The 62592-nt window shown below is 37.5% G+C and overlaps 2 protein-coding genes and 2 long non-coding RNA genes across 5 annotated transcripts; 2 read left to right on the top strand and 2 right to left on the bottom strand.

Annotated features, from left to right (window-relative positions):
- Window positions 1–16758: 16758 nt before the first annotated feature.
- Window positions 16759–19186, bottom strand: LOC112285019 (uncharacterized). Its single transcript, XM_024525471.3, has 3 exons — window positions 18805–19186; window positions 17791–17871; window positions 16759–17627 (listed from the first exon to the last, which is right to left on the bottom strand). Exons 1-3 carry the CDS (start codon window positions 19184–19186, stop codon window positions 17164–17166), a joined length of 927 nt encoding a protein of 308 aa, XP_024381239.1. The 3' UTR covers window positions 16759–17163.
- On the top strand, window positions 18453–21021 carry LOC141045651 (uncharacterized). Its single transcript, XR_012217945.2, has 4 exons — window positions 18453–18580; window positions 18713–19734; window positions 20289–20587; window positions 20689–21021. It is a non-coding gene; the product is annotated as an uncharacterized LOC141045651 (long non-coding RNA).
- Window positions 21022–22946: 1925 nt separating this feature from the next.
- Window positions 22947–24502, top strand: LOC141045573 (uncharacterized). Its single transcript, XR_012217791.2, has 2 exons — window positions 22947–23273; window positions 23820–24502. It is a non-coding gene; the product is annotated as an uncharacterized LOC141045573 (long non-coding RNA).
- On the bottom strand, window positions 24338–28392 carry LOC112284189 (uncharacterized). Of its 2 annotated transcripts, none has more exons than XM_024523752.3 (6): window positions 28033–28392; window positions 27183–27476; window positions 26872–27021; window positions 25434–26766; window positions 25008–25312; window positions 24338–24880 (listed from the first exon to the last, which is right to left on the bottom strand). In XM_024523752.3, exons 2-6 carry the CDS (start codon window positions 27186–27188, stop codon window positions 24581–24583), a joined length of 2094 nt encoding a protein of 697 aa, XP_024379520.1. In that variant the 5' UTR covers window positions 27189–27476; window positions 28033–28392; the 3' UTR covers window positions 24338–24580. The 2 variants fall into 2 exon arrangements, with proteins under 2 accessions (XP_024379520.1, XP_024379519.1); XM_024523751.3 differs by having other exon boundaries at window positions 26872–27029; window positions 28033–28255.
- Window positions 28393–62592: the final 34200 nt, after the last annotated feature.

The raw sequence follows: 62592 nt of genomic DNA, 5'->3' as shown, positions 1-62592 counted from the left end.
CTAGACGAATGAGTTTCTCATGCTCTTTTATGTTTTTGGAAAATATCAAAATGTCATCTAGATAGATGACAATAAAATTGTTAAGGTGCTTTGGAAAGATGTCATTCATCATGTGTTGAAAGACTGCTGGAGCATTGATAAGACCAAAAGGCATGACATTATATTCAAAATGGCCATACCTTGTATGAAAAGTTGTCTTTCATTCGTCTCCTTCCTTGATTTGCACGAGGTTGTAAGCTCTCCTTAGATCAATCTTTGTAAAGATCCTTGCATGTCCAAGTTGTTCTAGAAGACCTGATATCAAGGATAATAGATAACGATTCTTCTTTTTCACCTTGTTGAGACCTCAATAATCCATACACATCCATAGTGAGTCATCTTTCTTCTTCATAAATAAGATTGGTGCCCCAATTGGTGACTTTGAATGACAAATGAAGTTCTTAGCTAGATTCTTGTCAATATACTTTTGTAACTCCGCTAACTTCATCTGCGACAAATTGTAGATTGGGCCAAAAGATGGTTGTGCTCCTTCTTGCAAGTCTATGGCACAATTGTATGGTCAATGCTTTGGTAGCATGTCGGCATTCTTCTTTTGAAACACGTCTTCAAAATCCTTACATTGCTCCCATATACTTGTTGTCAAAATCTTCTCTTCGCTAGTTGGAGTCGCATAAATGACAAACGGTGTGCCTTCCTTGGATGATGTTACAAACGCTCTTGCTCCTATAAACAACGGTTTTTTGATTCAGATTCTTCTAACAGGCTTACTCTGAGAATATTCTATAGAAAATATCATCTTTCGTAACCTTCAATCTATGGATGGATTATGCATTTCTAATTAAGAAAGACCAAGAATAACAAGGTTTGACAAGGTTCAAATGATATTAAAAATAATATAACTACTATGGTCTTTAAATGTCACCTCTATAGGTTTTGATTCATGAGTGATACTACCAGACAATAAAGGTCGTCCATCTATTACTTCTACGTGAACGGGTTTAGATTTTTGTACTAGAAGAATCTCATGACGATTAGTAAATTCTTTGTCTAAAAAGTAAGCAGATGCTCCTGAATCTAATAACGCTAAGGTTTTTAGTTTCAGAGGGCCAAAAGATAGAGGAATGATAAAGGAATGGGCAGATTGAGCAGAAAGAGATGAACATGATTATTATTGTGGTATTGAATTGTCTAGATGCACAGTCCCTATTGTTGCTGGGCATCCTCATTTTTTTGAACAAACATGCCTCTAGTCTTGACAATGCGTCAATTTTGCTTCTTAGGATAGTTTCCAACTCTGTGGCCTTCTTCACCGCAATACAAGTATAGTCCTTCCTCCATACGCCGCTTTTTTTCTTCTAGAGTTAGGGATTTGACACGTACCGTATTAATTTGCATGTCTTCCATTTCTAACTATAAATTCAGGCTGCTTGCTGACATAGTTGGAGCGTGGTGAGCCGTATGTTGTCTTGAGCGCTGGTCTTGGCAACGTTGGAACATGCAATTATTGCACTTCACAGCTTGACTAATGGCTTCGTTGAGCATTCATGGATCGGAAAGAGATAATAACAAATCCTTCACATCGTCCCTCAAGTCCCAATAAAATTGACTCATCAATGCTTCCTCGTCCGAGTTCATATCGCACGCTAATTGTCTGAAATCTGATGCATAGATTGACGCAAAGCGTGCTCCTTATCGTAGTGACTAGATCTTTGTTGCAGCCCATCGTGCCTTGTCATGTTTGGCAAATGCTTCCACAAACGCCTCCAAAAAGGTTTTGAAGTTGTTCAAAATTGATGATCCTTTTCCAAACAAAAGAGCAAACTAGGATAGAACTTGCTCCCTGAGTAAAGTTCCAACCAGCCCAACACGTGACTCCTCCATCGCATAGCGTTCGAGCTGTAAAGCCGTTATTAATCTAATTTGATTGAAAAAACCTCAAAACTTGGAACGCGTACCATCAAACTTGTCTAAAAGGCTAATTTGGGGCTCCTTTCATTATAAGACCAACGGTCCTTGTTGAACTAGAGACAAAGTTGCTTATCTTGGTATTGAAGCTTGAGGCTGGTGAATCCTCAATTGTGCCATCTTGGATGACCCATCATCATGAAGTCTTATAATGAATCCTTCAATCTTTGTAGTTCTCTGTAATAACGTTGTCGGGGTAGAGAGAGTTTGCATCAAGAAAAAACTGGGCTTCTGGCTGTCACTAATTATTCAATCAAGCTTGAAAAAAAGGGAAGCCCTCAATTTATATATAATTTTTTTCTTTTCAAGTAATTATATCAAATACACAATCCTCAAGTAATCCAGAACTTCCAAAATATGATAAAATCTTCTAAAACCTTGTTTATTCTTATGTGGAGATTTTCTCAAACTTCAACACCTCATATCTCCTAATCCGACCGTCCAAACAAACTCAAATTTTACATGAGGTATTTATGTATTCATGTTAACTTCTACAACAAATTTCAACTGAAAATTCGTTGCAAAAGTTGAGATATCTTGAAATCCCTAATAGTCGCTTCAAACCCTTGTCTTTATACATTTGCATGCAATTTTCTTCATATCTCACAAAATATAAGCTCAAAAGCCACGAAATTTGTATGTATAGCTTTTTAACACAAAAACTTACATTTTTCAAAAGTTTGAGTTAAAAATTCATCCGAATACTCAAGTTATGGCTCCAACCATTACTACAAACAAAACTACTTACTTACTGCCTTTGATTTGGAAGTGCCGCCTTCAACTCCTTACAAATCCTTCATATAAACTCTAAAAAGAAATAGCTCTTTTATAAAAGATGTAGGCCTTGAAATTACCATTTCAATCGTACCTTCCGATCTTCAAAAGCTATTGTAAAACTCCTCATACTCTCAAAAGAGTAATAGTATGTCTTAAATAAACACCTTAACTTCAAACGGCTATAATTTTTTCACCCTAACTCCAAATTCTCTAATTTTTATACACAAATTGTACCCAAATCCTAAACTTTACAATCCTAGCTTGTAATCTCGAAATGCTCTTGAAAGAGGAACCCTAATCCCTAATAAGGCCTTGGGCAGCCTCCTTGAAGTCCATTGCGTATGGTATTCGACCAATAGGGATGAAGTTCTCCATTCCTTGCCTTCATCCGACCATGCCTTGCTTTCATCCCTCCTAATTAACCTCCTACTAATTTAGATTTTTATCCTTAGGTTTCCACCTTCTCCCATGGCTTCATACTAAACATTTAAGTCTTATATATATATATATATATATATATATATATATTTTAATGTCAAAATCAAAAGAAGTAAAGAAACAAAGTAAAGTTTCTTATATCAACTCATTTTAATTTAATCTACTAGCCACTCTAATACACATCTAGATTTATCAACATATAATATGTTTTAACTAATTTTTACATACTATAAGCATTTACAGTATGACAACGTAGCAAGAACATTCATAATGGCATCCAACTTCGACTCTGAACTTTCAGTCATACTAATATCTTGACCTCTGGCCATTCTGAGAGAAAGAAAGAAATGACTCTACAAGAAGGCAATATTGGTTTAGTGGAGGGTACTCCGCAACCTCTAAAACACCTTAAAACCTTCAAGAAGAGGGGTGATCCACTCTTTCCAAGAAAGATAAGACTCCAATATTATAATAGAAGAAATATCAATTTAGAGGAAGATAATCCGCAACCTCTAAAATGCCAGCACCTTCAAAGAGAGGGATAATCCCTATTTTAATAAGAAGGAACTAGCTCTCATATGAAAGTTGAGTGCAGTTTTGATAAATTGTCACGAAAATAGAATACTGACTCGAAACAAGAAACTCAAGAAGAATCCGCAAGAACTAAATTAATCAGATGAGTACAAGAACAACACTAGAGAGGTGAGCTAGAACTCAAAGAGATGTATTGTCGAGACTAAGGATCCCCTCTGTCTCAGCTCCTATATATACTACAAGCTAGGAAGCTTCTCAAGTAGCTTCTACAAACTAGGAAGCTTCTCAAACAGCTTCTACGAATTAGAAAGCTTCTCAAGTAGCTTCCACAAACTACAAAGCTTATCTAGAACCTTCTAAAATCTTCCACAACTTTCTAGTGTTTGTCCTTGACACCTAAGTGTCTAAATATTGGGATGTTATGTGCTTCTTGAAGTATGCGCATCAAAAGTATAGCATCGTTAGATACATAAATTTACTTCTTAATATAGATAAGATATCATTAAGATAATAATCTCAATATTACACATTGTCTACCTTTAGTCAAATGATAACTATCTTGAAATAAGCATTGTGATGTATAGCTTCCTTTAATTTTTTTCCTCTCATTAAGTTTGAAATAATACTATTAATAGTAGTAACTTTTATCTTCTCATTTGATTTGAGTTTTAAATTAGATTTGCATAATAAGATATCTAGCATGGTATGCTTTTCTTTGCATTCAAGCTAAATGTCAAAAAATTGTAACTATTCTTTCCGATAATGATGTCATGATTTCATATTTTTTAGATACAAATTATGTAATAAGGATCGGTGGTCAATCCAAACAATCGTTAGTTTCTCAAATAAATAGAGTTGCTATACCTTTGTAGCATGTTTAATTACTAGTTACTCTCGATCACATGTAGAATAATTGTGCTTTATCCTTTTGAGCTTGCATGATTCATATGCCATAGGTTGAAGGCCCCTATCAAAGTCTTGTTAAAGAACTTCACTAATATCAAAGTCGAAAGTATCAATATCAAGTGTACGTAGAAGATTAGGATCATACAATTATAATATTAGAGTAATAATCAATACTTCCTTCAATTCCTTGAAGGGCCTTTTCTGTTCTAGTTTCCATTCAAATAGAACACCCTTCTCTAATAAGCTTATCAATGAGGCAGAAATGCATGCAAATCTCCAAATAAAATAGTAGTAATATCAAGGCCAAAGAATAAGTAGACTTTAAAAGCATCTTTGGAGATTGGCCAATCTTCTATTGTTTTTTCTTTGTCATGCTCTATGTCCATACCTTTAAAAGACATTACATGCTCCAAAAAGGTGACTTCCAACTTCCAAAGTTCACACTTTGATTGCTTGCAATGGAAGTAACTATCATATAGCTCGCATAACACTTTTCATAGATGTTGCTCATGCTCCTCAATTATTTTACTATAAAGTATAATATCATCAATAAATATGATGTCATACTTATCCAAAAGGTCCCAAAATAATTTGTTCATGTGACCTATAAAAGAGGCTAGAGCATTAGAGATGTCAAAAGATAATACAAGCCACTCAAAATATCTATAGTGCATATGAAATGCCATCTTTTTTTATATCTTCTTTGGCAATAGAGATTTGTTAATAACCACTCTGAAGCTCTAATTTATTAAAGATGGTTGCACTTCAAATTTAATTAAAAAGATCATCCATACATTGTCGTATTATGTGGCGTTTGGCTTGAGAATGCATCGGGCACCTAATTGTAGAAGATAAAAGGAAAATTACAACAAGAAGTCCTAACAACTCTAATACATTCTTAAACAAATTATAATTAAAGATTAGTAAATATAATCAAACATTGATCAAATTCAATCAAAATTTCAAAGGAATTATGTAAAAAGTCCAAAGTATTCTTAGAGACCCTTTAAAGAATGATAAAGAAATAACATAGAAATTCAAAAATATACTAAAATATAAATTTTAATAAAATATTAAAATATAAAATTTAATAAAATATTAAAATAGAAATTTTAATTAAATCCTAACAAAATCTAATGAAATTCTAGTCAAATTCTAATCAAATCCTAATCAAATCCTAAATAAATCCTAATCAAATCCTAACAAATCCTAACCAAATCCTAATCAAATCTTAAACAAATCTTTATCAAATCCTAGTCAAATCCTAAACAAATCCTTACCGAATTCTAATAAATCCTAAACAAATTTTAAATAAATTCTAACCAAATCTTAAACAAATCCTAATCAAATCCTAAATAAATCCTACAAAAATCCTAACCAAATTTTAAACAAATCTTAAATAAATCCTAATCAAATCTTAATCAAATCCTACACAAACCTTAACCAAATCCTAAACAAATCCTAAATAAATCCTAAATAAATCCTAATCAAATCCTAATCAAATCCTAAACAAATCTTAATCAAATTTTAAACAAATCCTAATCAAATTCTAAACAAATCCTAATCAAATACTAATCAAATTCTAAACAAATCTTAATCAAATTCTAGTCAAATCCTAACCGAATCCTAACTAAATCCTAAACAAAACCTAAACAAATCTTAACTAAATCCTTATCGATCCCTAAACATACCTTAATCAAATCTTAAATAATCTCAAGTAATTCATACATCAGATTTAAACCTCAATAATTAATGGATGAATTCAATTGATTTTAACTAAAAATTTGTACACCTCTTAACAATTAAGTTGACAAAAAGTATAAAACTTTTGAAGAAGATCAAACTCACCAAAAAGAAGATCAACCCTAATATTTTCTCAGATGTTGGCTAGCCTCCTTCTTTAATCTGAATGTTGAATTTTTAGCACCAATATCTCCTTATCAAACTATTTAATTGGCCTCAAATTTCTCATATATGTAGGAAAATAAGTCTACTACCTATAAACATAATTTTTATTCCAATCCAACTAATAGATTACAAAAAATTTTAGAAACCCTCATTCAACCTAAAACTCTACTTTTTGAGATTCCGACCCACTTAAACCTCAATAACTCTTGATCCAACCCTTCGATCAAGCTCAAACTCATAGCATATATTGAATACATATAAAACTATAAACAAAAAAAATTTCACTTATGGATCTATTGCCAAACTTACAAAATTCTTCAAAAGGTATCTCTCTTTTTATTTCACAAATCTAGAGTCATCCAAAACAAACCTTGACTTTGAAAAGCTCTTATTAAGTCAACACAAATCTAAATCATCTCAAAAAAATGTTCAAAAAAACCTTGTCAAGACAACTCCTAGATTCTATTCTCCAATGTCCAAAAAGAATCCCAAAATCAATGTCGAAGCTCGATTTTGTGCCTGGGAATCTGATTTCGACTCCAGTTCATAACCGGCCCTCTCCAGATATCAATATCTAGTTTTTTTTAGATAATTTTTATTGGAAACTATTCTTAACTTCTTTCCAAAGGTGATTATATTGTTTATTTTTCTAATCTACCTTATTTTGCTCTATTTGTGGTCCTACAAAATGAATAGAAGCCTATTTTGCAAAAAGGCAGCATTATCACCTTTAATTTTTTTACTACTTGACTATTATCTATTTTCTAAGATAACTTTTTATAATATATTTAAAATAAGATCTTCAAAAATATGATATTTTCTTCACCTTTTCACGTTTTAGCCATTTTGTATGACAACAACTTAGAAGCGGATATGTATTCTTCATAGTCTACTTATAGAGGCCTCAATAATCAATGCAAAGTCAAAGTCTATCATCTTTTTTGAGTGCAATGAATATAGGTACTCCCTTTGGTGACGTGTTTTTTTCAAATAAGGCCCTTCTCCAAGAATTTATTTAATGACTTTTGCAATTCTTCAAGTTCATTTGGTGTTAGGCATAAAATAGGATGACTAGTTGGTTTGGCTCCAAGCATATATCTATTTAGAAGGAGGCACTTGGATGAAGTGGTACACCACTAGATAAGTTAGTTAGAAAGACATCTTAATATTTACGTATGAGTTGATCTACCCCTTCTAGTCCTTTAGAAGGTTTGGTTGTCTTTTCGATCATTGATGCAAGTTTCAAAACCACCACATATATGAATTACTTATATCATATTTCTTTCTTCATAAAGATTATTCTTATGATTAAGCTTTTAGCCACAGATTGTTTTGTTATTACACTTGGTACAAGGGCTAAAAGAGTTATCGTGCGTCGTCCATCTTTAAAAGAGATTGTCCTTGCTAGCCAATCAACAAGTTTATTTTTTACCTCTAGCCATAGCATACTAGGAATAACATCATATTTAAGCTTTATTATTCTAAACTTCTTCCTTAAGCCATAAGTGTCACTCAACCTCAAGGTTTCTTCTTTACTTTTCTTGCTCAATATGTTTATTTGGTCATCTACTAGGTATATACTTCCTCTTTTGATCACCTTTATCTTAATGCCAAATTAATTGATAATTGCCATCAAGATGTAATTTTTTGTAGAGCCACAATCCACAAGCACTCAACATAGTTGTCTTTTTAGTCAACTTATTCGACACATCACTCAACTCTTTTGATAGTTTTTCAAGGCTTTGTCATTTGTCTCTGAGAAATAGTAACTATTTTTAATATTTATCTCAGTGCCTTTACTAAGAAGCTCCATTTTCCTTCTCTACTTCTTCATCAAACTAGTGATCCTCAAGATTGTGAACCCACCATGATTTTTTGATGCTTGAACTTTGACATTTTGGACAATTTCTAATCTAATGGTGTAGCTTCTGACAATAAAAATACAATCCCTTCTATGCCAATATTTGTCATGTCTATGGTATTAGTAGTCCTTGTAAGGCATCAATCTCTATTAGCATTGATTGTTGTGCCATAGTAATAGCTAGTGGTATAGGACTCCGTTGTCGTATTACGTGAAGTGTGGCTTGAGAATGCTCCGGACACCTGGCTGTGGAAGGAAGAATGGAAATTGCAATAACAAAATTCTAATTCTAATAGAATACTAACAATGCTCTAATTAGACTATAATAATGCTAAGCAAGCTTAATCAAATTCAAAAGAACTCCAAAGAAATTTCAAACAAATAATAGGAATTTTTAAAGAAACATTAGAAAGAATACAAATGTCATTCAAATACATCTCAATTCAATCTTAATTTAATTCTAGTTAAAATCCTATTGAACTTCAATCAAACTTTAAGCCAAACTAATTGAAACTTAAATCTTAATAAAATCCTAAACCCTAAATCAAACCCTAACCAAATCCTAAACCAAATCCTAAATCCTAAATCAAACCCTAACCAAATCCTAAACCAAATCCTAAATCCTAAATCAAACCCTAACCAAATCCTAAACCAAATCCTAATCCAAACCCTAAATCCTAATCCAAATCCTAATTAAACCCTAAATCCTAAATCAAACCCTAATCTAAAACCTAAATCCTAAATAAAACCCTAATCAAATCCTAAACCCTAAATCAAACCCTAATCCAAATCCTAAATCCCAAACCAAATCCTAACCAAATCCTAAACCAAATCCAAGTAATTCCTACAACAGATTTAAATCCCAATAACTAATGAATAAACCGTTGATCTTAACACAAATTTTACACACTTCTAAAAAAATAAGTTAGAAACAAGCACAAAAAAAATTGATAAGGATCGGAGTTATCAAATTGACGATATCCTCAAAAGTGTGCTCGGATATTGGCTGGCCTCCTTCTCCAACCTTGATGCCAATCTTCCAGAGCGAATATCTTTTCTTTGCACCGTTTGATTGATCTCAAAATTCTCAAACACATATAAAAACAAGTCTTATATCCTCTCACATAAGTTTCACTCAAATCCAAATAGTAGATTGCAAGATATCTTGAAAATCTCACTAAACCTAAAATTCTACTTTCTAAGACCTTGACTAACTTAAACCTCAATATCCTTCAATTCAACCGTTAGATCGAGCTCAAACTCATAACACATATTGAACACAATAATAAACATAAACATAAAAAATTTCACTTGTAGATCTATAACAAAACTCTTGAAATCATCCAAAACGTAAATCCTATTTTATTTCATAAAATCCAAGTCATCTGAAACAAACCTTGATTTTGCAAAGCTATTACAAAGTCAATACAGATCCAAATCATCCAAAACCAACACCTATAGAAACCCTATCTAATCTTCTATCAAATCCCACTCTCCGATCTGCCAAAGAATCCTTGAGTCGCCGTCAGAGCACGGTTTTGTGCTTCGAGGTCTGATTTCGACCCAGGTTCATAACCGGTCCTCTTCGGGTATCAACTTTCGTCTTCTTGAGGTAATTTTTACTAATTTGCACTTCTTACTCCTCCCTACATATTCCTATATCCTTTATTTTTCTAATCTACTTTATTTTGCCTTATTTGTGGCCTTACAAAGTAAATAGAAGTATAGTTTGCAAATAGGCAGCATTAACACCTTTAATTTTTCTACCCTTTGACTAATATCTATTTTTCCAAGATAATTTGCTACAATGTTTTTGAAGTGAGATCCTCAAAACATGATATTTTCTTCACCCTTTCACTTTTTATCTTAATATAGGTTGAACCCCCAATTTCTAAAATTTATAGTATTGACCTTCTCTACAATCCTAATTGCCTCCTCAAATGTTTGTAGATCTCTTAATTCCACCTCTTGTGGACCATAAGTCTCAATCCTTATAGAAATTAATCCATTATCTTTGCCTCTAAAATATTGCTAATTTGGAGACATAAATACTTAAACTGAGAGACATAATCTTACATTGACCTGGATTGTATAAGATTAGTCAACTGATCGCATACTAACTTCTCCACATTAATGGGCCGAAATTAAATCCTAAGCTTAGTTTCAAACTCCTACAAATCAATAAATCCACCTTGAGCTCTATAGCCTTGAGCTTGATGTTGCCACCAAATGATTGGTATATATCTCAAATAACTAGAGGCATATATAATTCCTTCATTGGTATTTATCTCAAATAATTGGAGGTATTTTCATATACTAAAGAACCATTGGTATACATCTTCTTGCCTTGAGATCCCTAAATATGTGTCAAGCTTATTCAATTTCAGCCTAGCAGATGTCAGCTTACTTATCTTAGAAGCTTCTATTTGTCTTTGTATAGTAGCTATCTTGCTTAAGAGGTATTTTATCTGAGTCTCTATTTGGAGTTGCTCTACTATATCTCCTATGCTATAATTTCCTTGCTGAATTTTGCTACTATAACACCTTTTTTCTTACTAGCTAACTTCTTAAAGTAGCTCATTGTGGCTCCAAAATAGTACCCAATGTAATTACAACAACTGACTTCCAACTAAATAGTGGCCATGAATACACTATCAAAGAATATACTAATATTTTCTCTCATACTAATGAAATAGGATTGGATTCTTTAAGGTCTAAAACCTTAACAACTCTATAATAAGAAAGATTTCAATAAAATGTAAGACCAAGCATATTAAAAAAAAACTAAAAGTAATTAAATAGAATGAAATATGAAAGTCAAAATTGAATAAAAGAAAATAGAACCAAACAAAATCAAATGGAACGAAACAAGAAAAAACAACCAAACTTTACTGAGAGAAAGAGTCTGAAGTTATACCTGATTAAATGTCCAAATGGCCTTAGCCAATGCTATTTATACTTTATTCAACTATCTTAGAACTTTTTAGAATGTTCTTAATGGTAGATCCAACCAAGATAACCAACCATCTTCTAGAAGATTCTAGATATGGACTCTACCATTATAACTGCCCTAAGCATTTCTAGAAGGTTCTATGGTGGATCCCATATGAACCACCATCTTAACCTCAATTCTAAAAACTTCCCAAAAACAATTCCAACTACATATCTCTATATGCAAATAATACAAATATCATATCTTGTCATATTACAACTACCCTTAAAAAGAATAAAGAACAAAATATGAAAATAATATGATTTATTGTATCTTAAAGTTTTTAAATATGTGATCATTTCTTTTTGTAGAGCTCATTCATGGAAAGAAATAAAGAGAGAGATATAATATCATGGATATTAATATTAGAAGTAGTAATTATTAAAATAAAAAAAATCACGTGGAAATAAAAATAAGCAAATTTTATAAAATCTTATGGAAAATCTTTTTAGAAGCTTTGTAGATGTAGATTTGACTTTACAAGTATTTATAAATGATTGATAGGTTGACAACTTTGCCAACAAGTTGGTCTTATATCACATATGTTTATCGCTTATTTTATAAGTTTTTTTATATGATTTTTATATTTGCTAATTATTTTATAAGATGGTTATATAAAAAATATGTGAGACTTACTTTGCAAATTATAAACATATTTCAAAAGTTACATATGTATTAAATGATCTATAGAATATTACCACATAGCTCTTTAATTAGATAGTATATATAAAGGTAATAATGAGATCTCTCTTAATCTTATCAATACTTTTCTTGTATTCTTATTTTAATTTAAGAATCTCTAATTTCTTTATATTTGACAATAGTTATTTTAATTTCCATCTTACATCTATCTTGAATTTGTCAATTTTTTTATTTTGAGTATTGCAAGAGTATTTGTTTTTACTTTTTTAGAATTTTATTATAACTCGTATCCTTGATACAAAGATATATCAAGACAAGACTTTTAGAAGGATTTATACACTTTTTTTACTAAAAGAAAAAAAATTAAAAAATGACAGCTAAATACAAGATAGAAAAAAGCTATAATAACAATTATCAATTGTAAAGAATCTATAAAATTTGAAACTAAGATTGAAACATAAAAAAATTATTAATAAGAATAAAAATGGCCTCAACCTTATTTCTATATATACTAGCTATTAAGAAGGTCTTGTAGAAGCTTCTTAAGAATTACAAGTCTTATAGCTAAAGTATCAAGTTGTAAGTTTCTTCTAATGTATTTGCTATAAATATGACTCTTACAGAAGAAGTTTCAATAGCCACAAGACATATTTATAAAAATCTATAATATCTAATTTGCATCCAATAAATTTCTTTAAACCTTTTAAAAAAATAATTATCTACCAAACATGTTTCTACCTACTCGTATTAATTTATATTGACTTCTATTACTTAAGTAATAAAGGTATTTAGTATAACTTATTAATTAGGTTTATTTGCATAACTTTGAAGTATTATAGATATTATATAACCTATGCTAAATAATAGATTATTAGTACATAGTAAAGACTAATATTTTAAAATAAATTTATACCTTCATAGAAAAAATTATATTAAATTATGAATAAAAAATACTAAATAAAGGAGTAGATTAAAAAAGAACTAATTGAAGAAGTCACATGATTTAAAGCTTCAAATTGTAAAAATCCTATCTAATTGTAATATTCTTGGTCATTTTTAACTAAATCACTATTTATTTAAAATTATTTTTGTCTCTATTCTAAATATCTTTATGAAATTATTTTTTTATCTCATTATTTAGATTAAATTTTAATTTCCCAATTAAAAATCTTTTCCATGCAAGAATTATAAACTAATATTGATAAAAAATTATAAAAAAATATTAAAAACATTGCACAACAATTATAATTCTATGCAGTATTTATTAAACAAGGCCTTGTAAGTATATTACTTAATGTTGAATAGAAAACATGTTTAATATATATATTTTAAAAATCAATCATAATATAAATAGAATATCAATTATTATTGAAATTTTTATTTATGTAATTTACACAATAATTTGCACAATAATGTACACAACAATTCATACATGGGATAGAATGCTATTGATAGAATTGAGGACATAAGCCATCTTTTTCAATCTGTGTGTTGTTTCTAAATTGCCCCTTTATTCACATGGTTAGAGTTTCCATAAAGTAACATTTGGTGCTCTCCTTGCCAAAATTCTTGGATTCATTGATTTCATTATTATTATTATTATTATTATTATGTTAATATTAATATTAATAATAATAGAAGAAGAAGGTGGGTGGGGGAGCAGTCTCCATTCATCCTGGTTATAGGGAAAGCAAGGCACTACTTGTGTGTACCACAGAATTTTCGAAGATTTCCCCGTAGTTGAACCTTTACTCATTCATTCATTCATTCATTTATTCATGTTTTGTATAGTTATTTGTGCATGTATTGGGCCCAGACAATGAGAGAGAGAGAGAGAGTGAGGCAAATAACTAGAATAATATTAATGAGAAAAGATAACAATGTTCTTAGAAGTTTTAATTTTCTTGCTTTGGATTAACATTAAAATTGCCTCATCAGGGGAATTCACAAAATGTGGGGTCAGATCAGAGCCCACTTTTTGTTCTTCAGGTGCCATTAATCAAAGGCTCCTTTTGGTCCTTTTTTTGCCTCTGCACAATGAATCCATATTGACTCTTAACTACTTGCAATGAGTTTCAGGGATATTATAGGACAATCATACATAAAGAGACAGTGAATCCATTAAAACAATGCTTTTTACCATGCATAAAAAAATTAAAAATCCTGTAATTGAATAAATAATCCTTCCAAGTATTTAATTATTTTGACATACAATTTTCTTATGATATTTTTATCCTAAAATATATAATGATAATAATTAAAGCTTTACAAAAAAAAGAAGGTATAATTAATATTGTAAAAGAATTTGTAACGTAAAGCTCTTTTGTATTACAAAAAGTGAATAATAAAACCTTATCATAAAAAAGAAATTAAAATCGTTTTTATTTTCATAGAAGGAACAGTCATTGTTCCATATTGTAAATATAAAAGTAATATTTTGTAGTCATTTAAAACTAAACTGAAAGTAAAAACTCATTTCTGAACCAATTTGATATTGTCATACAGAAAAAAACTCCAAATTTCAGTATTTAATATCTCTCTAAATTTAGGTTAAGATGTTATTTTATATTTTGAAATTGTATATTTTTACAGTAAAAAACTATTTAAATATTTATTTAGTAAAAACCCACAAAATTCCAAAGGAATGTTTTGTAAACCTAAAAAATCTTATCAATTCTCCAAAGAACTATGATATTTTTTAGAACAACCCTTTTGATTTCGATCAATTTCTAACAAAGCAATTACATATAAGTAATTGATAAATAATTTTTAATTCAAAGCTTAATATATTTTTCAAACTATTGTACAGTAATTTGATTCATTTGACAAGTATTGTACACTTTTAGAAATATTATTTTGTATAAATCCTTGTCCTTCTTACATGTTATTTATTTTCTAATTAGGATAAAATGCACCACATTTGTTAAGGGTTCAATCACCAATAGAATAATACTCTAAATTAGAAGTATAAAAATTTTAAATAAATATTAAAGACAATAATAATCTTAGACTTTTGAAAGTCCAATACAAACAAAAAATCTACATTGTAAATAATACAAAATTTCTAAAAATAAAATAGATATTTTATTTGGTAATTTGAATAAAAAAAATAGAGTATTGCTTATGCTACCATAGTTTTTTGCTTACACCACTGCAATTTACCACCCATTCAATATTTTTCAGTAGTTTTTTTAATTCCAATAAAAAGATTTATTTAATCAAATGGTTTGAAAGGTATTGAACAAAGGTGGCATGAGGGTATTAAACAAAGCTCACATAATTATTTAAAATTTTCCAAAAATATAATTGTTCCCATTCTATTCTTCTCCTATTTATATATGGTCTTCACAAGTTATAAAAATGTTGAGTTTTGAAAATGTTGAAGTTTTTATAAGTTTTGAAGTGTAGTGTTTTAAAATGTTGAAAACACAACTTGACATAAAAAGTAATAAGATTTTTAAATACATATTTTTATAATTTAAAAACAATAAATTTTATTATTTTCTTAAAAAAGGTGATATAATTATTTTTTAAAAAAAAACTATCCAATAAAAGCCATTATTAGTTTGTAACCTTTGACACACTATATTTCTTTAAATAGAAAACAAACCAATTTTCTTTAGAAAAACTTCTGAAACATTCCACAAGCCAATTTTGTTTTTATGTCCATTATACTTATTTTGCTAATGTGTTAATTTTTGTTGGTTTTTTATTTATTCTATAGAAAAATCTTATTACTTTATATGTCAAGTTTTGTTTTCAACATTTTATTACCTCTCTGTATATAGCATTAGGTTGTTAGAAGTGTATGTCTTTATATGCTTTAAAATTGGAGGTGATAATGAAAATTTTATAGAATTATTATTTTTTTCTTTTTTCTCTCTTCTTTTTAAATCTTTATACTTTTAAATGTTATTAAAATATTGAAATATTGAATGGATGGTAAATTGAATGAGATTATTTAATTGTATATTATAATCACAACTAATATACAAGAAATAATATAAGACTTTTATGAGAAATCAAGGTTATAAACTCTAATTGCACAATTAAATTTATCATGGTGAAACATCATTTTTTAGATTTTTTTTCTTATTATTTAATCTACAAGTCATTTAATTCTTTTTTTCCTCTAGATTAGTTTTTACAGATACGATTTCTCAAATACATACATACATATATATATATATATATATATATACATGTCAAGTATTTAATCTTTCATCACTGATGATTTGTTAAAGTCATTCTTGAAAATAACATATATATATATATATATATATATATATTATCATTTCTCATTTATTAATAAGTCCCAAATTTTGCACTTTGGTGATTTCTGAGGATTATTGCAAATTGATTTATGTTCATCATGAAATAAAATAAAAAACCATCAAAATTTCAACAGATGATTTCAGAGAACTTATATAATGTGATCAAGAATTTCATTGTGGGACCTTATTTCGAACCTTTCCCCGAGGCAACATTGTTGGCAAAGTACATGAGAAAAAATATCGAGAGGGACTTTGAAAATGTGCTTTGCAATGCAAGGATCATGGTAACTGGAACTATGGTAGAGAAGGTAATTGAATGACTTCTCTACGCATCTTATAGTGTGATTGGAAACATGTGTAGAATACAATGATAAACATCGTTCAAATCACGTTATGATGGAGCAACCCAGACACAAGGATGTTTGTTAACCAGGCTCACAAGGCTAAGTGATAGAAAGGCATGGAAGTAATAACTGCAAGTTAGAATAATACCAACGATATAAAACACAGCGACGCTGCTGAGACTATCCTGTGCTTCACACTATATGGATGCCTTCAACGTCTAATTTTTCAGTCAGGATTCCCAAAAACCCATCTCCTACCTTGAAGCCAGCCACTTTCATCTCTATGTTTGCTAAGATTCCCAAAAGCCTGTTTGAGGTGGATGGGTCCTGTCATTGCTGCTATACACTCCAAAACTGTCGATATAGTCCAAACCCCCTATCAATTGCATGAGTTACGCCACTTCATGGTGACTCTTGCGTCACAGAAGCTTAGAAAAAAGCCCAACTTGATGAGAACGTTGTAAGCTCCAACCACAGTGTTTTGTATGATTGATGATGATAATGATGATGATTCTTGTGTTGTCAGCCTATTGTTGACCGCGGCAGATAATCAGGAGCTTCGACATACTCGGTGGCATCACCCTCCCAAACACCATCCACGTCTAGACCATCATGAACACGGTGAGTTCCACTCTCTTCATCGTCCGAGAGAATAGCGTCGGCTGGCCCCATCCAAGACTTGAATCCAGCTGCAATAAGACCCTCCATCTCAGGAGTGATGGCAATAGCTTCCAGCAGCTCAACGCCCCTCTCGTGGTGACCATAGTATTCGCCAGCGTCCATTATTACTGCAGCCTTTCTCTGTAGAAAGAAAGCAGTGGCGCCTAAAAGGATGACGAGGCACCAGCATGTCACTTCATAACACCAGAACAGCGCAATGGAGCATGAAGTGCCCAATCCCAAAGTGAAGATGCCCAAGAATACGGAAAGGAACACGTAAGTTATCATGAATGCTACATTGAGCATTGATAGACAACGCACACCACCTGCGAACCAGCCAACACAAGAAAAACTAGTATGTTAACAAAAGTCTTCAGTTCTTCTCTATTGAGGTTGTCATGGTTCTTGACTATAAAACAGTCAATAATGCAGCAAGCAGCGGAAACATGGATTGTGCAAGAAGATGCAAGACTGGTGGGCTTTACACACCTCGCCTTGATGCACAACAGTCATTCTCCACAACTTTCAAGCAACCATGCCTTTGCGGAGCTGTATAGGCCACTGAAATTCCTGCAAGAAAACGATTCTAGGAAATTTTAACATGGTGCTCCTGGGTGTCAATTTCTCAACAATCAACATGCCAACTTTCCAAGCGAAGAAACGATTCTCTACTTAACATTGTCGGGTTCTTGTCACGCTTAAGAATTACAACAAAACCGAGGTGTTTTTACTAGAGATCTGAATTTGACTTAAAAAATTCAACATGGGTTCATGATCTTACTCATCCATGACCATTCTAGCTAGGAGGAAACGTCTAAAAATGAACAGAATTGCAAATAAACTATCTGGAAAGGCAAATGGTAGCGTCAGAGATCAACAGGCACTACCAAACGCTCCTCACTCTTGTTGCACAGACTTCTTCTAAAGCAAAAGATGGCAATGGTTACAGAGTCTATCATTCCAATTGATTAGCCAATGAGACAGTAATCTGAAGCCAGGACAAGCTAAAAATACTTAAAACTAACAATGAAGAACCAGAAAACTGTGCATATTCCTTTACAAATCAATTTCTTGGTTGAGGGAGCAGAAATTACGCATAAATTTCTCAGCAGTTATTATTTCTACATCGAAAATCTCACGTATAAACACTATGTCTCCTGAACCTTAAAATCACTCACGGCTCTTGAGGATGGATTGTGCAAATGGAAAAGACATCCAGTGCTCGATTGACACACCACTTGTGAACTCTCGGAAGGAGACTGAACAATTCACTTCATGGGTATGACCGAAGTCTTTCACTGAGGAGAAATTAACAATAACTAATTAAAAGTCCCGAAAGAACAGCTGAATATGTATCGAATTTACCAAAAACTAATGAATATTCATTTGACATGTCGAGATGTCAATTCAGAATTCAAAATTCAACAACACAGATGGCTGGCAACAAGCTTAATCCACTCTTCTGGTTCAAATGTTCCAAGTTCAGCGGCCAAGAATGCTCACCTGCAAATAAGTAGATGATGGAGAAGACATAAACGACCGAGGTTGGAAGAAACGCGACCATCCAGAAAGCATCGACAGCTTCTTCCTCGGTGTACACATAAGAAGGAAGATCACCACGATCAGAGGCATCACCAGCCAAATTGTAGGAAGGCAGGCGTCTTTTCTGGCAAAACGGGTACTTCTGGTCACTGACTTCAAACACTACATACACCATGATCATCATCGCAATCACCACTGCTGTCCACACGACTGTAAATGCTACCATACACAATGGCTTTTGCAGCTTCCTCCACACTTTCTCCTCTTCCCGCAGTTCATCGTAGTCCTCTCTAGACATGAATGCTTGCCGCAGGATATCCACTGCGGTATCCTTTATCTTCATGATTGAATTGCCTCAACCTAAAACTACGAAACAAAAGAAGAAGAAGATTCGCTCTGGCGCTGTGCAGACTACGAACACCATCGACTCGTCCACTTCCTCAGGGTTATCGGCTGTACCAATCTCCCACAAAACCCACCTCTCTCGTAATTCTTCTTGGCGGAAAAACACAGTTTCAATTCAGCACTCTCCGTGCCCAATCTTGTCGCCCATCGCTATTCCTACCCTCCAGAACTCCAAATCCGCGCAGAATCGAATCTGGGTGGCAGTGGGATTTCGTGAGTGTATCAAAATACCAAAAATCTGACGAGAATTTAGCGCGGGTGTAGACACAGATAATATAGAAGGATAGCAAGGTGGCGACGATGATAACCAGGGGAACAGGGCATCCAGCAGTGGACAATTCACCCAGGCCTCGTGGTAGCTATGCTGGCGCCCATAACCGAGAGAAAAACAACTTGAAAACTCGAGAGAAGGAAGGAAAGAATCATGAGCGACGCATTTGACTTGCCAGAGCAGAGCGATGGCGATGAGGAGCTATGGCGAACTAGGTGGGTTTCACTGCTGCTTCCAAATATATTGCCAATTTGCACTGCAGGTTCGTTCTCGTCAGAACTCCCTCAAATAAGGCGATGGTGGAGGGTAAATCCTTCCACGGTGACGACGACGACGGCGACAACGCACTTCAGTCTCTAAGTCGATGCCTCACAGTTTCGCAATCCATGCTGGAATGAATGCTTGATAGGGATTGTGCTTGAGCTGATTCCATATTCCGGAGAATATGGCTGATGTCGTGATAAGGGTATGAGATCAGAAAATCTGTGGGGGGGTATGTTGCGGTGCTGTCACGCTGCTGCGATCTGCGAGATGCAATGCACCTGTGCAAATGGGTTTTTCTTTCCTTTTGCCTAACATTAAAATTTTGCAAAAACGTCCGTTTTTTTGTTGTGGTGTTATCAGTTAGGGCACCCATCCTGCTCTGTTAAGTAGGTCTTCCCTTGCAGAGTGTATTCTTCCTCACCCTAAAACTTGGGCTCTTTACTTTGCTGAGTAACCTCAAATTGTGGTCCACTTGAGGCCTTCTATTTATTCCTTTGAAATACAGCTGAAGGATAGGTATGCCTGTGCAACAATCGAACACAAATTATTCACCAAATAAACATGAAGAAAAAAAAGTTGTGAAGAATTTGATGTGTCAACTTGGGCCACTTGGCACAAAGCACTTACCATGGCTCTGTATCATCCAATGAGAGACAGCAAATGCTCATTGCAACTGGTATTGTGACCCTGCTTAGACAATGTTGATATTGTGCACTTTTTGTGAGGTGGGGAGCACTAAGAATTTTCTGTTCGAAGAATTCACTTTACTTCACTTGGTCAAACTTATCAGCCGTCAAGCTTGAGGTGGGTCATTGCAATGCAAACGTATCTATAATATATTATATAATATACAGTCTTGGCCATCAAACTTGAACGTCAGATTTTATTGTGAATATGTAAACCAGAATGGAGCTCAAGGTGAATGAACAGTATCAGAATTCGTGTACCAAATGCCTTCCGTTGCCTCTCCACGCATCACACTGTGGACCTCAACTATTTAATTCAATCAAATTGTTTTACTCAACCTAAAGTAGGATTCCAACTTCCAGCACAATAGTTGAATTTCTCAATAACAGTGGAGATGTGTTCAAAACAAAAATATGATTATGTATGTCAAAATAGCTTACAATGTTATTATGGCAATGTTATTACTATTATTAGTATCATAAATCAGTGCAAGAAGACAAAGTATAATTTAGAATAGATAAAAGAAAAAAAGCATTTAAAACTCAAAGGAATGATAACATTTATTAATTTCATATAATTTATCTATAATATATTATATAATAGAACATTGTTTGCCTGCAACGGCAAAGCTAATCTGTACAAGTATTAGATTATAATATAACTAGTCATCCTGATACATAAATAGTTTATACAGAAAGAAAGAAAAAAGAAGAAGAAGAAGAAGTAATCAAACAACCATCTCTATTGTAAAATTATAACAAAAGACATGTTTGTTTCCCTTACATCGTGTATTGAACAAAAGATCAGTTTAATAGATTCAAAATTACCACCTCAATGTAATGATTTTTTGTTGATTTTAAATAAAACAAAGAAAGCAGAATTTTCTTTGAGAACAGAAATTATTCGGGGTACACAGGCCACATTAGGAATCAATAATATAATATATGTCCATTTTATGTTTTTAATTTTTATATTATCAGAAAAGTAACATTTAAGGGTTAAAAGTGTATAAATATTATTATTCTTTTCATAATATATATATATATATATATATATATATATATATTTTAATCAAGTAGGAATTACTGCTAATGTGAAATTTATATTTTCGATTTTTTCTGACTTCTAAGTTCTAAAATGATCTTTTATTTTTTATTTTTAAATTTATTTATTTGTTTATTTATTTATTTTTTCTTCTTCTCTTAGCACTTACCTCAAATTCTATGTTACAAAAATATTAAACATTTTTACTTCAATTTTTCTCTACAAGGAAAAACACATTCCCTACTAAAGACCAATAGAAATATAATAAAATATATTAAGATTACAAAAAAAAAAGCATATACAGCATAATTTCATTGTTACTTTTTTGGTTTGTTTTAATCTTTAATTAATCTTTTATATTGATTTAAATCAAATCCAGTGATGAATTCCAAACATTTGATGAAAACTGTCACTAAGTTAACAGGTACTTAGTTATTACTACAACATTTTAGCAGTTTTATTATTATATATTTTTTCAAGTATTACAAATAATTAATCTTCAACTACTATTTTACATATTAAAAAAATTGATGTGACTTTCATTCTCAATTCAAGTTGTAGTAAAAAAATTGAGCTTTCTAAACTTTGGCTCAATAAAAGATTTGATTTTTCTTCATTAGTTTAATTCTTCACCTTTAGAGATTTACAGTTTTCTACTAACATCTTCAAACCAAGAATTTTTTAAAATTTTTTAATTGTTGCAAAATTTCTTGTTTGTAAATTGGTTACATCAATTTTTTTTATGAAGTGAGTTAAATATTTAGATATGTAATTTTTGAATTGTACTTTGAGCTCAAGTAGAATTTGCAAACTCTTTCTATTTGTAAAAGGACTCTTAAACATTTAAACGAATTTCATGAATTTTACACAATCTTGGTTATTTTGTTTTTAGATACCAAAAAGCTGCTTTTATTTAAGAAGTCTTTTGGAGCTATTTTGTACTCTAATTCATATTCACAAGCATTGATCATTTTCTAATATAATTTGGTGTTATTTTTATTAGAAAATAATAACTTTTAGCATTTATTTTAATTTTTTGGTTTCATATATTTCTTTTTGGTAATTAATTATGCTTTTTGTAAGTCTTTTACCAAAAAGACATTTTATGGTACTTTTAGTAAGTCTTTACCAAAGTATTATAAAAATATTCCTATTAAATGCTTGTAAATTTTTAGGTTTTAATTTTAATAAACCATATTTTCATAGATACTTGATAAATATATGGCACATGCTACAATCACACCCCAAGTTGCTATATGCATACTCAAGAAAATAGAGACCTTTGATTGGTTAGTTTGACAAATTGACGAACACGTCAAAGGGTGGGATGGGAATTGCGTTAGATGGGAATTGGGAACTGAGATGGGGATTGGAAACGTAGCCAATAAGAAGCCCTAATTGTGCATATCGCAACTTGTGGTGTGCTTGTAATCTGAGCAGAGTGCCTACTAGAAAAACTGTTTTCATGGTCTAATACTACTGAAATAACATGGTCATTGTCAGATTTGAAAGAACCTGTGATGTGATGAAATTTTCAAAGCTCCGAAGTCATGAACTAAAAAGATCAACCCCAGTTGTAAGAACCCAACTGAGCAAGTCTCACTGTTCTAGTACACGATCTCAGGCCAGTCTTCAAGTTTGTACGAATGCAAAACTGGGTTTCCTGGAGAGTTTTGCGTGCATTTGCAAAATGTTGTCCAGGTCGGTGGAGACACTATAACGAATATTTACCTCGACGGATCCATCAAGCAGGCTTCAGGTGACGCTTCATCCCAATCTTCTTTCCATGTCCAACATCTTCGAAAGTAATGTACAGCAGAGAAAGGATAGATGTGATAGCGGTATTTCACAAAGTCCTTGGTATGCAGAAGTTGTAGGTTGTTTCCGTCCTTACCAGCGAATACAGTTTTGTTTACTGGCCTTCCCCAACTACCTCACTCGAAGTTCGTTACAACCATTTGAGTGCCATTGTGGCCGTGTCTGCATCAGACTTTGTGGGAAGTATTTTTGTAGGGGAGAGAATTTCATAAATCAACCAATCGTCGTTGCTAGCTAGAGATTCCCATTTTGTATCATCCGGGTTAGCAGTTCCACAAATTTGAAGATTACTTGCTAGGCTTGGGCGATAATGCCGTTGCTCTTCTGTTTTCACAACGTTCTCATTCTCCGCAATATCAAGAGCTCTAGCCCGCCTGGTAGATTTCAGTTCAGAGTGGCGTTCAAGTCTATTATCCATTTCATTTGCAAGTTTCTCTGGCCACTGGTGCAAAGTCCCTTCATTTGTGCTTCGCATTGTGGCTTTCAGAGATCGAGGCTTTCGTTGTAGAGCCGTGTAAAACAAAGGAGGCACTCGACGATGGCTTGTGGAGCTATCAACCAAATGAGGTCATGGATATGGTGCTGGCATAGCTCCCTTTACCTTCACTTTTCCGAATGCGTTGTGTGGGCCAGAAATGGAGCACTATCATTAGATCATCAGGCTTCCTTGACGATTGCTCTCGGGTCCCTCCTCAATCAGCTTCTTTCTTCCACTTGATTTGGGTGAACGGAGTGCTGTCGGCGACTTTTCACGATTTTATCGTCAGTCATTGACAGCGGATATCGCTAAATCCCATTCCTGTAAACGCTTACACACGTTGGGGAGGCGGAGGTCAGATCTGTTGCCCCAGAGTAGAAAATGGGGCCCTCATTCTCTTCGTCTGCAATCCTCTAACGAAGGCTTGACAAGATGTTTCATTATATTAGAGCACTCAGTGTGAAGGTCTAGAATGTGAATGTCGCACAAGCAGACATAAATCAGAATATATGTGTTAGAGCCGTCGCTAGGATGTTTTCGAGTAATTGATTTCGGATGAGATCAAACTTCTCAGTTTGATGTCTCTGCCAGCAATTTCGACATCGAATTTGCGCAACAGGAATGAAATGCTATTCTCTCTTCTGATGGTACATTTTTGGGAATATCTACAAGCATCAACTTCTCGCACTCTTCGCATATCTGTATACAACTACAAATGGGACCAACTGCCTCGATTAATTCAATTGCTTCCGTTTATTTATTTATTATTTTTATCTTGGTCGACCTGTTAACAACCGGAACTCGGCGATGGAAGCCGACACAGCTGCTGCCGGAAGCAGCTCATCTCTGTTACCATGGATGCCGGACTTACTGATGGCCACCTCTCCTGGCCCATCCGTGGAAGACGTGCTTGTTGTCGAGTAAATCTCCCGCATGGTTGGTGGTTCCACGGGGATACCGGAAGAATTCATCGCGGCCATGCATCGTCGACACCACTCATCCGTCCTCCTTCCAAACAAGATTTCCTTCAATCGGAGTCGCATACTTCTGTAATATTGATCCAACCGTATCTGCAGGTACAAAAACTACCAATTGCTTAATCTGCTTTGGTTGGTGGCAGATGGGATCGATTGTGAAGCGGATAAACATGGAAGAAAAATAAGTACAGCCCAGCGAGAATTGTGATTATGGTAATACCAGATCTGCGTCAGATGCTGCTTCCAAGCGGCGCTCCCAATCCTGAAGAGCACTCTTCTGAATCGTGGTGCTACTGCTGGCTTGCCCATTACCGGAGCTTCCGTAATCGCTGCGGTCCTCGTTGGAGGAGAGAAGAACTCCGGGTTGATGAGTAGAGAAAGCTTCTACCTCCCCGTAGACGGCTGCATGGAGGCTCTCCGCGTACCGCCGCACTTCAACCAGCTCCTTCTGAAGAGTCTTCAGTGTCTCTTCTTCTGATGCTACTGGATTCTCTACCGACTGTTCAAACCTCTTGGTATTCGTGACTGCCAAGGTGTTAACCATGAAACTAAAATCATGAGAGTGTTCAGCAAATGTAAGGGATAGATGCACTATTGAGTATCACCGATAAAATCTTCAAAAAGGGAGGGACAAGAATATTCCAACCTGTTCCTGTTTGTTTAACACTAGACTTGACGGGGTCCGCTTGGTCCATAGGGCCCGACTTCTTCGAATCTCGGCTTGGCCGCAGGTAGTCAAAACCTATTGAATGCGAAGCATCCATTTGTGGGGGACCTTTGGATTCCCCAGACCACGGTGCTAACGAGACCGGCGGCCACAATACTGGACACGGGAACCAGCAGTCGGAAGTGTGTCCAACACCAAGAACTCCATTCTGACCTCGCCCCCACGCCCAGATATCTTTACCCCCGTTAGACAGGGTCACAGTATGCGCTGCCCCGCACGTGATGCCTTTGGATCCAGAGACGGGATTGCAAGTTCCAGAGCTCTCCCCAAATACTCGAACAGGGAAGACGGCATCGCCACTTCGCGAACCAGGGGGTCCAATATTCGGGCACAAACCTAGCCCTCCCTCCATTCCCCATACCCAAACGTCGCCGGTTTCAGTTACTACAGCAGTGTGGAAGAGTCCACACGCGACCGTTGTGAGGCGCTCGTTTGGAAGTCCTTCAACAGGAGCAGGCAGGGCTTGACTCTCCTTAGTGCCTTGTCCTAATTGTCCATTCTCTCCTTGTCCGAATGTCCAGCAGACAGAGATCCGCCCTTCCAAGGTGAAGCTTTCCTTGGACCTACTGCTGACTGCGTACTGCGCTAGACTGCGACTGGAGGACATACGCGAGGACCCCAAGGCCGTCGACTTCAGAGAGGAGCTCGTTTCACTATCCTGTCTCACGCGAGGTTTCGGAGAGCCTATATTTCGTAGAGATTCTAGTTGCTCGGCCATCGGTTGGTGAGTTCTGAAGAAATAATGTTTGGGAGTCGAATCTTGAATGACATCCCGGCCTAGCTTATTGTGTCTACTTCGAGTAGGTGAATTCGGCTCCTGCAGTAGGTCAGTGGGCTGATCATCCTTCCCAGCGAGAATCGCAGTGTGAAACGCCCCGCAAGCAAGGTCCAGGATGGGGCCAACGACGGATGCAGCAAGAGCTTTCACCACCTGAGGATATGACCTGTCTCTGAAGTCCCCGAGTCCTAGCTGACCAAATTGGTTGTTACCCCAGGCGTAGCAGTCTGGATCGACATTGTCTCTTCCTTCCACGACTGCTATGATGTGTTCGTTCCCGCATGCTACTCGATAAACCCTAAGCCCCAAAAGTCCCCTTACCCTCTCAGGCTTCTCAATGTTAGTGATCGAGAAGCTATTCCTGCAGTGACTGTCAGCGAACTCCGAAGGATTCGGCACAGCGCCCCACAGCCAGAGAGCACCGTCTACATCTATAGCGCTGGACATCATGCCTCCGGCTGCCACCAGCACAATCTGCGCCAAAATGGTGACTCAAATTTCAGTCCATGAGTCAATCAACAAACATATAACCATGCGTGCAACTAGGTCTCTGATAAAAATTGGGTCCAGCGAATTGACCTTGGGCGGTTTGCGCTCGTCATGAAGAGTTCTGAGTTTTGCCCCGCTCTTGAAGAAAACAGTCCCGCCTCGGCGAACCTCTTCGGCCGAGTCTCGGGAATTACCAAAGATAATCGGAGAGGGCTGCGATGCGGTCTTTTCGCGACCAAGCTGACCGTCCATGTATTAGTTAAGGAACAAGCACTGAGAGAGGTGTCCAGTGCTAAACTCACAAAAATGCTCCACATACTCACAAAAATACTAAGTTTGTTAAAAAAACTCATAGCGAAGGAATGCGCAAAGGGGAGAGGAACACTGAGTGAGCTGGATACAGGCATTGTAACCCCATGACCACATCGACCCGTCCGCTGTCAACACGAGGTTATGGTACGCCCCTGCTGCGACTTGGGTGACTTTCTTCACAACCCCTTCTTCTTTGTCTTTGTCACGCAGGTGACTGACTCGCGGATAGTTATCCTCTCTACTAAAATGGAACCTCCCGGCACTGTCTTCCTCGTCAGGGTCCGACCCGATAGAGATGTAGGTGGGGATGAGCTCGTCTTGGGAGGCGCCCACCCTCAGTTTCCCGAACAAGCCTCGTCCCCATGAGTACACACTCCCCACAGCTGCAACAACAAAATCACTAGGAAATGTCAATCATCAATACCTGTGTGCTATCATAAGAATCCCAGGCAATCTGAAGAGAGAAGTAAGGCTGCACGGCGCAGATTCTACTGGCTGTGCAAATCGACGTCAGAATTTCAAGGGCGAATGTGAGCACAAGGCCAGAGTGTACACACTTCGGTTTTGAAGGTGTTATGAGCAATGCATTACCCGACGAATGCTTGCACCGACATGTCGAGATGTAGAAAAAAAGTCTCACTACCGCGGTTCGTTGGCAGAGGTTTTACGCAGCCCACTTACATTCTGTTCTTGTCTAGATGCTCAGAATAACTACCTTAATGCGATGTTAGATTCAGCGAGCCTCTCAAGGAATTGCACATTCTATCTATGTTGGAAGATTCTCGTTGCTAGTGGCACTGTGGACTGCCAAGAACAAGTATAAACATCCAGTAAACAAGGTCGGGGGAAAAACTCCAAGGTATATCGAGGGGAGCACTATTCAAGATTCACAATGCTGGGTGTATGCAGAATACGGAGAAATATGGAGCGGTAGTACACCTGTGAGAGCGAGAGTGTGGGATTCTCCGGCGACGACTTGAACAACAGTGATTCTTGAATCCTCAACCAAATCTCTGGAAGCCATAACTCTACCCTGCCCTCACGGATCCCCCCGCCGCCCCGGTTGACTCTTTGCCCGCTATTCTTCGCAACAAAATCTCGCAACCTTGCACACACACACACGCACATACATACATCTGTCTCTCTCCAAGTCTCAGGCATTGAGGTGTCACGTCCATGAGCAGCAAACCACCAAAGCAATCACTCCTTTCTCCTTGTCACTACGCCATAGGCCTCTCTTCCTTTGCTGAACCCTTTCATTCACAACCTCTGTTGAAGAATTGATCACCTACCCTTCACTAACTGATTTGATTGATAGTCTCCGTCGGCATAGCATTCCCAGTTAAAGAGTCGAGGAGTCTTCCCCGCACTGGGCTGCCAATCGAATATTGAACCAACTATTTCAGATAACTTCCATTCATGCCCTGCAGTGTGGGCATAACTTCGAGTAGCTGCAACCAGCTGTGAATTGAATTGATCGGAGGGCTTTGACCTACTGGAAGTGGAATTAGGCCGCAGCCGCCTGTGCATCCATGTGTGCACTGCCAATTCCTTTATTAATGCACTATTATTGACGCTAAGCCAATAAGCAGGTCCCACAAGCTTTCCCCCTCTGACACTCCGACTGATAGACGAAGATCTATGGTGCCCACCTGTACACCAAGTTGATGGCGATAAAATACCCGAATGCACTTGAGCTTTATCCTGCTCTTTTCTCTTCTCTTTTTTCTCTTTCTTTCTTTTCTATGAAGCAAGCAGACGACACACGAGCCTTTGAAACTCGCGAAGAGCACCAAAAAGCAACTGTTCATTTCAGAACATTGAATGATGACTCTTGCAACGAAGGACAATTAAGCCATATTTGGTATAAGTGTGCGTGGTTGTGGGATCAAATTTGCCTTGGTTTGTCCACTCAGATCCGCTTGAAGAGAAGATTATCATCGCTTCGAACGATAGACAAAGTATGGTCCGCGGTTCCTCTATCCTTGAACAACTGTTAGGTCACTTGTTTTGTGGTACTTTGAGTAGAAGTGGGGCTTCCTTGTGTCCAGGGTTTAATACACAGCAAGAAACTGCATAAACTGACAGGTAACAGGCCAAAGAGCAATTAGAAACGTCAACAAATTGTCCTGCAGATGGGCTGGACATGGTAGGAACACAGTACAGCTTTAAGCAAAATCATTAGTAACGACTAAGTTTCACAATAAAAGTTGCGTAATTTGTGGCCATTCTCTGCATTGTTCTGTGCACTGGCAACACCATTGTTCTGTGCACTGGCAACACCATTGTTGGTTGACGCAAAATAATGCAGCGAAAGAATGTGTTTTTTGATGACTGGTTGGACATAGCTGGAGACACGTACGGTACAAGGAGATGTAACTTCAACTGATTCGTGAAACTGCCCGGGTTAACAGTGCAAGCGAAGCATGCTTGCTTTGCTTGTACAGAGCCCGGCTGCATTGCCCCCAGCTTCGCACAGGCATCTGTCCCAGGAACAGGGTACGTTTGCAATGCATGTCTGTCAAATATAGTCACATATAGTTCCAACACCTTTGTTGTTGCTTTTGAAGGCATGAATCCATCCTTGACAAAATATAAACTAATAGATTAGCTGCAGGTGAAGAAAGATGTTTGACATGACAAAATGAGGTCGCTCCATATTATATGGGCACGTCTAGGCACGGTGGCCCACAGTTGGGGTCCCCTCTAGGACCACAACAGGGTGTTTGTTGACTAATTGCTATGCAAAAGAGGTTGAGAGTGCAAGAATGGGCAAAGGATAACATTTACACATTCAAAGAACCAAAGAACGCAAAATCCAAGTATTTTTCAAGAAGTTCCAATAATCTTAATTTTGTTTGAAGCATTGTTTATTGTTTCTTGTTGATTTTTTAGTATAGAGTGATGTATAGATTAAAACAATAGAATAGTACAAGATTAGGTATTAGAGGTATTCCTTGCATAGGAGATATCAATGCACCTACCTATCCACCACCTTAGACAAAATCATCCAAGGCAATTTGAGGCATACAATTCCCTTTTAGGCCTAAACTTTGACCTATCCTCTCACAAAAAACTCTCACCTTCATAGATGAAGTTGCACAAATGATGTCTTGATTAGCTCTTATTAATTTTGTACCAACAAAACACCATTTGAAATAGGAACTCCAAAAAAGGATCAATATCAATCTTATCAAATCTCCAATAATTATGTCAAGAATCAAATTATTACAATGAAAGTACTTTGTGTTAAATATTGAACTAAAAGCTAATATACAAGTAATCTTCACCTAAAGCCCTCTCAATTTTGGTAACTATCTTATCTATTTATATCCATAGAGATCCTAATTTTATCCCCTCATGCCTATTAGTATCAAAATACTACTTTAGATTTGTTTCTCTAAACTTGATGATATATTCTACAAAGTACTAAGTTTGGTATGCTCCCAAATTGGAGAGGTTGTTTCATTAGGTATCCAAGAAGAATGTTTGAAAAAGTCATCTATACTTAGATTGTGTATATTGGTTTTAGAGATCAAATCAATTCATTTGTTGATCATTCATTCAATATCTTTCTTTTTTGAAGAAATGGAAATACCAGTGGAATATGAAGGTCTTCTCCAACAATGCTCAAAGTGCATAAAACTTGAATACGAAGTTACTCATTGTCTAAAGAAGTTTAGAGTACATGCACACTACAACAAAGCAATTGAATAACATAAAAATACTTATTGCTCTACCACCAACAAGGTAGTATTTGATATCTCACCACAACTCATCTCGAAGAGTGAAGCTACACAATGCATGGAAAAAGAAGCTTCAAATATCCTCAATATACTTGTCCTTTAAATAAGACATAATCAACAAAATTTAGAACTTCCAATTCGACCCTCTCTATCCAAGGATATTGACTAGAAAATTATAAGAAAACATGTAGAAGTGATTAAATCATTACATACAAGTCTAGCTCAACCATCTTTATTTCGAAGCAAAAAGAGACCTATTTCATCTAGCATATTCGAGCACAAGTATAGAACTTGCTGAACTTTATATCTACTCCAAAGGACATAGATAAACAGCTTCAAATTTGATTGATAATATATATGTTCTACTTGAATCATCAAAAAAAATACCTTAGCGTCATGTGTGAAGAAGTAAAGGAAATTCAGATCTGCCTTCCTACTAGCACCATTCAAACACTTGAAAGAATCTACATGAACTACTAAGAGCAGATACAAAAAAATTTACTTCAAACTTATGGCCTCAAATGCAAGATCCTGTTTACACAAGGATATGATTCAACAATATGGATCCATCAATGGCAATACCTAGAAGATATTGCAATAAGAGGTCCTAACTAATGATTATTCCTTCTTTTCTAATGAAATAAAATTTGGTAGACTAATATTGAAGACTTATGAATTTGGATTCATTTCAAATGAAAAATAGCATCAAAAGACTCATACGCACTTTCATATTGGTAGTATATTAGAACGTAGATATTGAGTCCATCAACAATAAAGAATTTCATGAGATAATGCTCATATAATCTACAATGGTTCTAATTCCACTCTCAAGCATGGACAGAGCTTGTCTGAGCTAGCCACCAATTAAGTGATGTAATATCAAAGAAGGTAAGATATAATAGTATAAATCATGGAAATCCAATTCTTCAAAGTTTATGGTAATCATAATAGAACACTTAAGATATTACATCCCCGTCTTCTTTCTCCTTCTTTTTAAGTTCTAATCATATTCTATACTAAGATACTAATTTTGAACTATAAAGATTCTCTTCTTTTAGAATTCTTCTCATATTCTATACCAAGATATTGATTTTGAATCACAAAGATTTTCCTTCATCCACAATATTATTTCCTCCTCTAAAAACTTTACTGCTGATCATAGTAGTCCTATGTATAGGTCTCCACTTGGTCATGGACTGCCTCTTAATAAAAGAGGAAGGAGATATTTTAACATGGCCCAATAAGTTTATCCTAGTTGAGTACTAGATGAATCTTATTTAGTTAAAAGAAGCATTATTGGTAAAATTTACCAACTAGCTATCTAATTACAACACAATTCTTTCTCCTCATTTCAAAGCTTCTCACTTAACTATTAGATAACAAGTAGTAATAAGTACATACAATATAATAGTACTTCTTATTGTGCAAGCATTTTTTAATCATACAATGAATTAGAGTGATAGTCTATGCTTCATTGTTCCACAATTGATAGCCAATAGTATGATTCTTTTTCCTACTTGGGAGTAAATTGGCTACAAGGATCACTAAACCTTCTATCCAATATGAATAGTGATAAACTCAACTTAGTTTCTAAAAATGTTAGAGACATATTGATCCTTAAAGTAGAACAAATCAAGTGACGTATACTTTACTTCCATTTAAAAACCATCTATCCTCAATTTAGTATAATTCTCTTACAAGAGTACAAAATGGCTACAAAGTTATATGATAAGATGGATACATTTAAGCACCAATAAGGATTGATAATGTGAAATAGTGATGTAGTCAATCACATGACCAATAGATATAGAAGAAGCATTGTAATCTTATTCATTGTGACTATAAAACACATAATATTAGATTAAGATATATTGATTGTAGGATGAGTACAATGGATCATTTATTAACTGAATTTCTATAAGATTGTCTTGTTAAACATCTATGCGTCAAATAGAGGTAGAAATAGAGCCAAATTTTGGACAACCATTTATACTAGGCTCCTTTCAATTGATTCATGGATAAGTAGATGTGATAAGAATATGATCAAATGTGAGAAAGATTGTAATGGCCAAACTTCAAAAAATTAAGTATAGAAAAATAGGGAATTATACAATAACCTCCTCATGAAGCTTAGGCTTGTGGACACTTAGTTCTTGAATGACTTTATCCATGCTAATTTATTCTCCTTTTCATGGTTGAATAAACAATAAGATTCTATATATAGACCACTTAGACTAAATAGATAATACATTGGTAATTAGGTCCAAAATTATGGTAGTTGGATGTACAAACAAGAATGGTGCAAAACAAATTTAAAAAATTGGTGACCAATTACATTATTATGAACTCTTTATAAAATTACTACGAAAGCAATGGCACTATGCATTCATCTCTTGCTCCACACAATTATCCATCTAAATAAAATGGGATTTATCAAAACATAAAGCATAATTGATAATATTTTTTTGGCCTTTGAAAGGATGGAATGGGCTCTTGAATCCAACCAACCTATAGTTATGCTTTTGTTGGATTTTAAACAGCCCTATGACAAAGTAGAATAGTTGTTTTTGGAAGGCACCATAGCAACAATGGGATTCAATGTGACCTAAATTGGCTAGACTTGCATGCTTTTTAGTGACTTATGGTATTCGACGAGCATTAACAACACAATTAGTGACTCTTTCAAGCTCACCTGATCAATAAGACAAGGCTGCCGACTTACCTCCTTCATGTATCTTTTCAAAAGTGAGGAAGGCATAGAAGGGATTCAACTTCCTAACCTGCACTTTAGTGTCATTGATCAAGAGTATGAGGACAATACCAATTTGTATTTGGCAGGTAATAAAAAAAAATCTTGATCAAATCAAAAAAAAAAACAATGATGTTTGCATTTGCTGCTAGATCCCAAATAAACTAGGAAAGATCCCTCGCCACATAGGTATCGCAAGACCCCAGGCCATTCACTTGAGATATTGAGGAAAACCTACGATGGCTGGGTCTTGGCAAAACGACCTGATACCTCGGCTTTGAGATTGGGCAGCAGATCTCCCCGGCGATACGTTTCGAAAAGGCCATGAGCAGACTCAAACAAAAACTCACGTATTGGGCCACCACCAAACTGGCTCTGGCCAGCAGAGTCCTCATCGCAAACCAGATCCTTCTCGCATCCACCTGGTTTATTGGATCCTATTAGAGCTCGGACCGCAACGCCATCCTCAAGGTGCAGGTATTAATTCGAAACTATATTTGGAGTGGCGAGAACGGTGAAAGATAATGTAGAGCGAAAGTCGCTTGGGATTCCTTGATATTACCACACACCCTTGGAGGATTAAAAGTTCTGAATCGGGAGGCACAGATGAAGGCTCTAATGGCCAAATTATTGATCTGAGGTCTCTTCTCCGAGCACTCACTCTGGAAGGATCTGGTACAACATCGCTTACACTATCTAAAACACTATCTATCGGGGTAGAAATTGGCCACTCCATATCCATTTCATGCTCTTTGCAAACAAGGTGCACGGTCAGGGCTCCGACGCATGGTGGGCAGTGTGGAATGCATGGAAAAGTATATGGCACGGGTTGATCTTCCAACAACCATCCAATGCGGAAACCACCACGCTTTAGTGCATATTCTAGAACTCAAAAACCTTTCCAGATCCAAAATGCATGCTAGGCGTACTCATTCAGCACCTCCTAGATGCGGAAGCAGATTGTCCAAGTAAAAGACCTCTGGAATAAGTAATAACGATCACGGAAACGAGTGGACAAATTTGTACAGGCACTACGACGCCTGCTTACACCGCAATGCCGTGAGTCTGTGATACCCAGCTAGGAATCTTACACAAGCACCGGCCTTCAGGGAGTTTGAGTGGGTTACTACCCAAGACAAGCGAGACCAGCCTGCCCAATTAGTTCAATTACGTGGCCCGCATGAGGGCGTGTTGTTTTTTCGAACCTCCCACGAAATGTATACCTCACATTCGGACTCCATTGTCTTCGTTACGGGATGGGACTTGCACCACATGCGAGTAGTGGTCCCGGGAAGCAAACCCCAGTACATACTTCTCAATCTGGACCGGGCTTACACAGGCTCCATCTTACTTATGGGCAGGGTACGAAACTTTCCTTTCGACCTGGGGGAATGGAAATGGAAAGAACCACCCTTACCAGAACTATTCTTTCAATCTTCTACAAGGAGAAGATATCGAACCTCGGAACGACCTCAACTCTCCCGCCTCCAGTTACTTCAATCGCGGATGGGATTGACACATTTGGAATCCAAAGATGCTCTTAAGTTGATCTAGGTCCCTAACAAGCCAGCTAAACTCCAAACCTTTCTATGGTTAATTAATTGTGGAAATTTACCTACGGGTAGCTGGAGCATCGTCATGGAACTTCTAGGGAGTTGCAAAGGATGCCCACGAGATACACCCGAAACCATTGAACATTGCCAGACGGTTGATCGAATATGGACTCGTTTCGGTACTGTATTGCTCGGCCTCGGACATAACGCCCAGTTCACATGGCAAGAAACCCTTACTGGAATCCCCCAGGCACAGGCCCCTCGATAACTACAAACCACCCCCGTCGCCTTGAGTTTGCAGGAGACGTTCTTAGAGCTTCGATCCTGTGGCAGATCTGGTGTCCCAGTGTAAGAAGCTCTTCGCCGATGAAAAGATGAGTAAAACCGTAGTCATCCATCGGGCCTGGCGTGAAACAATCCTCGCTGGCATGGCTCGCCGCAGTCATATTTTGAGTTACATAAAATCCTGTAGTGAAGAAAACAATCGGAAATAGCAGCTGAGTTCAGCAGCACATTGTGTAACGAATCCATCTTCTGTACAGGGGACCTGTTTACCTCCCGGTAGTATTTGTCACCTAGAATCATGGACCTGACAACCCATGGTGGGACCAGGACACAAGTGAATTTCTTTCTCCTCATTAAACACGGCTACCTCAACAAAAGAAAAACAAAAAATAAAACAAACAAAAACAAAAACAAAAGAACAAAAAATAACATTACCAACTAGTATGAGATCAATTATTCATCTGTCGGTACACAAACGTGCAGTTTTCATGACCATTGTATGAATTTGTTGAGGAATTGGACAAACTGTTGCTTACCTGGTTGTCCAAATTCACAAATTCTGGTGGTGCACGTCTTGCCGCCAGGGAGTGCCAAGGTCCGCCAAACTTGAGTGAGGACGCACTGAATGCTAAATTATGCCACACTAGAGTTCCCGAAAACAATTTTGGAAACTCGTAACAACCTACCAGTAGCGACTTTGTATTTGATCCCCTCATAAAATTCGGTGTCATTAGCTGTACTGTCAAATAATACTAAAAGATTCCGTTTTCTAAATTTATCATTGGTTCCTTGATGAAGATAACAATGCAAGAAGGGCCGAGGATGCCGAAGCCATCTGCCACATTATGAAGGGCGCACTATTATGAACTATACGACGCAACACCTCGACACAGGTTTCTGTCGGTTTGTATCAGGCTCCTCAGGGAGCGACTGTTTAGGGTGGTCTCGGCGATGCTTTCGTGTGCACAAGCAGCGGACCCCAGCAAAGAGGCATGATTGATCATCGGAGTAGGGGCACCATCGTTCTCGAATGGCTGAATGCTTAAATTGGTATCGTAAAGATAAGTGCGCCGCTTCAATTCGGTTGCCTTCACGTGCCGCCATTAACTCGGCCCCACTTGTTAGACCCTGCAACTCTCAGATGCTACAGATTCGTTTGCAGCTGTGCTTTTTCACGGAAACCATGGGGGGGCATCTGGTAGCGGCGAGCAATCTCATTCTATCACTTCATTTGCGTGTCAGATTTCCGACAAGTGCGAAGACGGAGGGTGCGCAGAATCAAGGTGCAAAGCCTCGTTCACAGTAGACAGTTTTCATGTTCTCATTAACCTGCTGGTTTTCGCGAATTAATTATCCTTCGAGAGCTGCAGTGGGATTGCTCTCATTGGATGGCTGGGAATAGTCATCCAGGATGCAGGTAGCGTGGAAAAGCACCGCAAAGAAGGGAGGTGGTAGCGAAGAACCAGCATAGTGTAGCGGAACCCAGGGAATTACCACCATCCCCTCAGTTTCACCCGGTGCTTTCATTCTGTGGAATGCGTCCTCGGGCCATCCTCTTGCTGTTCTTCTCCTGTCCAGATTCCCATCCCACCACCGGCGTTCTTCCGTTCTTTTTCCCGCTCTTGTACACTTTCAAGTATGAGTGTTCTTTTGCTGTCGAAGGCGAAGTGTTTTGGATCTTTCCAAACTAGATCTTGCTGACGATGACGAGATGTTACTTGGATTCACTGCTAACAGCGACCCGCACTGCCTGCCATTTCACAAGAGGGAGATATTTACTTCGTCGCCAAGTTCACGATCACCATAGGCGGGGCAGCCAAAATCAGATACTCCAACTGACTGCAATTACGATGATTCTGTGGGCTGTACCAACCTGCTTTGGTGCGAAGTGCGACCCTGAAATGGCCACAAAAATGCGACATACTGATGTGCAGACAGACGGACAGAAACTGGAAATGAATCTGTCACAAGAATATATCTATCTATTCCAGATCTGCACCCCCCCTCTGGACCCAAGATCAAGTATTGCTCTCTCTCTCTCTCTCTCTCACAGAGTGTGTGTGTGTGTGAGAGAGAAAGAGATAGCAGTGAGGTGCAGATGAAACTGGGCTGGAAAGCCCCAGAAGAGTTGGATCCATTTCCCACTCCCACCCAACTGTGGAAGCACCGCAACAGCAACTTGCTGAGCCTTCTCATCTAAGTTGGCACTACCCTTGTGGACGGACATCCTTGTGCACAATCTGCACTGCATGACAACGATGAAGACTACAACAATTGGGCAAAAGGTCAATGTAGAAGTGCATTCAAATATAAAAAAATGTGATCTTTGTTGTGTAAACAAAGGCTGTCACATACAACGTATTAAGTGCTACAAACCACTTTCAAAGTATGTAATTTAAATCAAATACAAATGTACATCCAACACACTTTCAAGTGCCCCTCTTCCTCCTCTAATTGATTAGGAGCTGCTCCTATCAACTAAGACCACAAAACACACATTATTGAAGATAAATACTACAATGATGTTATTGCTGAATTCTACTCCTCCAAACTAGTATCGTAGCAACTAGACCATTGAAGTATGTGACAACTACAATAGAAGAAATCTTTAATCCTTATCAATAGATGAGACATGGCTAGAAGAATTCTTACAACAAAGACAAATTCAATCTTTTGAAGGGAGATTCAAAAGAAGTGGTGTTAAACATGCCATATGCTATCCATGTTGGCATTGATCACACAAAAGCATGGTAACAACATCTTTCTTCTTACTACATACAAAACAAAGAAGACTAATTAGTACAACTGCCAATTCAAGATGTATAGAATCATCAATAGGAAGATGACAAGGAGTACAATTCTTTAAATGCTCCCAACACTCTTATCCATCTTTGCCTTTCAATAACAAAATACTAGTAGGCAATATGTCTTTTACATATAGAATTGTGTGTCCTACCTTAATATCAAGTGTTGTAGGCATCTCATGTTGCAAATACACATAATCTCTTTTGAAGAATCTCTACAACTTAGATTGATAAGCTCTACTACAAATGCAAGCATATCATAAAGTATCACAATGTTGAGCAATGGATAAGTTCTCTATAGCCATAAGAATGGCGTGTTTAAAGAACTTTGCTTGGTCATATAGATATTGAGATCAAACATTAGGATCATTTAGGTCTACGATTAGAAGTAGCTTTTCATGTATTGAACTAGGTAGAATTGGCTCTCATCCATACAACAATTGTTTAGGACTATAAGATGCCAAAGATGCTTGTCTACTAAAGCGATAATTCATTGCAATCTATAGCAATATGGAGTTCTGATCATAATTGTTACCATGAAGTAAGGTAATAAGGTATTAAAGCTTAATCTAATTGAATTACACAATTCACACTAAGGAACATATATGGCCACTTGTTGATAAATTCTACTCTATCAATATTGATTACATAATATAGAATATGTCTTGCGCATCTTAAAATGTCTAAGTTCTTTATATATTTAGTATATTAAGGAGATTCTTTGATCTAGCCTTCGAACTATGTGCCTAACTTTGTCAAGCCATATACAAAATAACAAATTGTTCTTTCAACAAAATCTTATTATTTGGTGACTAATCCTATCTCTTTCTATATTAGAGATAGCCAAAAGAAATATTCTTTGTTGAAACTTGTGCAAGACTGCAAGATCTTCTTATACAATAATAATCACTTGATTCTTGTTTAATTTTTTATCTAAATTTTAGTCAAGAACCATTATTGTAGAATTTGATATTAAAATCAAGTATATAGTTGCATTCCATCTAAAGATTGTCTCTCAATGAGAATTTCCATGCCATCAAGCTCCAATTAAGTCTTCTTTTGAAGAACATGGATTATAAAAAAAATCCTCTGGCATTCAAATTGATAATGTTTGTTCAATGCACAACTTCAAAGTCGTATTTTTTAAGCAACAAAGCTCATCTTGTAAGCTTGCTATTAAGCTTATATAATTCCGTAAGCTACTTCAAAGATTGATGATTAGTTACTAATCTAAAGCATCGATCATATAAGTAAGGTCGAAAGTGAGCAATAGCCCAAATTGCAAGCAAAGCTTCTCCTTCATAAGATGAATAATTTATTTCTACATTACTATTACTTCTGAAAGCAAATGCAATAACATATTTCCATCTTATATTATCCTTCTATGTCAAGATTGCTTCTAATCGTACTGCACTCTAATTTGTGTATAGTTAGAAAGGTCTATTAGTATCCAAACATCAAAGTTCTAGAATTGAATACAACTTTTGCTTCATTGTGTCAAATACATATTGCTCATGACTCCAAGTCTATGATTGATCTTTATCTATTGTTGTGATATAAAATGGCTAAAAGATGAAAGGGTGAAAAAAATATCATATTTTTGAAGTTCTTATTTCAAATCTATTATAACAAATCATCTTAGAAAAATAGATAATAATCAAGGAATAGAAAAATTAAAGGTATTAATGCTGCCTTTTTATAAAATAAGCTTCTTCTCACTTTGTAAGACCATAAATAGGGCAAAATAAGGTAGATTAGAAAAATAAATAATATTGGAAAGAAGCTAAGAGTAGTTTGTAGTAAAAATTTCCTTAGAAACCTAGGAGTTGATACCTGGAGAGGATTGGTTATCAACTAGGATCAAAATCAAACTCTAAGGCACAAAATCCAGCTTTGACGACAATTTTGGAATCCTTTTGGAGATCAAAGAGTAGGATCTAGGAGCTCACTTTATGGATTTTGTTTAAGCATTGATTTGGAATGATTTAAGTATATATTGACTTTGTAAGAGCTTTGCAAAGTTATGGATTGTTTTGGATGACTTTGGATTTGTGAAATAAAATAGGTGATACTATTTGGAGAATTTTGTAAGTTTGGATATAGATCTATAAGTAAAAATTTATAAGTTTCTAGATGTAGTTGTGCTTGATGTGTGCTATGAATTTGGATTTGATCAAATAGTTAGATTGAAAGGCATGAAGGTTTTTATGGATTATGGTCTCAAAAATTAGGATTTTGAAGACAATTGAGATTTTTTTAGATATCTATCAATCTACTAGTTAGATTGAAGCAAATTTTTTTACACTACTAGTCAACTTGATTTCTAACAAGCATATAAATTTTAGAAGGAAAGTAATAGTTCAATCAGGAGAAATTGGCACTGGGTGTTAGGGACATAGTCCTTAGAACCTTCTAGAGATAAGTTTCTAGAACCTTCTAGAAGCAAGTCTCTGGAACCTTCTAGAAGCTTCTTAGTTAGTAAAAGATGTTAAGGACATAATCCTTAGAACCTTCTAGAGATAAGTTTCTAGAACCTTCTAGAAGCAAGTCCCTGAAATCTTCTAGAAGCTTCCTAGTTGGTAGAAGTTGCTTGAGAAGCTTCCTAAATAGGAGTATATATTGGAATCGAGGTTGAAGAGTTCTTCAGTCTCGACAACACATCTCTTAGAGCTCTAGCTCACCTCTCTGGTGTTGTTCTTGTATTCATCTGATTAATCTAGTTCTTGCCAGTTCTTCTTGAACTTCTTGTTAGATCTCGAGTGTGTATTTCTGTGTCCGTGACAGTTTGTCGAGACTTCACTCACCTCAGATATCAGAGTTAGTTTCTTCCTTGTTAGAGTGCGGATTACTCCTCTGCTTGGAAGTATACTAGCATTTTAGAGGTTGCGGATTACCCTCCTCTAAATTGATATTTCTTTTGTTACAATATTGGAGTCTTATTCTTCTTGGAGAGAGGCGATTACCCCTTTTTTTAAAGCTCTTAAGACACTTTAGAGGTTGCGGAGTACCCTCCTCTAAACGAATATTGTCTTCTTGTAGAGTCATTTTTGTCCTTCTCTTAGAATGGCCGGAGGTCAAGATATTAGTATGACGACAAGTTCGGAGTCCAAGTTGGATGCTATCATGAATGCCCTCGCTACGTTATCGCAAAGAACTGCAGAGATTGAAGGAGTAGTGGCAAGGCTTCATAATGATGGAGCATCTGGGATGGCACAATCTAGGTTGCACCAACCTCAAACTTCTCCACTTAGAGAAGCAACTTTGCCTTAGGTTCGACAAGCACCGCTGGTTCTACAACCTAAGGAGCCCCGAGTTAGCCTTCCGGACAAGTTTGATGGTACGCATTCCAAGTTTTGAGGATTTGACAACCAAATCAGATTGATAACACTTTTACAGCCCGAACGCTATCCAACGGAGGAGTCACGTGTTGGGCTTGTTGGAACCTTACTTACAGGGCAAGCTCTATCATGGTTTGCTCCTTTGTTTAAAAAACGATCGTCTATACTAAACAACTTTGAAACCTTTTTGGAGGCATTTGCGGAAGCATTTGGTGAAAACGATAAGGTTCGATGGGCTACAATAAAGATCCGGTCACTACGACAAGGGATGCGCTCTACATCAGTCTATGTATCGGACTTCAGGCAATTAGCATGCGACATCAATTAAGATAAAGAAGCGTTGATGAGTCAATTCTATTAGGGTTTAAGGGATGATGTGAAGGATTTGCTGTTAATTCTTCCTGATCCACAAACGCTCAATGAAGCTATTAGCCAAGCTGTGAAGTGCAATAATCACCTATTCCAATGCTACTAAGACCAATGTTCAAGAAAATATACACTTCGCCATGCCCCAACTATGTCGGCAAGCAGCATGAATTCACATTCAGAAGTAGAAGACATGTAAATTGATGCAGTACATGTCAAATCCCTTACCCAAGAAGAAAAAAAGCGGCGTTTGGAAGAAGGTCTATGCTTGTATTGCAATGAAGAAGGCTACAAAGTTGAAAACTGTCCCAAGAAGCAAAATCGATGTATTATCAAGACTAGGAACGCGTTTGTTCAGGAAAACGAAGATGCCCAGCCATAATAGGAACCGTGCGATTGGACAATGAAATATCGCAACAACAACTAGGTTCCTTTCTTTCCACTCAATCTGCCCTTTGCTTTACAATTCTTTTGCTTATTGGCCCTCAAAAACTAAGAACCTTAGCGTTATTAGATTTAGGAGCATCTATTTGTTTCTTAGACGAAGAATTTACGAAGCGTCATAAGATCACTTTGGTACAAAAATCCAAACCTGTTCACGTTGAGGTCATAGATGGGCGACCTTTATTGTCTGGTAGTGTCACCCATGAATCAAAACCTATAGAAGTGACGTTTAAGGGCCATAGTAGTCATATTATTTTTAATATTATTAGAATCCCATCAAATCCTGTTATTCTTGGACTTTCCTGGTTGGAAAAACATAACCCATCCATAGATTGGAGGTTGCGGAAGATGACCTTTCCCACAAAACCACCCAAGAGTCAGCCTAGTAGAAAATCCCGAATAGAAAAATCCTTATTCATTGGAGCAAGAGCATTTATAAGATCGTCCAAGGAAGGCACACCATTTGTCATTTATGCGACTCCAACTACCACAGAGAAGATCTTAGTAGCAAGTATACCGGAGCAATATAAGGATTTTAAAGACGCGTTTCAAAAGAAGAATACCGACATGCTATCGGAACACCAACCATATGATTGCGCCATAGACTTACAGGAAGGAGTACAACCGCCTTTTGGCCCAATCTACAATCTATCGCAGATGGAGTTGACGGAGTTGCGAAAGTACATCGACGAGAATCTAGCCAAGAACTTCATTCGTCATTCAAAATCGTCAGCTAGAGCACCCATCTTATTTGTGAAGAAGAAAGATGGCTCGTTGTGGATGTGCGTGGACTATCGAGGCGTCAATAAGGTAACAAAGAAGAATCGTTATCCATTATCCTTGATTTTTGGTCTCTTAGAACAACTTGGACGTGCAAGGATCTCTACAAAAATTGATCTAAGGGGAGCTTAGAACCTCGTACGAATCAAGGAAGGAGATGAGTGGAAGACATCGTTTCGTACAAGGTATGGCCATTTTGAGTATAATGTCATGCCTTTTGGTCTTACCAATGTTCCAACGGTCTTTCAACATATGATGAATGATATTTTCCGAAAGTACCTTGACGATTTTGTTGTCATCTATTTGGATGATATTTTGATATTCTCCAAAAACAAGGAAGAGTATGAAAAGCACGTTCATTTGGTCTTGGAGAAACTAAATGAGCGAAGACTATATGCGAAGTTGGAGAAGTGTTTATTTCACCAAATAGAGATAGAGTTTTTGGGATTTGTTGCGACTACGGAAGGCTTGAAGATGGACCCCAAGAAGGTGGAAGCAATCGTGTCCTGGGAGGTTCCAAAGACGGTCAGAGACGTACCATGCTTTCTTGGTTTTGCCAACTTCTATCGGATCTTCATCAAGAATTACTCTCAAGTTGTTGCTCCTCTCACTCGGTTGACATGGAAGGATAAGCTGGAATGTGGACCTCTAGCAGAGAAGGCGTTTCAAGATCTGAAGACCGCATTTACTACGGCTCCAATCTTGGTACATCCAGACTTTACAAAGGCATTTTATTTAGAAATTGATGCTTTGGATTTTGCTTTAGAAGCTCTACTTTCAAAAATGGGAGAAGACAAGAAGCTATCATGGACATACATGGAAGATTCTTCGAATATTCTTCTAGAATATTCTCTAAAGATTCTCTAAAGATTCTTTTAGAAGGTTCTAGAAGATTCTTAGAATATTCCATAAAGATTCTCTTAGAAGGTTCTAGAATATTCTTAGAAGGTTCTAAAATATTTCGATAGATTCTAGGAAGTTGCTCGAGAAGTTTCCTAATTAGTAGAAGTTGTTGGAGAAGCATCCTAGTTAGTGGAAGTAGCTCGAGAAGCTTTTTATTCAGTAGTATATATAGGAGTCGAGGCTGAAGGGTTCTTCAGTCTCGACAACACATCTCTTGGAGTTCTAGCTCACCTTTCTGGTGTTGTTCTTGTACTCATCTGTTTAATCTAGTTCTGCCACTTCTTCTTGAACTTCTTGTTAGATTTCAAGTCTGTATTTTGTGTCCGTGACAGTTTGTCGAGACTGCATTTTCACTGGTATCAGAGCTAGTTCCTTCTTGTTAGAGAGTGGATTACCCCTCTTCTTGAAGGTGTGCTAGTGTTTTAGAGGTTGCGGATTACCCTCCTCTAAACTGATATCTCTTCTTTCTCAATATTGGAGCCTTATTCTTCTTGGAGAGAGTGGATTACCCCTCATCTTGGAGTCTTAAGGCGTTTTAGAGGTTGCGGAGTACTCTCCTCTGAACCAATATTGTCCTCTTGTCAAAACTCTTTTTTCTTCTTTCTGAAGGTTAGCCGAAGGTTAAGACGTTAAAATGGCTGAAAGTTTGGAATCTAAACTAGACGCCATCATAAATGCTCTTGCCTCGTTGTCACACAGGACAACAGAGATCGAAGGAGTCATGGTAGGACTCCATAACAATGGAGCATCTGGGATAGCGCCATCTAAAGCATATCAGCCTCAAACTTCTGCACCAGAAGAAGCAGTTCTACCTCCATTTCAACAAGATCGAGTAGTCCTACAACGAAAGGAGCCTCGAGTTAGTCTTCCGGATAAGTTTGATGGAACTCGTTCCAAGTTTCGAGGTTTTTTCAACCAAATCAGGTTGATAACAATTTTACAGCCCGAACGTTATCCGACGAAGGAAGCGCGTGTTGGGCTTGTTGGAACCTTGCTTACAGCACAAGCTCTGTCTTGGTTTACTCCCTTGTTTGAGAAGCGATCACCAATCCTGACCAACTTTGAAACGTTCTTGGAGGCGTTTGCAGAAGCATTTGGCGAGCATGATAAAGTTCGATGGGCTACAACAAAGATCCGATCGCTACGACAAGGAACACGCTCTGCATCAGTCTATGCCTCGGATTTCAGACAATTGGCAAGTGATATTAATTGGGGTGAAGAGGCGTTGGTGAGTCAGTTTTATTGGGGCTTGAAGGATGATGTGAAGGACTTGCTGTTATCTCTTCTTGATCCTCAAATGCTCAACGAAGCTATTAGCCAAGCTGTAAAGTGTGACAATCGCCTATTCCAGAGTCGCCAAGACCAACGTCCAAGACACCAAATAACTCGTTACGACGTGACTATGTCTGCAAATAGCTTAAACTCACATTCGGAGGCAACAGACATGCAAATCGACACGGCGCGTGTCCGATCTCTTACTCCAACAGAGAAGAAATGGTGTATGGAGGAAGGGTTATGTTTGTACTGTGGAGAAGAAGGTCACAAGGTTGAAAATTGCCCAAAGAAGCAAAATTGGCACCCTGTCAAGACTAGAAGTGCGATGATTCCAGAAAACGACGACGCCCAGCCACAGTAGGAACCGTGCGGCTGGACAATCTAATATCACGACAACAATCAGGTTCCTCCTTTTCTGTCCAACTTGCCCGTTGTTTTACAATTCCTTTGTTTTTAGGCCCTCAAAAACAAAAAACTTTAGCTTTATTGGATTCGGGGGCATCTACTTGTTTTTTAGATGAAGAATTTGCTAAACGCCACAAGATCCGTTTAGTACAGAAGTCCAAACCTGTTCACGTAGAGGTGATAGATGGACGACCCTTATTGTCAGGCAACGTTACCCACGAATCAGAACCTATAGAAGTGGTGTTTAAGGACCATAGTAGTCACGTTATTTTTAATATTATTAGAACCCCATCAAGCCCTATTATCCTTGGTCTTTCTTGGTTAGAAGATCATAATCCGTCCATTGATTGGAGGCTACGAAGGATAACATTTCTTAAAAAAAATAATAATAAACCTATTGGTAGAACCTACATGAAGAAATCCATGTTTATTGGAGCGAGAGCGTTCCTAAGATCGTCCAAGGAAGGCGCACCATTTGTCATTTATGCAGCTCCAACTAGCGGCGAGAATATCTCAACATCGAATATACCAGAGCAATATAGGGATTTTGAAGACGTGTTTTAGAAGAAGAACGCCGATATACTGCCGGAACATCGACCATATGATTGCGCCATAGACTTAGAGGAAGGAGCGCAACCACCTTTTGGTCCAATATACAACCTATCGCAGATGGAGTTGGCAGAATTGCGGAAGTACATCGATGAGAATCTAGCCAAGAATTTTATTCGACATTCAAAGTCGCCAGCTAGAGCACCAATCCTATTCGTGAAGAAAAAGGATGGCTCACTGCGGATGTGCGTGGACTACCGAGGACTCAACAAGGTGACCAAGAAAAATCGCTATCCCTTACCTTTGATCTCCGGCCTCTTAGATCAACTTGGACGTGCAAGGATTTTTACAAAGATTGATTTAAGAGGAGCCTACAACCTTGTGCGAATCAAAGAAGGAGATGAATGGAAGATAGCCTTTCGTACAAGGTATGGCCATTTTGAGTACAATGTCATGCCTTTTGGTCTTACCAATGCTCCAGCGGTCTTTCAGTATATGATGAACGACATCTTTCGGGAGTACCTCGATGACTTTGTTGTCATCTATCTGGATGATATTTTGATATTTTCCAAGAATGAAGAAGAACATGAGAAGCACGTTTGTTTGATTCTTGAAAAACTACGCGAACGAGGACTCTACGCCAAGTTGGAGAAGTGTCAATTTCACCAGAATGAGATGGAATTTTTGGGCTTCATTGCGACTACAGAGGGCTTGAAGATGGATCCAAAAAAGGTAGAAGCAATTATATCTTGGGAAGTTCCGAAGACGGTTAGAGATGTTCAGTGTTTTCTTGGATTTGCTAACTTCTATCGGATCTTCATCAAGAATTATTCTCAAGTTGCTGCACCACTCACACGTCTAACAAGCAAAGACAAGCTCGAATGGGGATCACAAGCAGCAAAAGCATTTCAAGATCTCAAGACGGCATTCACTACGGCTCCAATCTTGGTACACCCTGACTTTGCAAAGGCTTTCTATTTAGAGACCGATGCTTCAGATTTTGCTTTGGGAGCTGTGCTTTCACAGATGGGCATAGACAAGAAGCTTCACCCAGTTGCGTTCTATTCACGAAAGTTCTCTGCTGCTGAGATCAACTACGAGATCCACGACAAAGAGCTGTTTGCTATAGTGGATGCCTTCCAAGAGTGGCGTCACTTCCTCGAAGGAGCTGCACATCCAGTGACTGTTTATACAGACCACAAGAATTTGGAGTACTTCATGACAGCTCGAATTTTGAATCGTCGTCAAGCTCGATGGAATATGTCTCTATCACGATTTGACTTTATTATCACCTACCGCCCTGGAAAACAGCAAGGATTATCTGACGTATTATCGAGGAGATCGTATCTTGCGCCAAAGGCTGGAGAAGCAGCGTTTGATCAACAATGTACAACATTGTTGAAACCAGAAAAATTCAGGATTTTTGCTACTGTTGCAACTATCGATGACGGCTTCCTCAGCGAGGTACGTACTGCGACCATTGAGGATTCTATAGCTCTTGACATCAAACAATGTGTCGATAATGACAAGTTTAAGGTGGAGGGAGATCTTCTGTATTTTGAGGAGCGATTGTATATCCCAAAAGGACCAACTCGACTCCGAGTACTTCAATCTCGCCACGACTTTCCAGCTGCGGGACATTTTGGATTCAACAAGACTTTGGAGCTCATTTCACGAGATTTTTGGTGGCCCCAAATGTGGAAGGATGTGAAGGAATTTGTCCTTTCTTGTGATGTTTGTTCAAGATCCAAGATCCCTCGACATCGTCCATATGGACTTCTCCAGCCATTGCCTATTCCGCACCGACCATGGTCTTCAGTTTCTATGGACTTCATTACGGACCTACCGCCATCGAATTCATTTGACAGCATCTTTGTTGTGGTGGATCGATTTACAAAGATGGCAGATTTCGTGCCTTGCAAGAAAACATCGTCAAGTGAAGACACCGCAAGACTCTTTCTTGATAACATATATCGTTATCATGGCCTACCAGATGATATCGTGTCGGATCGAGGTACTCAGTTTGTATCCAAGTTTTGGAGGTCCCTCTTTGAGATATTGAAGGTGGATATTAAGCTCTCTTCGGCTTTTCATCCTCAAACTGACGGTCAAACGGAGCAGGTGAATCAAGTTTTGGAGCAATATTTACGATGCACCATCAACTATCAACAAGATGATTGGACTGCATATCTACCGCTTGCTGAGTTCGCATACAACAACACTCTTCATGCGTCAACTCAACAAACACCATTCTTCTCCAACTACGGATACCACCCGAAGCTGGATTTATTGAGTTCTTCAGCAAATAACAACCCAGCAGCTGAAGGATTTGTGAAGCAACTATCGGAGCTTCAAGCGACGTTGAAGCTTCAATTGCAATCTGCCCAAGAGAGTTACAAGGCATCTGCAGATAAATATCGAAATGAGGCGCCTACTTTTAAAGTTGGAAGTAAAGTATGGCTTCTTCGACGGAATATCAAGACCAAGCGGCCATGTGACAAATTGGACTATCAGAGATTAGGGCCATTTGTTATCGGGAAGCAGATCAATCCGGTGGCATATCGTCTGGAGTTACCAGCTACTATGAAGGTACATCCAATCTTTCACTTGTCTTTGTTGGAACCTTATCGAGAGTCAGCTTTTCTCCAAAGAGTACAAAGTCCGCCACCATGTATCGAAATTAAAAACCATGAGGAATACGAGGTGGAAAAGGTACTAGATTCACGGCGTAATAGAAGAAAATTGGAGTATTTAGTGCATTGGAGTGGATACGACATCAATGAACGAACGTGGGAGCGTGCCAAAAATCTTGCCAATGCGCCAAAAAAGGTACAAGAATTTCATCAACGATATCCTCATAAACCTAAGCCGATTCAACGATAGCTTCTTGCTGAAGCTTGCTCATCAAGTAGCATAAAAAGGGAAGAGGGCACCTCCAAAACCCATAGTTCGATAGTGTAGAACTTTGTTAGCAACTATAGTTTGCTCTCATCATTTTAGCCTTTAGACATGGATAGTCAAGATACTACACTTGTTATGTCATCTCAAGCAACTAGCTCACGAAGACGACAGCGAGATGAAGAACCGCCTGCACCACAACGACGTCGGAGGATACCGAGCAACAGATCGCTAGTAATTGTATTTGAGGTCGAGCCTGCCTACGACGGTCAGCCAGAAGGTGTGTTTGGAGGACAGTTTCACAATGAAGACACAAAAGTCCACGCTTGGTCAGAGGTTGAAGGTGTTGGTCACTACCGTTGGCTCCAAGGGCCGATGAATCATTTGCCTCGCGAACAACAATTGGAATTCATAGCGGATGTGATGCGACAGATTTTCATTTTCTTGCGTTGGTATTGACTGATAACAACATTGCTTCTCGGAGACCTCGAAGCTAGAAGAGGAGGTGATGTCATGGACATACATGGAAGATTCTTCGAATATTCTTCTAGAATATTCTCTAAAGATTCTCTAAAGATTCTTTTAGAAGGTTCTAGAAGATTCTTAGAATATTCCCTAAAGATTCTCTTAGAAGGTTCTAGAATATTCTGATAGATTCTAGGAAGTTGCTCGAGAAGTTTCCTAATTAGTAGAAGTTGTTGGAGAAGCGTCCTAGTTAGCGGAAGTAGCTCGAGAAGCTTCCTATTCAGTAGTATATATAGGAGTCGAGGCTGAAGGGTTCTTCAGTCTCGACAACACATCTTTTGGAGTTCTAGCTCACCTTTCTGGTGTTGTTCTTGTACTCATCTGTTTAATCTAGTTCTACCACTTCTTCTTGAACTTCTTGTTAGATTTCAAGTCTGTATTTTGTGTCCGTGACAGAAGCTCCATCTGGTTGCATTCTATTCTCGAAAGTTCTTTGCTGCTAAATTCAATTATGAGATCTACGATAAGGAACTTCTTGCTATAGTAGATTCTTTCCAAGAATGGCATCACTTTCTTGAAGGAGCTGCACATCCAGTGACCGTATACACAGATCACAAGAATTTGGAGTATTTCATGTCGACTCGAGTTCTAAATCGATGTCAAGTTTGATGGAGTATGTTGCTATTTAGGTTCAATTTTGCTATCACTTATCGACCTGAAAAGCAGCAAGGACTAACTGATGCCTTATCGAGGAGATCGTATCTTGTACCAAAGGATGGAGAAGTAGCGTTTGATCAACAATGTACGACATTATTGAAGCCAGAGCAATTTCAGCTTTGCGCTACTATTGTGCCAATTGATGCTGACTTCTTGAATCAGGTATGTGATGTGACCATTGAAGATTCAGTAGCCATTGATATTAAGCAGCGTGCCAATGACGACAAGTTTAAGGTGGAGGGAGATCTTTTATACTTTGAGGAGCGGTTATATATCCCAAAAGGACCAGCATGACTCCGAGTTCTTCAATCTCACCACGATTTTCCAGCTGCGGGATATTTTGGATTCAACAAGACCTTGGAGCTTATTTCTCGAGATTTTTGGTGGCTTCAAATGTGGAAGGATGTGAAAGATTTTGTCCTCTCTTGCAATATCTGTTCAAGATCCAAGAATCCTCGGCATCGCTCTTATGGACTCCTACAGCCATTACCGATTCTACGTCGATCATGGTCTTCAATTTCCCTGGACTTCATCATGGACCTGCCATCATCGAACTTATTTGACAACATCTTTGTGGTGGTAGATTGACTTACAAAGATGGCACACTTTGTCCCTTGCAAGAAAACATCATCTAGTGAAGTCACAGCAAGGCTCTTTCTCGATAATGTGTATGGATATCATGGACTACCATATGATATCGTATCAGATTGAGGAACCCAGTTTGTATCAAAGTTTTGGAGATCTTTCTTTGAGATACTGAAGGTGGATATCAAGCTTTCTTCGGCTTTTCATCCTCAAACTAACAGCCAAACGGAACGGGTGAACGAAGTTTTGGAACAATACTTACGATGCAGCATCAACTATCAGTAAGACGATTAGACCATATATCTGCCGCTAGACGAGTTTGCATATAACAACACCCTCCATGCGTCAACTCAATACACACCATTCTTTTTCAACTATGGGTATCATCCGAAGCTTGATTTATTGAGTCCATCAACAAATAACAATCCAACAGCTGAAGGATTTACGAAACAACTATTAGAGCTTCAAAATACGTTTAAGCTTCAATTACAATCCGCTCAAGAATCCTACAAGGCATCTGCAGATAGATTTCAGAATCAAGCACCTACTTTCAAAATTGGAGATAAAGCATGGCTTCTTTGACGGAATATCAAGACCAAGCGACCATGTGATAAGTTGGACTATCGAAGATTGGGACCATTTATCATCCAGAAGCAAATTAATCGAGTGGCGTACCATCTGGAATTATCGGCTTCTATGAAGGTACATCCAGTCTTTTATGTTTCTCTATTGAAGCCTTATCGAGAGTCGTCTTTTCCTGGAAGAGTGTAATATCTGCTACCTAGTATTGAGATCGAGAACCACGAGGAATATGAAGATGAAAAGGTGCTGGATTCACGGCAAAGGTGGGGCAAGTTGGAGTATCTTGTTCATTGGAGCGGCTATGACATTAATGAGCAAACCTGGGAGCCATCTAAAAATCTCGCCTATGCACCGCAAAAGGTACAGGAGTTTCATCAACAATATCCTCATAAACCTAAGCAGGTTCAATGATAGCTTCCTTTTGAAGCTTGCTCACCTAAGAATATAAGAAAGGGAGAGAGCACCACCAAAATTTATTGTTGATGTAGTTATTTTCTCCAAGATAAAATAGAATTTTTTCAGTAGCCATAATTTGGTCTTCTGATATGGATAGCCAAGAGATAGATACTATGCCAGTCAGATTATCTCAATCGACTAGCTCACGAAGGCAACCTCGAGATGAAGAACCGCCTATACCACAATAACGATGGAGGATACCGAATAACCGATCACTAGTGATTCTATTTGAGTCCGAGCCTGCTTACGATGGTCAACCAGAAGGCGTGTTTACAGGATAATTTTACAATGAGGACATGAAAGTTCATGCTTGGTCAGAAGTTGAAAGAGTGGGTGTAGTTGGTTGTTTTACTTATTTCGAAAGAAACCTCCCTAAATAAACCTGTATAGCGGAATTCGAACATGAGGAGTGACTATTTGCTTGAGCGTTCACATTGGAGGTAATTAATTGGAGGCAATTAATTACCTCCAATGTATCGACTCTATTTCCATTGTCTAAGCACACAAGGAAACTATAATCTCTCCTTTCACCTTATCAATCTCTTCCTTACAACAATTTAGTCATACCAATAACTGTTATTTCCACCAATATATCTTCACTCTTATAATCTCCAACTGTAATACCGCAACATCACAGCTTCAGCACACAATTACCTTCATTCCAATTACTGGAATTCTTCACACAGAACTACCATTCACATTACAGTGTTTCACACAACCACAAATTCACTCTTTCTGCTGAACTACATTCAGATTTCAGCATTCAATCTCTCTTCTTCTCATTCAATAACATATAATTCCATTCACACTTTTATTCCATGATTCACTTCACAATATTCAAAAACTCTCAATATTCTTATTTCAAAGAACATAACAATAAAAGAAAAGAGGTAGCACCAAGCTTACCTCGGCTCACACTATCACAGTAATGGCAGTTTCTTCCTCTCTCTCATCCTCCTTATCCTACCACGAGATACCAACTGCTACATCTCTAATGAAAATTGCTTTTCCTAACTATTCATCCATTTTAACTACTGAACTACCTTTCTAACAGTCATCTATGCCTGTTTATACTATAAACTAAGTATCTACAAATCAGCAAATAACTACTTATTCTACATAGCTCCACTCCTAACTGTACAGCGTCCTCGCAAACACCCAGTTCGAAATTGAACTGGTGACTCCTTAGCATTGTCCATACTCATAGCTACTGATTACAATGCTAAAGTCACTTCTTCGTCTTCCCCGTCTGATACATTTATTGGTACTATGTTCAATTTGGCCGTTAAATCTTCATTAAGTGCTCCCAATTCATGGACTTGACTTTCCAATTGCAGAATTCGGGTGTCTTTCATCTCTAATTGGTATTGTTGTTGCTTCACCTTCTGTTCCAATTTGCCAATTGAACCTTCAATTGACCCTTGTGGCCGTCGAACATTGACCAATTCTTCCTCCAATTTCTTTGCAACCTCCTTCAGAGTGTTGATCTCCCCTTGCATTTCCTCTGTTTTCACTCGAAATTGGTCACTCATCGTCTTCTTTTCTTGTTCCAAAGTTGCCATCTTCGTCTGGTTCAATTCCAATTGTTGCTTCATTTTCTCAACTTCCAGTTTTGCTTGATTGAGAGAATTGGAGAGTTCTTGTTTCTGATGCGCCATTCTTTGGTGAAGGCGCTCTCTTTCCTTTTTCTACGCTTGCTGTTTTACTCCAAGGGCATGCTCCAGTCTCGAATTGGCTTCTTTGGTGGCCCTATTCACCCGATCTTGTTCCAACAGTTTTTGACGTCGTTTTGCCATTTCTCTCTTACACGCCACCAATTGCTGCTTAAAATTTGTGTGATCAATCAATTCGTTTGCCGTCTGCTACAATTGGGATAATTGTACCAAAAATCGCTCTTTCACACTGTTCTCCTCTGGTGTTCGATGTTGAATGTCCACTGGCCTATTGTCTCGTTGAGCCATTGAACCCCTCTCACGAATACTGATTGGTTCTCCCGCCTGCTGGTTTGTTTCTCCTAGTCCCTATGGAAGTGCCAATAAATTACTCCTCGATTTTGGTAGTACTAGAGTTGCTATCGTCTTTCCTTTCTTCGGCAATGGTTGACTCAACTCATAAACAATTGCAGACTGTATATAGTTGGAACACAAAAGCGTTGCAATTCTACCCGACCTGCGCTTGTAATTCAACTCTGCATGAATTCTGGTGGCCACGTACGCTGCCCAATTGAACACCATATCCTCGAAGGAGCCTATTGTCGCATATAATAATCGTTTAGCCATATACGTCGTATGTCTATTTAATCCCAACCTCTTCTGAACGAAGCGCATCGACTCCATCAATTCTGGTGTAAGTGCATTCGCCGTCCGCCATCCTTGATTTCTTTCTAGCGACGTCATACCTCCTTTAAAATAACTCCCCGGATTGAAGTCTGAAGACTCTTCTGCGCCAACCGCTAACTCTCCTATTGGTAACTGTAATGCCTTATGCAAGGTATTCTCATCAATTCCCAAAGTCTTCCCTTTTACAATACTCAAACCATCCTCAAGATCATAGTTCGTCAAGTATTCTTCCAATAGTTCTGCATCGATTGATGGTAAATTGTCTGCCGCTCGCAGAAAAGGATAAAGCTGCGCACTTCTAAAGTCCTTCTGCCGCGTTGCATTCTAGTAAATTTCTAATCGCATGGGTTCCATATTTGTGAGTATACAAAGAGAAAGCTCATCCATATTACTCCTTGACCTCAGCCTTCTACCCTCTTCCTCCTTCTCCGAGGCTCTCTTCACCTTTTCCCTCGACATTATAAAGCTCTGCGTATTTGCACTAATACTATGATTTGCCATGAACTCTCCACTAACGAACTATGCTTCAACAATTCTAGACAAAATACTGAAGGCAGCTACACAGAGTGCCTCTTTCCTAACTGTTTAACCAGTAATGAAATAAGAATCCCTAATCTTGATTGCTGATGTTCTAATACACTAATCAACCGCCGTCATTTGCCTCCGATTAGACACTTATGATGGCAGGTAAGTCATCATGAACGGCACGTCTGCCCCCTCCAATTTTGATAAACCCGCCTCCGGGTTTATGTATAATACAGGCATAGTCGGTTTCCATTGATACGGGTTGTGAATTTGGTTCCCGTGAAATCTTCCAATTGGACGGAACCATTGGGAAAGGCTGCCAATACGCGATAGGATCCATGCCATCGAATTTGAAATTTTCTCGGGAAATTGTGAAAATGGCTGTCGTACAGCAGGACAAGATCATTGGGCATAAATGATTTTGTGCAGAGTTTACTATCGTAATAACTCTTTCGGCGGCGCTGAAAAGCTTCCATGGTCATCAAAGCCGAAGCCCTAATCTCATCCAATTTTTCCAATTCTGTTAACCAATATTGGAGAGATTCTTTGTTACCCAACCATTCTTTCAATGCAATTCTTAAACTGGGAACCTCCAATTCTATTGATAAGATGGCCTCCTACCCGTATAACAATTGAAAAGGTGTGGAATTGGTCGTTACTTTATACGCAGTTTGATATGCCCACAATGCTGCAAATAATTTATTATCCCAGTCGGTTCCCGCTCCTGAAATAGTCTTTGTTAAGATTTTACAAAGGATACTGTTGATCTTTTTGGTCTGCCTATTGGCACGTGGATGATAAGGGGTAGTTTTTTGATGCTTGATCTCATACTTTGTTGTCAATGCTTCAATGGTTGCATTAATAAAATGGGTTCTTCGATCACTAACCAATTCTTTCGGACAACCAAAACGAGTGATAATGTTCTCATATAAAAATGTTGCTACAATAGTGGCATTATCAGTTTTTGTTGCCGTAGCCTCCGCCCATTTGGTGACATAATCGGTGGCTACTAAAATATAACGTTTCTATCCATTCTGAGAAGCAGGTGCAATTAGTCCGACGAAATCAATACCCCATTTTTCGAATGGTGCCTGCGCCAAAACTGGTACCAATGGCATTGCAGAAGTTTCGGTAGATCGACCAATTCGTTGACAAGGGTCACAACAACGAACATATTTGTGAGCATCCGAAAACATTGTTGGCCACCAATAATCAGCCATTAAAGCTTTACGCGCGGTGCTATCACCCGCAAAATGTCATCCACAGCTATCCAAATGACATCCTTCCAATATGGTACACTTTTCACTTGGAAATATGCAACATCGTAAAATACCATCTCGTCCTTGTTTGTATAATGCGGCTCCAATCATGGTATACGGCGCACTTCTTATAATCAGACACTTCTTTAATTTTTCATTATAAGAAATTGGAAAAGTTTGAAATGTGAGATATTGGATCAGGTCACCATATTCGGGTGTAATAACCTCCACAGCGAATAATTGTGCATCCGGAAGGGCGTCGTTTATCGGCTCATTACCCAGTATATTAAATAAACGGGACAAGTGATCTGCATTGGCATGTGTCTTGCAAGGGCGAACATTAATTGTAAAATTGAATTCCTAGAGAAGTAACACTCAACGAGCAATTCATCCGCTCAATTGGGGTTTATTTATCATATACTTAAGCGCATCATGATCAATGTGGAACACAAATGGGTAGCCCAGTAGATAATGGCAGAATTTCTATACAGAATAAATCATGCCGAGGGCTTCTTGCTCGGTAGTATTATAATTGCGTTCGGCCATAACCAATTGTCGACTCGCAAAATATATTGGATGATCACGGTTATTGTCATCCTTCTGACTCAATATCGATCCAGTCACGACGTTGGATGCATCGACATAAACCTGAAATGGTTTCGTCCAGCATGGGGCAACCAGTATTGGTGCAGACACCAATTTTTACTTTAAGGCCTCAAAGGCAACACTGCATTCTGCCGTCCAAACGGGACTAGATCCATCCAATAGTGGTTTTTTTAGCAAATTTATCAATGGCTGACATAATACCGCAAAAGAGTGAATAAAATGCCAATAATAGCTGACATGGCCCACAAAGCCACGTACTTCTGACACCGTTTCTGGCTTTGGTAAAGCCAATATTCGAGTTACTTTATCTAGGTCCGTAGCAATACCGCGGCTGGACACTATGTGGCCCAAGAGTCTTCCAGAGGGGACCCCAAATTGACACTTCTTTGAATTCAACGATATACCGTACTTATCGCATTGGTCCAGACATCGTCTCAAGCAGTTCAAATGATCGACAGTCGTACTGAACGTGCAAAAATCATCTAAGAATATTTCCATTGACACTCGTAAATAATCTTGAAAGGCATGTGTCATCACTCTTTGAAATGTGGCTGGTATATTGCATAATTTAAATGGCATCACTTTATATGCAAATGTACTCCAATCTGTCGTAAAAGTAGTCTTAGACTGATCTTCCTTGGCAATTTTGACATGAATATAACTCGAAAAACCATCCAAAAATGAGTAACATTCATGTCCTACTACGGCATCCAATATACTGTCCGTAAAAGGTAGAGAAAAAAAATCCTTGTTAGTAGCAACATTGAGTTTCCGAAAATCTTGACAGATTCTAATCTTGCCATTTTTCTTAGATGCCATTACCATTGGTGAGATCCATTCGCTATACGAAACCGGATAAATGAATTCCACGCGTAATAATTTGTCCTATTTCTCTTTTACCATCAAGGAATATTTTGGGTTGAGACAGTGTTGACTTTGACGAATTGGTGTAGCATCCGGAACCAATGTAATATGATGTTCAGACACCGTTTCTGGAATACCCTTCAGATCTGCATATGTCCAAGCAAAGGACGATTTATGCCGGAGGAAGAATGCTTTCCACTGACTCAATTCGTTACCTTGAATATCCTTGTATATCTTTGTATTCTGGGGCGCGTCAGGGGTGCCTAAGTTAAGAGTCTGGAAACCAGGTTCTTCCACAGCCGCCGATTTGAAATTGCCTGTTGATCCGTCGTCGTGCGAAAGAGGCTGCAACTGCTAGTGACTGATGTTTGACCGCATTGCACTTACATGATTGACATCATATTGGATCATCCATTTTCAAGGACAAAGATTCGATGAGGGAAAATATACACCAAAAGGCTATCCACGATAGAATAAGTCAAAATATAAACAAGTAGGTATATTAAAAGAAAACTGGAATGGCTATTGCCACAAGACAAGAAACTAAAGACTCTTGAACCTGGACTAGAAGCAAGAAAGGAGTTGACAAGACTGAAGAAGCCTTCATTCTTGTCTCTATATATACTATCTAACTAGGAACTACGTGGCGACGTTCTATAGGACCTCCAATATGTGTTGACTTTGTAGGACACATGCCTTGACTTACAAGGCAAGTTTTTCTACGTGTGGGCCACATAGTTAGTTTGATCTTCAAGCTAACAACATGTGTGGCACATGGCCAACTTGTTGACCACGTTTCTAATCCAAAAAGTCAATTAAAGACACCTATGAAGTCAAAGCAGCGTCCAGGAAGTTTCTAGGAAGCTTCTATATTAAATATTATAGAATTAACTTATTTTAATCTACTTTTACTTACTTCTACCTATTTCTATATGTAATTATTAGCTTACATGATTATGGCCGTGACATTACCCCCCCTTCTAGAGACGAGTTCCACGAGGAGCGGTCATCATATGTTGAGGAAATCTATGATGCGACGAATTGTATTCGCCACATACTCTGATCTCTGTTCTCTTCGAAGATGATTGATAGGGCCTCTCAACCATCGGTAGTGTCCCATACCAGAACGGAAAGACCACCCAGTTATTTGATCATTGTTGAGGCCTTCGTAACTTCCTTCGAATAGAATATTTGGAACACCATCAGGAGTTGTTCTTACCTCTAGCAAAATCACCAAACATCGGAAGTCCCTTCCCAAATCGTGATACCAAATGCGTTATATCTCACCATCTGTTCGAGGAAGAACATGTCATTCTTGAAGATGTTCATCTCGATTGTGTCGTCTTGAAGGTTGTGACAATCGTAATGTCTCATCCGGCAGGTCAGCACGAAGGTTCTTGAGTTGAATCCGCTGGTTGTTGGCTTTCCATCTAATTAGCGTCACAAATGCAAAGAAGTTACAAACAAGGATAGGAAATTGAATGTTATCTTGCCTCAATCTTGTCTCTTTTATAAGAGAGATTTTCATCTTGGTTTCGATGGATGTCGTTGATGAAAAACTTTGACTTTAGCTGATTCATTTGCTAGATTCCTGGATGGCTCCCATGTGCGTTCACTAATATCATATCCGTGCCAATGAACAAGATATTTCAGCTTATTTTGGCGCCGCCTTGAGTCTAATATCTCTTCCACCTCAAATTCTTCATTATTATCTACTTCTATAGGAGGTGGTGGCATTTGTCTTCTTCCTTGTATATCCACTGTCTTATATGGTTCAAGAAGAGATACGTGGAATACAGGATGGATCTTCATTGACTCCGGTAGATGTAACCGATATGCAACTGGGTTGATCTGTTTAGAAACAGAAAAGGGGCCAAGCCTACGATAGTCCAACTTGTCACAAGGTCGAGTAGTCTTGATATTGCGATGAAGTAGCCATACCTTATCACCCACGTTGATTTGTGGTTGCTCCTTACGATATAGATCTGCGTTTATCTTTTGTCATTCTTGAGCTTCCTTCAATTGCGTCTTCATTATTGCATGTAACTCTGACAACCGATTTGCCATATCTTCTACTGCAGGATTATCAACTTTTGAAAAGTCAAAAGTATCAAGTCGTGGATGATAGCCATAATTGGCAAAGAAAGGTGTTTGTTGCGTGGAAGAATGTACCGTATTATTATAAGCAAACTCTACCAATGGCAGAAGGGTTGTCCAATCATCTTGTTGGTAGTTGATAGTACACCTTAAATATTGCTCCAAGACTTGGTTTACGCGCTCTGTTTGTCCATCAGTTTGAGGATGGAAAGCCGAAGATAGCTTTATGTCCACTTTTAAAATCTTGAAAAGGGTCCTCCAAAATCTTGACACAAATTGAGTTCTCCTATCTGATATGATATCTTTAGATAATCCATGATAGCGATAGATATTATCAATGAAAAGCTTAGCTGTTTCTTCACCTGTGATAGATTTTGTACATGGCACAAAATGTGCCATCTTGGTGAAACGATCTACTATCACAAATATAGAATCATAAGATCTTGAGCTTGGAAGATCTGTGATGAAATCCATAGAAACAGAAGACCATGGTTGTTCTAGTATAGGTAATGGCTGAAGAAGTCCGTAAGGTCGATGACGAGGAATTTTTGATCTTGAACAAATATCACATGATTGTACAAAGTCTTTGACTGACTTCCACATTTGTGGCCACCAAAAATCCCTTGATATGAGTTCCAAAGTCTTATTATATCCAAAGTGCCCTGCTGCTGGAAAGTCATGACGTGCTTGAAGAACACGTAAACGTGCTTCTCTTTCTGGAACATATAGGTGTCCTTCAAAATATAATAGATTATTCTTGAACTCGAACTTAGAAGGATCATGAGACTTGGAAGAATTATTCTCGATATCATAAACAAGAGGGTCTGAGGACATACTGGACTGGATTTGCTTGAGAAAAGTTGAATCAACAGTCAATGTTGATTTCATTGCTCGGAGATGAAATTGCTCCGGTTTCAAGAGGACCATTCTTTGTTGCTCAAAAGCAGCATCTCCTTCTTTTGGTGCAAAATAAGAACGTCTAGATAGGGCATCGGATAAACCTTGTTGTTTTCTTGGCCGATAAGTGATAATGAACTCAAATCTTGACAAAGACATACTCCAACGAGCTTGACGACGATTCAACACGCGTGCTGACATGAAATACTCGAGGTTCTTGTGATCTGTATACACAGTGACTGGACTAGAAGCGCCTTCTAGATAATGACGCCATTCTTGAAAGGAATCCACGATCGCAAGAAGTTCTTTATCGTGGATCTCATAATTGATCTCGGCTGCTGAGAGTTTTCTTGAATGAAAAGCTATCGGATGAAGTTTGTCATCTATTCCCATTTGTGATAAAACTGCACCTAAGGCAAAATCTGATGCATCTGTTTCCATAAAAAATGCCTTGGAAAAGTCAACATGATATAAGACTGGTGCAGAGACAAACGATGTCTTCAAGGCTTCAAATGCTGCTTCCGCTTCTTGATTCCATTGGAATTTATCTTTACTAGTCAAGCGTGTAAGTGGAGCTGCAACTCGTGAAAAATCTTTGATGAAGATCCGATAGTAATTGGCAAATCCCAAGAAACATTGGACATCTCTTACTGTCCTTGGAATCTTCCAATCCATGATTGTTTAGACTTTCTTAGAATCCATCATGAGACCATCATTTGAAATGATGTATCCTAAAAAGTCAACTTGAGTAGTGTGAAATACACACTTTTCCATCTTGGCGTACAATCCTGCATCTCTAAGTTTTTGTAATACTTGACGAACATGTATTTCATGTTCTTTGACGTTCTTAGAATAGATCAGGATATCGTCTAGATAGCAGACGACAAAATTGTCTAAGAATTCACGAAATATATCATTCATGAGATGTTGAAAAGCAGCTGGTGCATTCGTGAGTCCAAAGGGCATGACATTATATTCGAAATGTCCATACTTGGTTCGAAACGCATTCTTCCATTCATCTCCTTCTTTGATCCGTACTAGATTATATGCTCTTCTTAGATCTATTTTTGTATAGATCTTAGCTTGATTCAACTGGTCAAGGAGTCCTGATATCAAAGGTAATGGATACCTGTTCTTGATTGTGATCTTGTTGAGTCCTCGATAATCAACACACATTTGTAAAGATCCATCTTTTTTCTTTACGAATAGAATTGGAGCTCCTGCTGGAGATTTTGAATGGCGTATGAAATTCTTCGCTAAATTCTCGTCAATATATGTCTTGAGTTCAGCCATCTCATCTTGCGATAAACTGTAAATTGGTCCAAATGGTGGCTGAGTTCCTTCCTTGAGGTCGATTGAACAATCATATGGGCGATGCTCAGGAAGAATATCTGTATTTTTTTTCTCAAAAACGTCTTGATACTCCTGATATTGACTTGGAATGCCAATTGAAGTCTTTACGTTTTTAGAAATAGGTGCAGCATAAATAGCAAAAGTTGATCCTTCTTTTGCTGCGTGTATAAATGCTTTTGCACCTATCAGTACGGGTTTTACTACACTAGACTTATAATTTTTTACTTGGTTGGTAGAACTATTAATAACGCTTTGGAAAAAGTCAAGTTTACGCGAATTCCAATCTATTCGAGGGTTATATTTTTCTAGCCAGGATAAACCTAAAATAACTGGATTGGACGGGGATTTAATTATGTTAAAAGCTATGTAGCTATCATGACCGTCTATTGTTACTTTTATAGGATGAGTTTCATGAGTGACATCTCCAGAAGACAAGGGACGACCATCTATGACTTCTTCATGTACTGGTTTAGGTTTCTGTACAAAGGATATTTTACGACTTTTAACAAATTGTTCATCTAAAAAACATGCTGAGACTCCCGAATCTAATAAAGCAGAGGCTTTGTAATTCTTAGGTCCTAAATATAAGTCTATTATAAAACAAGGAGAGGGTTCTGAGGAGAGGATAGGACCTTCATTAGGAATTGTACAAGGTTCCA

Source organism: Physcomitrium patens, chromosome 7 (genome assembly GCF_059467195.1).
Source record: "Physcomitrium patens ecotype Gransden chromosome 7, ASM5946719v1, whole genome shotgun sequence".
NCBI classification, from domain to species: domain Eukaryota; kingdom Viridiplantae; phylum Streptophyta; class Bryopsida; order Funariales; family Funariaceae; genus Physcomitrium; species Physcomitrium patens.
The sequence above is the reverse complement of the archived record's forward strand: the minus strand, read 5'-3'. Positions and strand labels throughout refer to the sequence as shown.

What these genes read in the sequence shown, in the direction of transcription:
- LOC112285019 (XM_024525471.3), bottom strand. Translation starts at nt 19,186, where the DNA reads ATGAAGATAAAGGATACCGCAGTGGATATCCTGCGGCAAGCATTCATG. An exon ending in CATCATCTACTTATTTGCAG is followed by an intron (nt 17,872 to 18,804) that starts GTGAGCATTCTT and finishes GTTTTCTTGCAG; the next exon opens with GAATTTCAGTGGCCTATACA. An exon ending in CTGTTGTGCATCAAGGCGAG is followed by an intron (nt 17,628 to 17,790) that starts GTGTGTAAAGCC and finishes GCTGGTTCGCAG; the next exon opens with GTGGTGTGCGTTGTCTATCA.
- LOC112284189 (XM_024523751.3), bottom strand. Translation starts at nt 28,117, where the DNA reads ATGGCTTCCAGAGATTTGGTTGAGGATTCAAGAATCACTGTTGTTCAA. An exon ending in ACGAGCGCAAACCGCCCAAG is followed by an intron (nt 26,767 to 26,871) that starts GTCAATTCGCTG and finishes ATTTTGGCGCAG; the next exon opens with ATTGTGCTGGTGGCAGCCGG. An exon ending in TGTTAAACAAACAGGAACAG is followed by an intron (nt 25,313 to 25,433) that starts GTTGGAATATTC and finishes ACACCTTGGCAG; the next exon opens with TCACGAATACCAAGAGGTTT.